This window comes from Hibiscus syriacus, unplaced genomic scaffold (genome assembly GCF_006381635.1).
Source record: "Hibiscus syriacus cultivar Baekdansim isolate YM2019G1 unplaced genomic scaffold, ASM638163v2 tig00110015_pilon, whole genome shotgun sequence".
Classification (NCBI taxonomy): Eukaryota; Viridiplantae; Streptophyta; class Magnoliopsida; order Malvales; family Malvaceae; genus Hibiscus; species Hibiscus syriacus.
In genome coordinates, this window is record NW_024062564.1 from 1,156,569 (window position 1) to 1,217,516 (window position 60,948).

At 34.5% G+C, this 60,948-nt stretch overlaps 7 protein-coding genes across 7 annotated transcripts; 3 read left to right on the forward strand and 4 right to left on the reverse strand.

The window, feature by feature from the left end:
- Positions 1-18,915: 18,915 nt before the first annotated feature.
- LOC120212773 (acetolactate synthase 3, chloroplastic-like) lies at positions 18,916-23,961 on the forward strand. Its single transcript, XM_039210966.1, has 3 exons — positions 18,916-19,142; positions 19,216-19,379; positions 21,685-23,961. The coding sequence occupies exons 1-3, from the start codon at positions 18,916-18,918 to the stop codon at positions 23,733-23,735; spliced, it is 2,442 nt and encodes an 813-aa protein (XP_039066897.1). The 3' UTR covers positions 23,736-23,961.
- A 3,497-nt stretch (positions 23,962-27,458) lies between these two features.
- LOC120212702 lies at positions 27,459-30,347 on the forward strand. The gene is made up of 6 exons (XM_039210923.1): positions 27,459-27,520; positions 28,100-28,245; positions 28,349-28,584; positions 29,199-29,309; positions 29,786-29,830; positions 30,182-30,347. The coding sequence occupies exons 2-5, from the start codon at positions 28,126-28,128 to the stop codon at positions 29,787-29,789; spliced, it is 471 nt and encodes a 156-aa protein (XP_039066854.1). The 5' UTR covers positions 27,459-27,520; positions 28,100-28,125; the 3' UTR covers positions 29,790-29,830; positions 30,182-30,347.
- Positions 30,348-31,755: 1,408 nt separating this feature from the next.
- On the reverse strand, positions 31,756-34,085 carry LOC120212701 (probable fructokinase-4). The gene is made up of 4 exons (XM_039210922.1): positions 33,601-34,085; positions 32,336-32,668; positions 32,143-32,259; positions 31,756-32,034 (listed from the first exon to the last, which is right to left on the reverse strand). Exons 1-4 carry the CDS (start codon positions 34,006-34,008, stop codon positions 31,906-31,908), a joined length of 987 nt encoding a protein of 328 aa, XP_039066853.1. The 5' UTR covers positions 34,009-34,085; the 3' UTR covers positions 31,756-31,905.
- Positions 34,086-39,975: 5,890 nt separating this feature from the next.
- LOC120212774 (flavonol 7-O-rhamnosyltransferase-like) lies at positions 39,976-41,310 on the reverse strand. Its single transcript, XM_039210967.1, has one exon. It carries the CDS (start codon positions 41,308-41,310, stop codon positions 39,976-39,978), a length of 1,335 nt encoding a protein of 444 aa, XP_039066898.1.
- Positions 41,311-42,613: 1,303 nt separating this feature from the next.
- Positions 42,614-43,494, reverse strand: LOC120212649 (protein FAR1-RELATED SEQUENCE 4-like). The gene is made up of 2 exons (XM_039210880.1): positions 43,108-43,494; positions 42,614-42,912 (listed from the first exon to the last, which is right to left on the reverse strand). Exons 1-2 carry the CDS (start codon positions 43,231-43,233, stop codon positions 42,730-42,732), a joined length of 309 nt encoding a protein of 102 aa, XP_039066811.1. The 5' UTR covers positions 43,234-43,494; the 3' UTR covers positions 42,614-42,729.
- A 1,432-nt stretch (positions 43,495-44,926) lies between these two features.
- On the forward strand, positions 44,927-47,479 carry LOC120212703 (protein FAR-RED ELONGATED HYPOCOTYL 3-like). The gene is made up of 3 exons (XM_039210925.1): positions 44,927-45,039; positions 45,571-46,127; positions 47,177-47,479. The coding sequence occupies exons 2-3, from the start codon at positions 45,576-45,578 to the stop codon at positions 47,384-47,386; spliced, it is 762 nt and encodes a 253-aa protein (XP_039066856.1). The 5' UTR covers positions 44,927-45,039; positions 45,571-45,575; the 3' UTR covers positions 47,387-47,479.
- Positions 47,480-48,376: 897 nt separating this feature from the next.
- On the reverse strand, positions 48,377-49,303 carry LOC120212647 (calmodulin-like protein 7). The gene has a single exon (XM_039210878.1). The coding sequence runs from the start codon at positions 49,035-49,037 to the stop codon at positions 48,582-48,584; it is 456 nt and encodes a 151-aa protein (XP_039066809.1). The 5' UTR covers positions 49,038-49,303; the 3' UTR covers positions 48,377-48,581.
- Between the last annotated feature and the right edge of the window lie 11,645 nt (positions 49,304-60,948).

Here is a 60,948-nt window from a genome sequence, read left to right on the forward strand (position 1 = left end):
GGAAATGATTAAATTGTCCTTGATCACGGTAAATGCCAAGAAGAACTTGGATTACGAGAAAAATGTTATAAGATATCGAGAATTGATTATATACTCTATATATGAGTTGTTAAATGTCTGATATACTCTCGAGTGTGAAAATTATTAAAATGACTAAAAGGGTTGGTATAAGTGAAATTACTAAAATACTCTTAGGATTGCCTAGTTGGTGTTTTATGGAATATATTAGATGAGAATAAATGGTACATGCGAACGATATTGAAATGATTATTCTTGAGCATAGAATACCTAAAGTTAATTACACTCAGATCGAGTATAATACTGGGAAATAATATTGATGATAGCTAAATGTTTATTAATGAATGTGAGTTGAGCTATGTGTACATTATTGATTATATTGTGTGTTATGTTTGACTTGAAATTAAGTTTGGCAAAATTGCAAATTTTATCTTGGTTGGTGGTCAACTATTTGAAAAATTAATCTTGGTTGGTGGCCAACTCATTGGAAAATTCTTTGGTAGGTGGCCAACTTATTTTTCATGTTTGGTCCTTAAAATATTAGGTTATTTATAAGTTTATTCCTTAGAACTCAACTATAAATAGGCCTAAGTATTTCATTAGAAATCGTCCCAAAAACAAGTTCTCTCTTCCATTTGTTTTCCTCATTCTCTCACTTTGGGAATTCTAAAGAATTCCATTTGTTGTAATATTTGTTGATAGTGAAGTTATCATCCGGTGTGGTGCCCGAGGAGTAGACGATATTCTCGTCGAACCTCGTAAATTTGGTGTGTTCTCTCCTTTATTCTTCTTTATTCGGTTTTTTCATTGTGTTTCAATATTCAATAGTTTGATGAGTTTGTCTGATGTGCAACCTTTGGTGATTTTGATCTTAACATTTTAGGTCAATTTTAAAAATACGTTCGTGTGAGAAATAACCTGATTTCCCTAATAATTGGTATCAGAGCTTCGGTTGAGGTTATCTTGGTGGTTCCGTTGCTGAAAAGATACAGTTCGTGATATTGAATATTGTTCGTTAGAATTAAAATGCCAAAATACGGATCAGTTGAGACATCAAGCTCTTCATCCGGACAGGTGAGGAGGGTGATGTCAAATGCAAATTTCTCGGTGGAGTTGTTCGATGGATCCAATCATTTTGGCATGAGGCAAGGCGATGTGTTAGACGCTTTATTCCAACAAGGTCTAGACATCGCCATTGAGGAAGAAAAACTCAAATATATGGAGGAGAAAGAATGGGGAACAATCAATCGTTTGGCGTGCAGCACGATTCGATCTTGTCTTTCTAGGGAGCAGAAGTATGGCTACAATAACGAGACTTCTGCAAGTAAGATGTGGAAAGCATTGGAGGAAAATTTCCTAAAGAAAAGCTCTCAGAATTGTCTCCACATGAAGAAAAGATTGTTCAAATTTGATTATCAACCAGGCACCAGTATGAATGAACACATTACTGCGTTCAATGAGCTAGTGGCAGACTTATTGGGCATGGATGAAATCTTCAAAGATGAAGATTTGTCATTGATGTTGTTGTCATCTCTTCCAGATGAATTTGAGCACCATAAGACAACGTTACTTCATGGTAAGGATAATGTTACCCTTAAAGATATAACTGTTTCTTTGTATAGTTATTAGCTCAGGAAGAAAACCAAGAAGGAGAGCAAGTATGAAGCACCAGAGACCATGGTGGCAAGAGGTCACTCAAAAAGTCAAAAGCTAAAGTGGAGAGGAAGATCAAAGTCGAAGTCCATACTGGGAAAAGATGAATGTGCCTTTTGTCATGAGAAAGGCCATTGGAAGAAAGATTGTCCGAAGCTGAAAAGAAAGGAAAGACTGCTCCAGATACATGTGTTGCAGAGCATGATGCAAATAACTCTGACATATCATTGGTTGCTTCATCAACAACATTCCATTCAAATGAATGGATATAAGATTTGGGTTGCATCTATCATATATCCCCTAATCGGGAGTGGTTATCCGATTTAGTATAACTAAATGCAAGAGTTGTTTATATGGGCAATGAAAATGCCTGTAAAATTATTGGGATAGGTTCAATTCGATTGAAGAATCAAGATGGATCAACCAGAGTTCTGACTGATGTTCGATACGTGCCCAGTTTGAAGAAAAATCACATCTCATTGGGAGCCTTGGAATCAAAGTCTCAATAGTCACTATGAGAGATGGAGTTTTAAAAGTCACATATGGTGCACTTGTAATGATGAAGGGCATCAGGAAAAATAATTTGTATTACTACCAAGGTAGTACAATTATTGGAGTACTTGTAGCAGCTTCCGGAGGTGATGATTTGGACGCAACCCAGTTGTGGCATATGCGGTTGGGACATGTTGAAGAGAAATCCTTGCAAATTCTGGCAAAGAAAGGATTGTTGAAAGGTGCAAAGGCTTGCAAATTGAACTTTTGCGAGCATTGTGTTCTGGAAAGCAAAAGAGAGTGAAGTTTGACACCACTATACATAATACAAAAGGTATTGTGGATTATATTCACTCAGATGTATGGAGTCCCTCAAAGACATCATCTTTGAGAGGAAACCATTATTTTGTAACTTTTGTATATGACTTTTCCAGAAAAGTTTGGGTGTATCCGATGAAGTCTAAAGATAAAGTGCTTCGAATTTTCCTGAAATGGAAAAATATGATTGAGAACCAAACTGGTAGAAAGATCAAACGTCTTAGGACGGACAATGGAGGGGAATATAAAAGTGGCCCATTCTTTGACGTTTGCCATGAGTATGGTATTGTTCGACACTTCACTGTTAGAAATACACCACAACAGAATGGGGTGGCAGAGCGTATGAATCAAACACTATTAGAGAAAGTTCGATGTATGTTATCTAATGCTGGGTTAGGCAAGGCATTTTGGGCTGAGTCTGTGACATATGTTGGTCATCTCATCAATCGTCTGCCGTTATCAGCGATAGGAGGGAAAACACCATTAGAGGTATGATCTGGAAAACCTGCTACTGATTATGATTCCTTACATGTATTTGGATCCACTGCTTATTATCATGTGAAGGAATCCAAGCTTGATCCGAGAGCAAAGAAGGCTCTCTTTATGGGAATCACCCATGGAGTGAAGGGATTCCGCCTTTGGTGTTTAGACACCAAGAAGATAATTTGTAGCAGAGATGTTACCTTTGATGAATCTGCCCTAGTAAAAAAGGTAACAAATGAAGCTGTCCAGACAAGTAGTACTCCGCAGTAAGTGGAACATACTCCAAAACATGTGGAGTTTTAGCAGACAATGATCCCAGAAGTTGATGCAGCTAATTCTTCAACTCCAATAAAAAGAATCAGAAGATGAAGAGGTTCAAACCCAAGAACCATTGGAGACACCAGAACCACTTGCAGTTACAAGGCCAAAGAGAGAAATTCGTAGACCTGCTCGATTTGTTGATATGGTGGCCTATGCTCTTCTAGTTGTTGATAATGATATCCCTATCACTTACCAAGAAGCAATACAAATCTTGGAAAGTGATAAGTGCAAAAGTGCCATTGATGAAGAAATGCAATCTCTCCAAAAGAACAACACTTGGAAACTGGCACAATTACTGATAGGTAAAAGAGCAATTGGATACAAGTGGATATTTGCAAAGAAAGATGGATCTCATACCAAGAAAGATGTTCGCTACAAGGCATGGTTGATAGCTAAAGGCTACACTCAAAAGGAGAGAATCGACTACAATGAAGTATTTTCCCCTGTTGAGAAGCATTCCTCCATTAGAATATTGTTGGCCTTGGTAGCACAGATGAATTTGGAGCTAGCTCAACTTGATGTAAAGACGGCTTTCTTGTACGATGATTTAGAATAGGAGATCTATATGACTCAGCCAGAATGATACAAAGATGTGGTTTTGAGAAATAGGTTTGTAAGCTGAACAAATCGCTATATGGATTGAAGCAATCTCCGAGGCAGTGGTACAGCGATTTGATAGCTTTATGAGGAGGTAAAAGTACACTAGAAGAAAATATGATCATTGTGTGTATTTGCAAAAGCTCAAAGATGGATCTTTCATTTATCTTCTCTTGTACGTTGACGATATATTAATTGCTTCGAAGAGTCAAAAGGAGATAGACAAATTAAAGGCTCAGTTGAATCAAGAGTTTGAGATGAAAGATCTAGGTGAGGCCAAGAAGATTCTTGGTATGGAGATAAGTAGAGATAGACAGAGAGAAAAGCTTTGTTTAACACAGAAGCAGTATCTGAGAAAAGTATTATAATGTTTTGGCATGAATGAAAATACCAAGCATGTAAGTATCCCACTAGCTTCTCATTTGAAAATTAGTTCTTAATTATCTCCTAAAACTAATGAAGAACGAGAGTTTATGGAAAAAGTTCCATATGCTAATGCAGTTGGGAGCTTGATGTATGCAATGGTGTGTACGCGTCCTGACATTTCACAAGTAGTTAGAGTTATGAGCAGGTACATGCATGATCCTGGAGAAGGACATTGGCAAGTTGTGAAATGGATTCTACGGTATCTCCAACAAACCGTGGATGTTGGTTTAGTTTTTGAACAGAATGAAGCACTTGGTCAGTGTGTGGTTGGATATGTTGATTCCGACTATGCTAGTGATTTGGATAAGTGTCGATCAACTACTGGGTATTTGTTTACTCTTGCTAAAGCCCCAATAAGTTGGAAGTCTACTTTGCAATCTACGGTGGCTTTGTCTACTACAGAGGTAGAATACATGGCAGTTTCAGAAGCTGTGAAGGAAGCAATTTGGCTTAACAGGTTGATGGAAGACTTGGGAGTTGTTCAAAGTCACATTAATCTCTATTGTGACAGTCAGAGCGCTATTAACTTAGCGAAAAATCAAGTCTACCATTCAAGGACTAAGCATATCGACGTGAGGTATCACTTTGTACGGGAGATCTTTGAAGAAGGAAAGATTATGCTTCAGAAAATTGCGACAACAGAAAATCCTACAGATATGATGACCAAGGTAGTAACAGTAATCGAGTTCAATCATTGTTTGAACTTGATTAACATCCTGAAAGTATGAACACCTTCGGGTGTGTGGCGTTTGTGAGCGCAATTAGAGGCACAACATCAAATTTGGGGAGTTGAAGAAGTTGAGTAGGCTTGGTAATTTCAAGCCAATGTGGAGATTTGTTATGTTTGACTTGAAATTAAGTTTAGCAAGATTGGAAATTTCATCTTGGTTGGTGGCCAACTAATTGAAAAATTAATCTTGGTTAGAGGCCAACTCATTGGAAAATTCTTTAGTAGGTGGCCAACTTATTTTTCATGTTTGGTCCTTAAAATATTAGGTTATTTATAAGTTTAGTCCTTAGAACTCAACTATAAATAGGCCTAAGTATTTCATTAGAAATCATCCAAAAAACAAGTTCTCTCTTCTATTTGTTTTCTTCATTCTCTCACTTTGGGAATTCTAAAGAATTCCATTTGTTGTAATATTTGTTGATAGTGAAGTTATCATCCGGTGTGGTGCCCGAGGAGTAGACGATATTCTCGTCGAACCTCGTAAATTTGGTGTGTTCTCTCCTTTATTGTTCTTTATTCGGTTTTTTCATTGTGTTTCAATATTCAATATTTTGACAGGTTTGTCCGCTGTACAACCTTTGGTGGTTTTGATCTTGACATTTTAGGTCAATTTTGAAACTACATTCGTGTGGGAAATAACCCGATTTCCCCAACATTGTTATTATATGTTAAATAAATATCGAATAATTATGAGATATGAGTAAATAAGATGACTAGTAAGGGAGCACCTAATTATTATTATTTTCAAATGATTTGTATGATAGCCTTGAAAGATTAGAGTGACTCGCACGGGAACACCTAATTATTATTATTTTCGGGTGACTTGTACGGGAGTCTTGAACGATTAGAAGACTCACACAAGAACATCTAATCATATTTATTTTCTAATGAGTTACACGAGAACCTGAAGGATTAGATTAACTCACACGAGAGTACATAATCATATTTATTTTGCGTGACTCATACGAGAGTTCCGAAGGATTGGAATGACTCATATAGAAGCACTGAGCAACTAATGAACACAAGCATTATAATAATAATATTGGGATTGATCCTTTATATTAGTTAAGAGACTATGGATGCCTACACTTATGGTCCTTAAGTTCATATATGATTTGTATGCTTATTTATAAAATTCTTGAAATATGATAGAATTGTTCACTAGGCTTGTTAGTGTAAGATTAAAATCCGTAATTATGAGTGCATATTTATAATATATAGTGTTATCACAAAATATAACATAAATTAAGTGATCAATTATGTTATAAAGTCATAAGATATTAGAAGTATCATGGAAATAAAAGTGTAGATACTATTAAACTTGTATTTATAATTCGAGGGGCAGAGTTATAAGTATAGAAAATAATTGATTCTTAAATCAGCTATATAAAGGGGTTATGGTCCTTAACTCTTATCTCGTCAGAGAGTTTATACTAAGCGAACTCTATCTTTTTGGAAGATCACAACCAAATAAAGATTTAAGGATTTTAACCTATCAGTTAATTCAGGTACGCTTCCACATCTAGTATTTATTTTATTCTTGATGATTTGACATGATTAGATCCTAGTTAATTTTATATTTATTATGATTTAGTTCTAACAAGTGGTATCATTGTTTGCCATGTTCAATCATTGATAATCGAATTTTTCTTTTATTCTTTTTCGATTGGATTTGTTTCTAAAGTTTGAAGTTTTGGTAATGGTCAATCCCACATAATATTGGAAACACTATTGGGAATGGTATTTAAGGCTTGGCTTTCCCACTTCCTTGTTGAGTGATAGAGAACAAGGGGGACTATCGCGAACCGCCGCCGCCGTCCGTCCGTCTTGTCTCAGCACGGCACGGCTCGGCTCGGCTCGTGGTCATGGTCGTGGTTGTGGTTGTGGTCGTGGTCGTGGTAATACGTGTCTTCGACACGTCCGCGCGGATACTATATTTTTAGAGAAAATTCTTGAGGAATTTCTCTTTGAAAGAAACAAATGGAAAAATGTGAAAGATTTCAACTGATATTTATAGGCTGCTGAGGACTGTTTAATTTCAAATGATAACAGCTGGTTTATGAGAGTTATCAGAAATTAAATAGCTTTTCCTAAATTAAATCAAAAACGTTAAGATATATCTGGACTGATTTCCAACTTTGTACAGAGGAGACAAGCTGTTAATATCAGGAGTTATTTGATTTAATACCATGGGTTACATGATATAATTTCGGGAGTTATAACAGCTGAACAATGATGCAATGAACCTGGACTATTTTTTAGTCAGGTTCATCTAGACGTTTCAGCTGTTACAAAAGAAGAGATTTAATCATGAAATTTTATGGACGATTTTAACCCTATTTCAAGCCTATAAATAGAGGGCTATATTCAGCTTCTCAACTCACTCTCAAACATTCACAATTCACTTACAAAAGTGTTTTCTACAGTTCTCTCTGTGAGTTCTCTCTGAGTGCTTTCCAATCAGAAGAGCAATACCACCAGCAGTCCACTCAGGTTTCGGGTGTACGGAATTCGAAGCGACCGTGTTAACCTCGGGGGACGGTCCGCCTACTGCAGCGATTACACACATCGGGGCGAATTCGTTTCTAAGGCAGTGGTTTTTGCCACGACACGGTTTACGAATTTGTTCTTTTTAATTACTGTTTATATTTACAGTCAGTGCTAACGGTGTAGTTTTGCAGTTCATATATCCAACATGAAGGATTCAATATTTAAGGTATATTATTTTTTAGGGTTTATAAATTTTAGGATTAAAAGAAAATTAGTATAATTCTGATAAAATATGGTATTTATAAAGTTTTATATGTTAGATTGCCATTTTCAATATATTAAAACTTTTGTTTATGCTTAATTGATGAGCGGTATTTTTTTTAATTGTTTGATGCTTAGGTGCATTAATTTTATTACACAATTCAATTAGTTTTGAATTCTTTATATATTTTTGTTTTTAAACTGTTTCAATTTTAGTTTCTTTTAATTTTGTATGATTTATTTTCATTATTATAGAAATATTACGTTTAAAGAAAAATTATAAAGTTTTCAACAGTTTTAGTAGTAAGGAAATCCAAAATTTGGTAAAATATATTCTTTGTTTATTTTATGATTTTGTCATAATTTAACATATGAATTTGAATTATTCAAACTACAATATTTACATCTTTTAGTCACAATCAGTATATATATTGATTATTTTCATGAATTTCAAAACCATAAATTAGGTTATTATGTTTTATATTATTATGAATTTAATTTATGGTGTTTATTTCGTATGATTATATTCAATTCTCCAATAATATTTTGATGATATGTAATTTATTACATCTTTTTGTTTTCATCATCATTTATTTGGGGATTTAAAATCGTCTGGACACATGAGGAATCAACAATTGGATGTTGAAAGAGAAAAGGTAGACACTCAAAATTAATGTAAATCATGTTTTGGTTTAGTAAGATAAATTCATGATTATTTTTTTTAGGAATAGTCAAATATTAAGGTTTTTCTTAAAAAAAATTATAATAACATCATTTAGATACCCTTATTTACTTCGAAAACAGTGATGTGATTAGAAATTTCAGTATTGATTTTTGATTACTATGGATTATAGAATATATATATCACATTATATATTCGATTTGATTTGATTAAATATTTAATTCAATAATATGTATTTTGATTTTGGCTTTTGGTTAAATGTTTTTTTTTGTTTTGTCTTTAGTAATTTATGAAGTTATGAATTAAATGCATGTTTAAGGAATTCTTCAGAAACAATCAAATATTTAAGGTTTTTTATTTTTGGGTTATTTAGGATATTGTAGTGCAATCAGAAATTTCAGTTTTGACCTTTGAATTTATAGAAATATTAAATTTGAATACTAGTATTTATTTTGAGATTACTTAATTAAAGTAATAAATCGTTAAATGACCTCATTTATGAAAAATATTTTATTTTTTAAAATAGTAAGGTTATGTACATGTAACTTAGGATATCTTAGTATTGATCGGCCCAAAGAAAGATTAATAGTTGACATAATTGCATTTACAACTTTGGTAATAAGTATGTGATAATTATTTGGTTTAATGTGTGAGTAATAAATCGACCCAAAGAAAGATTCTTGCTTAACATGTTCTTATTATCAGTATCTGGTTACCACATCAGATATCAATTAAGGTGAATATTTTGTCTAAAGATGAAATATTAATGGAGTATTTGATATCTTGAGATAATATTTAAGTGTATTCAAATTTATTATTATTTTGGTTATCTTTTAATTTAATTAAAAGAGAAATTAATTGGTTAACAATATTTCTATGATTTTATTTATATTGTTAATGTAATATATGCATATATTCAATTAGGTTTTTTTTCATTTTTTATTGTTGGTTAATAGAATATATATATATATATATTGAAACAAATTAATTCATATTATGGATATGTCTGATATTTTGATAGATTAGTTGAAACAAAATGCCGTCAAAGTGACCTCTTTTGTGTAAATTGATTTATTTGAAATATCAAGATGAATATGTGTTTCTTGTGATTTATGTGCTTATTAATTGGCCGGAAGGAAAGTTAATATTTGGTCGAATTTCAAGCTACATCTTTGGTAATATCATGTGACAATTATAAGGTATTTATTTTATATGAGCATTACATTAGTCTAAATATTAGTCTTTTGTTCGACATAACTTATTGTCAATGTTTGATTACTACAATAAGAGTATCGTTTATTGTTAATATTATTATCCAAAGACCTGATGTAGTGCTTGATATCATGTGATGAGAATTATCCATAATTTTGAATTTATTTGTTTACTTAAGATGTGAGATTCAGATTTATTTATATTTTGTTATATATTCAAATTATTTATTTATTTATTGCTTCCACAATATATGCTCTATGGAAAAATGCACTTAGAAAAGTGAATATGAAGAAATGGAAAAAAAAACACTTACATAAGGTTTTGACTGTATGAACATAGACTTTGTGTTAAGGAAAGCACAATTTCCACCTTCCATGGGGGATAACATTCTTAATTGGTATAAGAGATTTTGAGAGGTGAAATTTATTTAAATTGCATAAGTCTAGTGGTCATGAAGCTCAACATTTTAGAATCCTTTAGGGTGTGTTTGGTTCACGAAATGTAAGATTACCAGTGGGAATAAGATTATCGGCGGGAATAAGATTACTGGAATGTTGTATTTTGTGTTTGGTTCGTTTAGCAGGAATGTATATTTTATCAAATTGTCCTTATTATATATTTTTTAACAAGTTGAATTATACTATAATTAATTTATATATTTTCTTTAAAAAATTTAAATTCATAAAATTTATATAATTGTTTTACAAAATTAAAAAGATAAATAGGTTTGATAAAAGAATAAAATTTTATTTTAACCCCTGAACTTCATATAAAATTCTAATTATGGAGTTTTTTTGTAAATCTAAAATAGTTTAAGGATAAATTTGTAATCTAAAAAAATTTAAGGGCATTTTGGTCCAAAACGCCGGTAATCCAACAATACCTAAGGGAATGGGGTAATCATATTCTCGGTAATATACCCCCAAAATACCACTGTTGGGAATAAAGGATTACTGGAGGTTGGGAATGCTTGTCAACCAAACGAGGGAATGACATTTCATTCTTCTGGTAATCTAATATAACGCCAACCAAACGCCCCTTAAGGGCATATAATCTGAAAATATTACTAAGACTAATGGTTTCCTTGACGAAATTGAGAAATATTTTTCCAAAAACAATAAGGTTTAAATGACATCAAATATTACTTCTTTGATGTCTATAAGGTATATGGGTTAAGGAACTGTGAGGGAGTACATTATGGATATGTTTCATAATGTTTCAAGACTTAAGACACTTAAGATCGAGTTTTTCTGAAGAATTACTTGTTCTTGTGATTTCAATATCGTTTCCTATAAAGTTTAATCAACTCAAAGGGAGAAATGAACTCTAAATAACCTCATTTCTCATTGTGTGAAAGATGAAGAAAAGTTGAAGTATAATAAGTCCAAAAGTACTCAATTGAGAAGTGCATATAAAGATAAGGGCAAAAAAAAGTCCAACTTAAAAGAGACAACAATATGTTACAAAGGGTTGTTCTCTTTTAAGTTAACTTGGGACATATGAGGAGAAATTTGTTAGCTATATCGATCAACAGAATAACGCCAAGAGGGGTGAATTGGCTTTTTTAAGAATTTGGTGGAACCAATCGAAAAATAAAGTTTTTGTACACCGATTTAGAGTGGTTCTTCTTTCACAAACAAAGTCTACATCCACTACCTTAGCATCCACACTAAGAATTTCTCAAATCCACTAGATTTGCTTACCTTCAAGGATAATGTGTAACCTTACAAACACTTCAAGGTTTATACCCCAAAACCTTAAATACACACTCTCTCAAAGAGTAAATACAAATGAAGTAAACAAAGAGAAAACCTCACAAGACAAATATGTTTGCACAATTTAAGCATTCACCCAATACACACTTGAACAAAATAAACAATTTAGCTCACAAGTGTGATTACAATAAAGAATTTTGAAAAAATAAGCACAAAATAAAACTTTGATGTTGGTAGGTTGGTTCAATATGTTTCTTATTGACCTTGGGAAGCTTTGACTTCAATTTACACCTTCTCCATTAGTTCTAGCCGTTTGGAGCCGGTGGGGATCATTATAGCCGTTACATATAACAAAAAACATTTAATGCACAAGGGATCAACCCTTTTTTTGAAAGGGATCAATTCTTTTTTCAAATAATTCGACCGTTGTAAGAAAGAGATCGATCTTTTAAAGGAAGGAAACGATCCTTTTACTTGATGGATTGATCCTTTTTGTATAGGGGTCGATCCCAAACCTACTAGAATCCAAGGGATCGATCCTTTGGTCAAAGGGATCAATTCATTTTCTAAGGGATCAATCCTTTGAGCCAGAAAAGCTTGGAAACTTAACTTTAAAGCACAAAAACGATCGAGTATGTTTTTAAAAAGGTTCGAATAAGTTGAAAAACATTTAAAAAACATATTTTTCAAGTAAATTTGGACATTGAATTATTTTTTATAAAGTCTTGATCAATTCAATTAAGTCCAAAATCAATTTTACAAATTATTGTTATATCAAAATCTTAATTCAACAGAATTAATTTCTAAAATAGTAAGCAACTACTTTGGTTATTTTGAGCGGTCCAAGGGTTATAAGTTTTATTACCTCGTAATTATAAATAATTTTTAAGGTGAGATCTATAACACTATCTTTTTGGATGTTGAGTTTGGAGGGAGAAATAAGGTTTAAGGAATTAATTTTGAGAAGAAATTGAATTATAACTCAATTCCTATCATCACTTTTGATAATATCATTTGTTCATACATGTTGTTAATCAAGAAGTGAGCCTAGAATCTCAATAAGATTATTTTGAACAATTCTCCAGTTACGAAAAGAAATTGTTACGGAAGATCAAACTCAACAATCTCAAAGAACAAGTGTCACTAGGAAGATTCACTTTATGAGAGAATTATTATTTTAGATTATTATGTTTGTACAATAAATAAGGATGACACTAGAATGATGAAAGATGATCTAATCAACTTTTGTCATGTCATAAAAGTTATGACTCTAAAAAATGGATTAATGTCAAGTAAGAATAGTATAAGTTTATACAAGATAATAAAGTTTGAGGACTTATATTCCCATTATCTGAAGGTGCAAAGTTAATTGGTTATAAATGAGTATTTATAAACAAGATAGATGCAAATGGTGATGTTGACAAGTATAAGATGTGTCTTGTATATAAAAGATATACTTAGAAATGATGCATTAATTTTGTAGATACTTTCTCTTTGGTTTCATTGGAAGGCTCTTTCATGATAATTATGATTCTTGTTGCTAATATTTGATTTTGATTTACATAATTTGGATTTCAAATTTGTGTTTCTCAATGGTAACATTGATGAAATATTTTATACGGTGTAATTAGAAAATTATATTAATGATACAAAATTAAAAAAATGCAAATTAAGGAAATCCATTTATAAGCTCAAGTATTACTCCTGTTAATTGTATAACAAATGTCACCAAGTGATTATCTTGTTTGGTTTTGAGATGAATTTGGTTGATAATTGTATATATTATAAGTTCAGTGGGAGTAAACCAAATAATACTCCTTATTGCTATAGGAACCAAGTTTAGTCTTGATCAGTGCCCTAAGGATGATTTTGAAACTAAGAAAATGTAAAAGGTTTCTTATGAATTTGGTGGATAGCAGCCAAATTGATTCATACAATATATTTAAGAACAAAAATGTTACATGCTCACATATTGGAGGTCTAGTAAGTAAGAGATCATCAAGTTTATGGACTTCGACTTATTGGAATATGAATGCAAAATTTTGTCACATGAAATGCTAATTATGGATTGATAAGAAGACCACTTGAGTTCTTTTATGACAACTAAGTTGTAGTCATTTTTTCCATATATAACAGAAACATCTTAAGTATAAGCACATAGACATTATGTTTCTAGTTATTAAAGAAAATTTAGAGTGATTATGTGTTTATAGGGCATGTTAGTATAAACTTAACTGCACGCTCACTAAAGAACAGTCACCCAAGGTCTTTCATGAGCAAACTACTCATGTAGATGTAACATCATTTAAGGATATTTAATTTAGTGGGAGTTTGTATTTCTAATGCTCGTTTATTATAAACATAACTTAGTTTAAGGATATTTATTTTTAAATTTATTTTCTGCATAAATAAATTTTTTTGGTTTATCCACTTTGGTTTTTGTAAAATTTGATCTCACTAATGTTTAAAGAGTGTCACCTGGAAATAAACATGTGTGGTTCACATTGCATGTAATTTGCATGCTATGTTCCTTGACTGATCTATGTCATTTGACTATGTTTGTATTCGTGGCCATTGATGGGTCTAGTCATGATAGATATGACAAAGGCCGCTTTGATCCTAGATGGATACAGTTGATGAACGAGATTATTATAGAATACATATTACATGATAACAAATTTTGACCTTATAAGGTTATAAATTTACCAGGAAAATATGTTGCCCAATCGGGAGAATGTTGGATTAAAATCCATGATTATGGACACATATTTATATGACATAAATTAAGTGGCCAATTATGTTATAAAGTCATAAGATATTAGAATTGTCATGGAAATAAAAGTGTAGTTACTATTAAAGTTGTATTTATAATTCGATGAGGGGAGCGTTATAAATATCGACAATAACTTATTCTTAAATCAGCTATATAATATAGACAATAATTGATTTTTAAATCAGCTATATAGTATAGACAATAATTGATTCTTAAATCAACTATATAAAGGGGTTATGATCCCCAAAAAATAGATAATCTCGTATTTATTCTTATCTTTATCATAGAGTTTATACTTAAGGGAACTCTATCTTCTTGGAAAATCACAACCAAAGAAAGATTCAAGGATTTCAACCTATCAATTAATTCAGGTATACTTCCATATCTAGTATTTATTTTATTCTTGATGATTTGGCATGACTAGATCTTAGTTAATTTCATATTTATTATGATTTAGTTCTAACAGTTAGCTAATTCTTTGAATTACTTTTATTGTTAGGTTGTAGGATTTATGGATCTGAGACAATGATATCGTTAGAAAAGTCTCAGTGAAAGTAATATAGTACAATGGAGATGACTTGAATGGCACGTAGGGTTATGAATTGTCTTTTATTATTTTGTATTACAAATAGGTTTTATATTATTTTATTTTGTATTTGATTTCTAAACAAATGAGTTCTAATTTTATAAATTTTGTGTTTTTCATGTTTATTATAAATTGTTTTAAAAATTTGAGTAAATCATGTGTTTCAAAGTCAAGAAGTCTCGATTTACTTCAGTGATTGAATGTGACACTTGCGAATTCGACATTGAGTAAAGGTTGGATTTGGGGCGATACACTTAGAGGGGACACTTCTGAATTTCATATTCAACAATTCCAACACCTTTCAAAGTTAAATTGCCTCGACCTACGGAGCTTCTATATCGTCTTAACGACGGTCAAGAACTTACTGTTGAAGAGCACTCAGTGGCATGACTTGGCAGCTATTTAGGAATTATATGTTAGAAATTAAACTTGTTTTTTTAAAAGAATTAAACGTGTCAGTGTAATTAATTAAACTTGTGAGTTTAGTTGAGTTCATAAACCCACTTCATTAAATATGAAAGTTGTTAATATTAAATTTGAGTTTAAGTTATGATGAATGTAAGTCCTATATGTATGTATTGTAAGGCACACTGAAATGTGTGGAAAATAAAGAGAAACCATTCTTATAAAAGTTATTCAATTTCCTTTTCTCTCATTTCTTATTTTGTGAGAATTTGTATCTTTTATTTTCCAAAAAATGGCATCAGAGCTAGATTATGGAGAAACGTTCACTTCTATTTCATTATCCGTTTTTTACGACAGAAACTACGATAGTTGGTCTATCTATGTGAAAGTAATTATCGGATCACAAGGTTCTTGGGATATTGTTTCTAGCGAGTATGACTTACCTGAAGATGAAACAACATTGAATAAAAGGTCAAAATGATATTCTAGAAAAGAATCAAAAGAAAGATCAACATGCTCTTTCGATAATCCATCAATGTTTAGATAAATTAACCTTTGAAAAGTTGGCAAGTGCAACAACCTTAAAGGAAGCGTGATATATTCTTTTGAAGTCCTTTAAGGGAGCAGAGAAAGTGAATAAGATTCATCTCTAGACATTACGAAGTGAATTTGAAGCACTTCGCATGAATGAATCGAAGACCATATTTGATTATTTTTTCTAGAGTACAAGTTGTTGTTAACCAATTAAAGAGGAATAGAGAAGAAATGCTCGAGATTCGAGTAATTGAAAAGATTCTTCGATATTTAAATCTAAAATTTGAGCACATTGTTGTTGGTATTGAAGAATCTAAAGGCCTAGAAATTATGTCCATTGAATAATTAAGTGGTTCACTACAAACTCATGAGAAGAGGTTGAATAGAAGTAAGACCAACTATATAGGGAAAGTATTGCAAGTGAAGTTGTCCCTTCAGTCTAAGGGATAAACAAGTGAAAAATGTGCGACTAGTCTAAAAGGCCCTAGAAGAGGACGTGGACGAAGTAAAGGACGTGGACAAGGAACAAGGCGTGGTCAGAATTTATTCAAGAATAATGAAAAAAACTAATAATCATCAAGAGGCCGTGGACGTGGACATGGAAGAGGAAATTATGAGAATAAAAGGTATGAAAAATCCAATGTACAAAGTAATAATTGTTAGAAATTTGGTCACTATGCTTCAGAATGTTGAGAGAGAAATGAAGAAACAAGAGAAAAGGTAAACCTGATGGAGACAAAAGAAGACACCGATGAGGCTACGCTATTGTTAGATATGAAAAGGGATGACCAAGATGGTGGTTATTGGTACCTTGATACTGGTGCTAGTAATTATATATATGGTGATAAGAAAAAAAATTTATAACATTAAAAGAGTATTATGGTGAAATCACATTTGGAGATTCTTCCAAGATTGAAATCAAAGACAAAGGTATTATCTTAATTTCCCTAGAAACTGGTGACCAGAAACTTATCATAGACATATATTATGTTCCAAAATTAAAATGTAATATTTTAAGTTTGGGACAGCTCTTAGAAAAAGGCTATGAGATTCAAATGAAAAATCACAGTCTTACTCTAATTGACGAAAAATGTCAGGCCTATTGCAAAAGTTGCTATGACAAGAAACAGAATGTTCTTGTTAAATCTAAAAATTGACACAACCAAGTGTTTAAAGGCTTGTGTGGAAGATTCTTCTTGCCTATGGAATATGAGATATGTGAATTTGAATTTTAGTGGTCTTAAGTCTCTTATAGAAAAAAAGAGAGTCAAAGGTCTTCCCCTCATCAAATATTTGGAGCAACTTTATGAAGCTTGTGTCCTTGGCAAGCATGCAAGGAATAACTTTCCAAAGCAATCATTTTCTAGAGTAACGATGCCACTCTAACTTATTCATGCAGATTTTATGTGGACCCATAAGACCATCCTCTTTTGGTAAAATTAATTATTTCTTACTTTTTACTGATGATTTTAGCAGGAATTCATGTGTATATTTTCTTTAAAAAAATCTGAAGCTTTTGATGAATTTAAAAGCTTTAAAATAATGGTGGAAAATCAAAGTAGTTATATGATCAAAGCTTTGAGAACTGATAGATTAGGTGAATTCACATCAAAAAAGTTCAATGTGTTTTGCAAGAACCATGAAATTCATCGTCCTTTAGCAGTTGCTAGATCTCCACAACAAAATAGTATTGAAGAAAGGAAGAATAGAACAAATCTCAATATGGTTAAAAGTATGTTAAAAAGTAAACAAATGTCTAATGTATATTGGGCAAAAATTGTTTTTTGTGCAGTTTATCTTTCTAACAGATGTCCTACCAAGAGTTTGAATGATAAAACACCTCAAGAAGCTTGGAGCGAAAAGAAGCCTAATGTTTCACATTTACGAGTCTTTGAGAGTATTACATATGCTCAGATTGCTGAACAAGAGAGATCCAAGATTTTTAACAGAATTATGAGATGATTATTTATTGGCTATGACTCAAATTCAAAATGATATAAGTTGTTTCAACCGGATACAAAGAAAAGTGATTACCAGCAGAGATGTAGAGTTTGATGAACAAAGAACTTGGGACTGGAATGTCTGAAAAGAAGAATTGTATGACTTTTTTTCGTATTTTGACACTGAAGATGATGAGATAGATGATCAACCACCACCACCACCACCACCACCTTCTACACAAGATTTAATAAAGAATATTGTACTAGATACAAATGAAGGAGAAGAAACTCCAGTTGTTCGAAGATCAACAAGGGAGAGGAGATTTCCATAAAGGTACAAGGATTATTATTTAGAAAATAATAATAATCATTCACTTTTTTGTTTATTTGCAAACAATGAACCATTAATTTTTAAAGAATCTATAAAATATGAGAAATGGATACATGCTATGAATGAAGAAATTGATGTTATCAAGAAGAATGAGACTTGAAAGTTATCTACCTTAGCTGAAGGTCATAAACCCATCAGTGTAAAGTGAATATTTAAAACAAACAAAAAATTATCAATGGAAAAGTGGAGAGGTATTTGCTCATGTTGCAAAAGGCTACACACAGAAGCAAGGTGTAGATTATGATGACGTATTTGCTCATGTTGCTCGTATGGAAACAATCAAATTAGTAATTTCTATTGCTACACAAAACAAATGGAAAATTCATCAACTTGATATAAATCAGCTTTTTTGAACAGTTTCCTTAAAGAAAAAAATTTATGTTGAAAAACCAGAAGGTTTTGTAATTGAAGGACAAGAAGAGAAGGTCTTGAAGTTGAATAAGGATTTATATGGCCTAAAGCAAGCACCAAGAGCTTGGAATAGTAGAGTTGACAAATATTTTCAAGATAATGGATTTAAAATCATGAGTATGCACTTTATGTTAAAATCCATGAACATGATATTTTGCTTATTTGTCTCTACGTAGATGATCTCATTTTCTTAGGGAGCAACCCAACAATGATTGAAGATTTCAAAAGGAATATGTTAAAAGAATTTGAAATGACTGATTTAGTGCTCATGTCTTATTATTTGGGCCTCGAGGTGAAGCATACCAGTACTGGAATTTTTGTTTCTCAAGAAAACTATTGCAAGAAAGTACTTGAGAAGTTTAACATGCTTGGGTGTAAGCCTGTTAACACCCCGATAGAATGTGGAGTGAAGCTTTCAAAATTTGATGAAGAAAATAAAGTAGATCATGCGATGTACAAAAGTCGCATGGGGAGCTTATGGTATCTAACTTCTACAAGACTGATATTCTTTTTGTTGGACTTGTTTGTCGTTTCATGGAAAATCCTTCATCTTCTCATCTAACGGCAGCAAAAAGAATTCTTCGGTATCTCAAATGTACTCTCAATTATGACTTGTTTTATGGATTTTCAAATACATTTGAGTTTATGGAATACTGTGATAGTGATTTTGGAGGAGATAAATATGATAGAAAATGCACTAGTTGGTATGTATTTTTTTATGGGAGATACAATTGTCTCATGGAGTTCTAAGAACCAATCAATTGTGGCACTTTCTAGTTGTGAAGCGGAGTATGTTGATGTTATGTCTTGTGCTTGTCATGCTATTTGGCTACAAAGATTGTTGATTGAAATTCAACTCCCACAAGAAAATGCTACAAAGATTTTGATTGATAACAAGTCTGCTCTAACTCTTGCAACGAATCCAATATTTCATGATCGAAGTAAACACATAGACACACGATATCACTTTATTTGTGAATGTCTTGAAAAGAAATAAGTGCATCTAGATTACCGTAAGTTCTTTTGATCATGTTGCATATATTTTCACCAAGCCTGAAGTATGATGTATTCTGCAAGTTCCGGAGATTGTTAGGAGTTGGTCAAAATCAAGTTTAAGGGATGTTAGGAATTAAACTTGTTTTTTATTAAAGAATTAAATATGCCAGGTTAATTAATTAAACTTGTGAGTTTAGTTGAATTCATAAACTCATTTCATTAAATAGGAGAGTTATTAATATTAAATTTGAGTTTAAGTTATGATGAATGTAAGTCCTATATACGTATTGTAATGCACATTGCAATGTGTGAAAAATAAAGAGAAACCCTTATTATAAAAATTATTCAATTGTCTTTTCTCTCATTTTTTATTTTGTGAGAATTCATATATTTTATTTTCCAACATCATAGGCGGCTACTCTTTCTGTCACCGGTTGCCTCCCTTATGTTCCACTGCTGCAACAAATGGGGTGCAGGTAAATTTTGCAAATACCTTTTTCTCTTGTACCTGATAATTTGATTTTCATTGGCAACTCAAACATTGTTCACTACCTTTAAATCCCATAGGAAAACTATAGCGAATGGGGTTTCGCTGTGTCTTACTTAAGCAACCTTTTGAGTTATTCCATAGCTGAAACAATACATCTATATTCCATATAATGCCAATGGTTCCCTCTACCACAAGTGGATGGCGTGCTTTTTCAATAGTCTATGGCGTTTATAAGATAATATATATTCATAATTTGATTAATTAATTGACAACACACATTATAAATATAACTGTTTGAATCCAAGATTTCTACAAAAAATAATATTCCTTTTTATCATTGAGACGCCTTGCGTTTTTTTTATTATGTGTCTCGATAAACTCTTTGTACAACTTTGGCAGATTACTTCTGTTCGAGGATGAAATTTTAAAATTTTAAAATGTAAGCATCATTTTGAAATGCGAGCATTTTAACATCTGTTTCAAATTTTTATAAATTTTAAAATGTAAGCGATTTTAAATTGATGTGTGGAACACAAATTTCATTAACAATGTTAGTGATAATGACATTAGTATGTGTTTAGTAAATTGTTTGTTTTTTTTTCTTTGTTCTTCCCGCTGAACCCAAGTAAGAGTTGCAACAAAAATTTTAGAAAAATATAGGTTGATTACACATATATCCTCCGTACTAGACTCTAACCTATCACTATTTTTTTAAGTCTAATCAAATTCAACTACGATTAATCAAAACAGAAAAAATATAATATTAAATATAATTCTAAAAAAATTAAATGATTAAAATAAAATATAAAAATAAATAAATGACCAAATAAATAATTTATCCAAAATTTATTATCAAATCTTCTAACCATAAACAACACTACACTACTCCAATGAAAAGTGCAGGGTGTAAAAGGGTAATCTGGCTAAGGTTAAAAATTAAGTGTTTAAACTATATTATATTTTAATTTATATATCTAAATTATTTTTCAGTTAATCTAAATGTCTATGTTATTATTTGAAATGTCTCGACTATAATAACCGTTAGAAAATCTTATAATAATTTGAGAAGAAATTATTCAAGATCATCTTCTAGTTGGGAGATTTTAAAAAATATTTTTTAGTAATAATAATTTGATTTTAATGTATTTTTAAAAATTAAAATTTTCAAAAATTATTAGGATACGACATATGTTACTTAACGAAAATTTTAAGGGTTATTATGATCGAAACACTTAAATTGATAACGTTTGTAATGTTAAACATTTAGATTGACTAAAAATAAATTAAACACACAAATAAGAAAATGATATAATTTATATTTTTATTTTATATTAAGCTTATAAATAAATAAAAGCCAAATATTTTTTTGGAGCTTATAAATTAAAAATACATTTAGTACTTAAACTATCAATTTTGATTTGTTTTAGTATCTAAATTTTTATTTTTTTTCAAAATTATACCTAATATTTAATTTTTGTTTCATTTTAGTACTCTATCGTTAAAAACTTTACTCATTCAGTTTCTAAATTATCAGTTTTAGTCCATTTTAGTACCTAAACTTTCAAAAAAAAATTCCAAAACATAATGTTAAATTTTAAAGGTACTAAAATAAAATAAAAACTAAACTTTAGGTATAATTTTAAAAAAAATAAAACATTAAATATTAAAATAAATTAAAATTAATAATTTAGGTACTAAACCTCAATTTATCTATATTTGTTTTTGTTTGTCCTTCTTACAATAAAATCCAAACTTAAAAGGGAAGCTCAATCACAATTTTGCATTCCTCTCTCGCTCGCCACAAGCACCAAAGAAACGCATCGCCACAAACCTCTCATCAAGAATGGCGGCCGCCACTTTCGCTAAGCTTTCCTCGTTAACTTCCTCCTTCAAATCTCCGATACCGATTTCCTTATCCACTCTCCCTTTCTCCACATCCCCTCAAAACCCCACCCATCACCGTTACACCGACTTTTCCTGCTCCCTTTCTCATGCTAGTTCCAATCCCAGATCCGCCTCCGCCGCTGTTACCCAAAAAACCGCTCCTTCCCATGATTTCGTTTCCCGTTATGCGGACGGTGAGCCCCGGAAAGGCGCTGATATCCTCGTGGAAGCACTTGAACGCGAAGGCGTTAAGGACGTGTTCGCCTACCCGGGTGGAGCTTCGATGGAGATCCACCAGGCTTTAACCCGGTCCAAAATTATCCGAAATGTCCTTCCGCGACACGAACAAGGAGGGGTCTTCGCCGCCGAGGGCTATGCGCGCTCCTCCGGCGTTCCCGGTGTTTGCATTGCAACGTCCGGCCCTGGGGCAACCAACTTGGTGAGTGGTCTCGCCGATGCAATGCTCGATAGCATTCCTCTCGTGGCGATCACCGGCCAAGTCCCTCGTCGGATGATCGGTACCGATGCTTTCCAGGAAACTCCGATTGTCGAGGTAACGAGGTCTATTACGAAACACAATTATCTTGTTCTTGATGTGGATGATATTCCTAGGATTGTTAGTGAGGCTTTCTTTTTAGCTACCTCGGGAAGGCCTGGACCTGTTTTGATTGATGTACCTAAGGATATACAACAGCAGCTTGCTGTTCCTAAATGGAACCAGCCTCCTAGGTTGTCGGGATATATGTCTAGGTTGCCCAAGGCTCCCAATGAGTCTCATTTGGAACAGATTGTGAGGCTGGTTTCCGAATCTAAAAGGCCGGTTTTATACGTCGGTGGTGGGTGTTTGAACTCCAGTGAAGAGTTGAAGAGGTTTGTTGAGCTTACAGGGATACCTGTTGCAAGTACTTTGATGGGTCTTGGGGTGTTTCCGATTTCGGATGAGTTGTCATTACAAATGCTTGGAATGCATGGAACCGTGTATGCTAATTATGCTGTGGATAAGAGTGATTTGTTGCTAGCTTTTGGTGTAAGATTTGATGATAGGGTGACTGGAAAACTTGAGGCCTTTGCTAGTCGGGCCAAGATTGTGCATATCGATATTGATTCGGCTGAGATTGGGAAGAATAAGCAGCCTCATGTGTCGGTGTGTTCCGATGTGAAATTGGCATTGCAGGGGATTAATAAGATACTGGAGAACAAGGGTGCAAATCTGAATCTTGATTATTCAGATTGGAGGCAGGAGTTAAACAAGCAGAAGGTGGAATTCCCGTTGAGTTACAAGACCTTTGGTGAAGCTATTCCGCCTCAATATGCAATTCAGGTTCTTGATGAATTAACCGGAGGGAATGCGATTGTAAGTACAGGTGTCGGTCAGCATCAAATGTGGGCTGCTCAGTTTTACAAGTACAGGAAGCCTCGTCAATGGTTAACATCAGGTGGATTGGGGGCTATGGGTTTTGGATTGCCTGCTGCCATCGGAGCTGCTGTTGCAAACCCGGATGCAGTTGTTGTAGACATCGATGGTGATGGAAGTTTCATCATGAACGTGCAAGAGTTGGCAACTATCCGAGTGGAAAATCTTCCTGTCAAGATATTATTGTTGAATAATCAGCATTTGGGCATGGTAGTTCAATGGGAGGACCGATTTTACAAGGCAAACAGGGCTCATACATACCTGGGAGATCCCTCCAACGAGTCAGAGATATTCCCGAACATGTTGAAATTTGCCGAAGCATGCGGAATACCAGCAGCCCGGGTGACGAAGAAAGAAGATCTCAAGGCAGCAATTCAGAAAATGTTGGACACTCCTGGACCTTACCTGTTGGATGTGATTGTCCCACATCAAGAGCATGTCCTGCCTATGATCCCCAGCGGAGGCGCTTTCAAAGACGTGATCACCGAGGGCGATGGAAGAACACAGTACTGATGTCAGTGAGCATCGCAATCTTTGTAATATGAGGTTCAGTTACTGAGTCCTGGCAGTTTTCTGGAACATAAACTTGTATGTGTTCCCATAAGTAGTTTTTTCTATGTTTTAAAAAACTACTATGTTTTAAAAAACTATCAAGTAGTTTTTTGTTTGTGGGAGTGTTGTATGTGTTCTAGTCAAATAATGTCATATAATGGAAGAATCTGAAGTTTTGTGTTTTCAAGGCTGCCCTTAAAAATACAGTGACATGAATATTAAACTAGAAACGACACTGTATGTGGTGATTGAAACTGGAAAAAGAAGATATTCTAACAAACAAAGGATCTATCAGCAATTCATTCAAGAAAATAACTTCAGTGACCAAAAATCCCAGATAATATATGATTTTGACCAACTTTTTTGAATTTGCGAAAATGACCAACAAAATCGCAATGCGATCTCTAATTCGCATTGCGATCTCCACTATCGCAAATTCGCGTTGCGATTTTCCATTTCGCGTTGCGATAGTTGAAAATCGCGTTGCGATTTTTCATTTCGCGTTGTGATAGTCTACAATTGTCGTTGCGATTTTCCAAATCCGTTACGATAGTCTACAGTTGTTGTTGCGATTTTCCAAATTCGTTGCGAAAATTCATTGTGATAGTTAAAAAAAAGATTTTGTTTCTTAAGAATTTTCTCTAAAAAGATAGTATCCGCGCGGACGTGTCGAAGACACGTATTACCACGACCACGACGGCGGCGCGCGAGAGTCCTCCTTGTTCTCTATCACTCAACAAGAAAGTGGGAAAGTCAAGCCTTAAATACCATTCCAATAGTGTTTCCAATACTATGTGGGATTTGAGCATTACCAACACTTTTTCTCAATACTATGTGGGATTGAGCCTTAAATAGTGATATTATTTTTGAATGTTTTGCTTAAAATTGCAATAATCACGATTAATTGTAGATTGACTTTTAATTATGACATATTTAATTGTATAATACTAATGCAATTAGTTGCTGATTCAGTTGTTTTAAGGTGCATGATTGTTAATTGTTTCCTGAATAATCACATTGTATTGGAAACAAGTGTTGGTAATGCTTAATCCCACATAGTATTGGAAACACTATTGGGAATGGTGTTTAAGGGTTGGCTTTCCCACTTCCTTGTTGAGTGATAGAGAACAAGGGGGACTCTCGCGCGCCGCCGCCGCCGCCGCCGTCTCGTCTCGTCTCGTCTCGTCTCGTCTCGTCTCGGGTCATGGTCGTGGTCGTGGTCGTGGTCGTGGTCGGTCGTGTCTTCGACACGTCCGCGCGAATACTATCTTTTTAGAGAAAATTCTTAAGAAACAAAATCTTTTTTTTTACTATCACAACGAATTTGAAAAATTGCAACGCCAATTGTAGACTATCGCAACGAATTTAGAAAATCGCAACGACAACTGTAGACTATCGCAACGCGAAATGGAAAATCGCAACGCGATTTTCAACTATCGCAACGCGATTTTCAACTATCGCAACGCAAAATGGAAAATCGCAACACGATTTTCAACTATCGCAACGCGAAATGGAAAAGTGCAACGCGATTTTCAACTATCGCAACGCGAAATGGAAAATCGCAACGCGATTTTCAACTATCGCAATGCGAAATGGAAAATCGCAACGCGATTTTCAACTATCGCAACGCGAAATGCAACGCGAATTTGCGATAGTGGAGATCGCAATGCGAATTAGAGATCGCATTGCGATTTTGTTGGTCATTTTCGTAAATCCAAAAAAAATTGGTCAAAATCGTATATTATCTAGGATTTTTGGTCACTGGATTATTTTCTCATATATATATATAATGTCATTAAAGCTCACTTGTTTGGCTATGCCTTCTTTGCCTTCCAACTACCACTCCTTAAAAACCATTTGCTGAATTTGACAAAATTATAATTATATTTCGGTAGAAAATATTAATAAACAATATATTGGGTAGATAAGAACCATCAAATTGAAATCTTAATCTTGTAAATAATGTTAGAAGATAACAGTAAATATAATAATCACAACAAAATATTTATCAATAATTTATGTACAGGAACTCTTTCGAAAAAAATTACAGACAAAAAAAAAAGAACTTACACTAAACAAACATAAGAAAATACAAGAGAAATCATCGTAAACAACTTTTATTATTATTAATCAATAAAAAATAAAATAGACTTACTACTTCTAATCAAACTATGTTTTTTTTTTCATTTTTTCTTAATTTTGTATCTTCGTTGATTTGACTTGAATCGGATTCAAGTCAAACTCTAACAAATATTATTACTAAATAAAAATTTATTAGAATACACACTTAAATAAACATGAGGACCTCATTGAATATCTAATTACTGTGCCTTGGTGGTATAAGGAGCATTCCCCATCCTAGCGTGTAACAAATTTCTAAGCTAATGTTAAGAGTACAAAAACAACACATGATGGTTCTTGCCAATGAAACATTGCTTAAACATTTCAAACCCCCTAGAGGTAAACACCAGATTGATCTCTTGCCATTTCATGTTGTCATAGAATTCCCTGCTACATTATTGTCAACTGATAAAATGATCAACAATCACAAATAACAGTAGAAAGGTGATTCCAATAATGTTGGTCTGATTTTAGTGGTCCCAAGTCTCTTTATCTACTCTATGTCGCATGACTATTTATAATGTCTTGGATCGTTGTATTAATCATGAGTAGTCTTGTCATTGATATTGATTGAACATCCTAAACAATAATCCCTTATTCTCTTTGTCTACCCTCAATCGTACGATTATTCATAATATCTTTAATGTTAATCAAAAGTTGTCATGTCATTGATATTGATTGAACATCTTAGAGAGTAATGGCTTAAACTAGAAGACTATGTGTATCAACACATGATTTATAATGATTATGCTAGGGGTTTGCTCACCTGGATTCGACACGTGATAGTCACTGACGATTTGTGTTTGAGAGTTTGCACAGATCTTGTATTCGCGTATCTAGAGGTGCGCACGTATGGAGGTTCGCGGGGTCTGAGAGTTTACAGGGGTAACAACTATCTTTGTCGATCTTTTATGGAATATTACTTCTATGCATGATGCATGCATGCATTGGACAATCCAGCTCCCACTCCATATGCATTTGAGAAGTTCTAAAGCCCTCAAAATTATTTGATTGCATCATTTTATATCTTATTTCTAACTTAAAATCCTAAGTTATAAACCCCAAGTTAAAGTTCATGGTTTAGAGGTTATGAGGTTATGGTTAGGGTTTATAGTTTATAATTTAAGGTTTTAAGTTATGGGTAGAGTATATAATGATGCAATTGAGCAACTTCGATGGTTAAATTGGTGCAAAAATACGATATGGACAAAAGTGATAAATTAAGTTTACTACATGAGGCAAAAGTTACCCTTTTGTCATAATAATTTAAGGGACTGAATTGATCAAATTGAAAGAATGTTAATGGCCAAAATAGCATCTAAAATCTAAATTATGAATTTAAGGATTAAATTGAATATTGATATGATTAATAAGAACTAAATAAATAATTTTAGCAAAAAACACACATCATATGCTGGGTGAATCAAGTCAGGGTCGGTTTGTGGATCTATTGTTCCAAACGGCACCGTTTGAATCTGTTCTCAGTCTCACTGTCTAAAATGATATAAGTTTGGGTCAATATATGAATCCTCTAATTTAATTTTTTTTTTTGAAGGTGTTGGACGCCTCTCTTTCTCACATCAAATGGCGTCTTAAATCTCATTCTAAGCGCCGACTCCAAATAGGTCCTTTCTTCCTTTTCTTTAATTGCTGGCCTTCTACCAATTTTTCTATTTCTGGGAATTTTTTTAATTATTTTTACTTTTATTTTTAGCTCTGTTTTCTTTTTGAGTATTTTGTTTTCTCAATGAGCGAAGATTGAAATAAGCTAAAGTTCAAATTTTAGAGTTGCTGAAAAGCATGGATGATTTTTATTTTTGCAAAATCAAGTTTAGACATTTTATTTTCCTAAGAGTGGAGTTAAGTATCAGATATTGGTATATGGAGAGCAATGCTTGATTTTACTTTTACATGAATCGATTAGATTCAATGTGTGTTAAAACACTTTGTTCGATTTTGATAAACCATGGTTTTGATTTATGTTGTTGCATTGATGCAAAAGCAACAATCAGAAGGAATTGTGGTGTTTGGCTATGTTTTCCCATGTATTGCCAAAACAATCAGAAGTTTCATGTTAGATGCCCTGCAGGCCTACACAGTTGTTGCATCGACCGATAGTTTTGTTTGTAACTTTAACTATGCTTGTTGAAAGGTTATCGCTTATGGGTTTAATACTATCTCTGACTATGATTTTGTTCTGGCAGCACTTATATTTGAACAGCTAAGAGTAATGGTTATAGAATATATGATATATCTGATACACGTAAAAGAAATGGCCAAGTATGTGAGTTCAAGCTTGAGTTCAGAAGTGGAACTTCTATTTGTGGATCTAGACCAGGATCCTCCCAAGGTAGAACCGTCCCGTGTGCATTTACTTTCGGTAAATTTGTAACGTCTTGTCTAAAATATTCATCTTTACCTTCTGAATGGAGAACTTCACATTTTTGTTTCAGATGATAACTCTAGACGACAAAAATTTACTAGGGATGCAGCTTATGTCAATTCAGAAATTATTCTCCTTGTATTTTCCTCTTGAAGGAGCGAGAAATGATCTCTTGCCACCTGACAGGACAGAACTCCAAGCGGATTCCAAATCCTTAAGTGAGCCAATCGATTCTCAGTCTTCTTTACTTAAGGATCTTAGTAGCTGCATGCATGACACTGAAGTCACCGTGCCTACTATAAATGGGTAATCATAACACATTATTTACATGTATCAATTATACCTATGATATATCATATCTTATATGCCAACACATACTGTGTTAAAACACATGCATCCTTAGAGAAAAATCTATGTTACTTGACCCAGGAGTGAGTTGTAGGATATAAATGTGTCCGATACGGGTATGCTCGTTTTTTCCCCTAGTTTTTCCATATTTTTCAAGTATCCTTGTAGGATCATATTCCTATACACATATATGTATATATGCCAGATGCAGATGTTGAGTACAGGCATTTCAAGAAAAATGATGAGTTAAGGTAACATATAGGAAACCGATAACTCTATCTGTAATTTCTTCAAGTACACGATTCTTTATTATAGCCATCTAAATGTGGTCCAAATTGGATTGTCTACAGTTAGGAGTTGGTGGCACTATCTGGCTCAGGCAATTTTCTCTGATTCTAAGTTCTTACATAAGCAACTTGCCAATATATTTCTACTAAAAAAAGACATATTATTAACCAGCAGACTTTATAATTTTATGAAAACCGTGTCGATTTGCTTCAGGTGGTTTCTATATTTATGGTACCATATATGTTTATTCTCATCATACTACTTGGGATTCTATTCTGGTGCAGATGGCTTCTAGGTTATCCAGTAGTGTACTTGTTTAGCAAGGACCATATTGGAGATGCTATATGTAACCTTTCCACCAAATTTCTTCGTATCTACAAAATTTTGGTATCAAGTTATGTTTTTTCATTTCTTGTCTTTGGATTGTTTAACTTCAATATAAAAATGAAGGTTCACCAATCCCTCGAACAATGACCAATTACGGCTGAGTACATGCTGGAATTTGGTTGTTTATCAGTAAAGTCTCCTAGCTATGTCTTCTGGAAATTGCCTTTTCACAGTGTGAAGTAAGAAGGTTGATCCAGTCCCGAAAGTTCGAATCCCAAAGCATACAAAGAAATGCATGAAATCAAATACAAATTTCAGTGACAATTCAAGAGAAAAAAGTGTAGTAACTAATAGGATATCGAGGAATCAGATTCGAGGAAACATGATCCTCAATATCTGAATGTATCTGTTAAAATGCATGATATGTAGGTTAGGGTCACACTGCCCCCCCCCCCCCCGGCCTATATATATATGTGTATAATTCTATTTTATAATCAACATAAAGTTCATAGTTTATTCATGTCAAAATTTTGATTTATTTCAGGTAAAGTACGTCCAATAAAGAACCACACCTGGAGGAACTGATGAGGTAAGTTCCTCGTAGTAACTTGTTTAGAGTTTCAAGAGAGTGAGAGGAGAGGGACCGCTACTTTTTCCTGTGCCACCTCGAGGTGGTGTAAGGTTTGGAGAGTTACAAGCTTGCTATAGTTAACATAGTGACCTCCAGTTCAGAAAGTTTGAACGGTTATAGTTAAATGCTTGGATATCATACATCAAAATTACTCAATTATAAACTTTTATTGACCGGAAATTCTTCTGAAGCTACATCCTCAGTTGCCCCTTCAATGACACCGGCTTGTATTTCCTTTTGTTTCCTGATGTATTTTATATTCAAGACTACATCATGATATCCATGTGTTTCTGTGGAAATCTGTTTCAGTTTTTCAGTGCCCTATGAACTGAGCATGAGAGGGAGCAATGAGCCATGGGCGGAGTCATTTTTGGCTCGGTTGCAGTTGAAAAGGGCAAGATGCAAACATACTTGGAGCTCCTTGGAAATGGAGGGCACCGAATGCTACCCACAAGCAATTGCATTATAGAAAACGGTTCACACTAATGCCAATCAAACCCTAGTTCCGGCAGGTCCCCGTTACATTCCGCATAGCCCCTATTAAACCCTAGTTCCGGCAGGTCCCCATTCAGTATTTCTTATTGGGATTGAATATTGATAGACCGGGTAGGACTAGGTAATGTTTGAAGGTACGTGGTTCATGGAATTAATGAGTACTTTCATTTTACATCTTCCTTAATTAGGGTTATAGCCTAAGATCTTGTGCAATGGAGAAAAATATTCAGAGCTTCACTATTAGCCCTAAAGCTCGGACAAATATACACGTAAATCGTTTGATCAAATGACACTTAACCTAAAAATTCTAATTTTAAAAGTACCAATAAATTTGATTTTTAAATCGGATCTAATTTGATTCAAATTTGTCCAGCAAAATGAGTAAAACTAACTCGTTAATAGTTTGGATTTAAAATGAGTTTCAGCTCTGAAAAAAAACGGTAGCAAAAATATTTATATGAATTTTTCATATAAATATTTTATGTTAGATTTTAAATTATTAAAAAAATAAGATAATCTTATAAAATTAACTATTAGACGATTTAATATTCCACGAACCAAATACTATTATTTCAAATAAGACAATAACATTCTAGATAATATTTCTAAGATAAATATCAGAATTCAAATTTAATCAAAATGAGATAACATAATCATCCTTGATTAGTTAATGGATCTTTATCTTTCAATATTTTGATTTAAAGGTTTTTTTAAAACTTTAATTATTTAATAATAATAATAATAAATATGTATATTATGTAATTAAAATTTCAGTGGGCTTGTAGGCAAAACTTTCGAGATAATGTTCTGAAAGAAATTAATTCACGAGCTAATACACTCCCAAGATTAATTGCTCAAATAGGGTGAAATCCACAGTGTTGACCGTAGGTCGCCATGCACTCCGGGCTACCTACCCTTGCTCAAACAGAGAGAATGAACGTGTTGCATGGCACATGCACGTCCCAACACATAGGTCGCCATGCCCTCCGGGCGACTTTGTAGGTCGCCATGCCCTCCGGGCGACCTTGTAGGTCGTCATGCACTCCGGGCTACTTACCCTCACACGGCTTCCCTCGGATTTCCTCGCATAGCTCGCTCGGTTGCCCTCGGATGCCCTCGCATAACTCGTTCGGATGGCCTCGGTCGGATGACCTCAGATGCCCAGCGTGTTGGAACGTGCATGACACATGCAATCTCTTGTAGCTCACCGAGAATACATGACGACCTAGTAGGTCGCCCGGAAGGCATGACGACCTACGGCCAACACTGTAGATTTCACCCTATTTGAGCAATTAATTTTGGGAATGCTTTATTTTGTGAATTAATTTTTTCCATAATATTATCTCGAAAGTTTTGCCCGGCTTATAACTGTGTAATAGTTTGAAATATGTTATAATAACCTTTTTATTTCTAAAAAGCAAAAAAGTTGTTTTACTCCTATTCCCACTTCCCTTGAAAATGACAGGCACATAAAAAGAAAAGAAAAGAGAAAGAACTTGGAAAATCCTGAAAAAGAAGATGTGCAGCAAATGATAATCCTAAGCACCGTTGATCAAGGCAAGCACTTCGGCTTCAGATGGAAGGGCGGGGATCGCACCCTTTTTCGTTGTCGTTATTGCCCCGCATGCATTCGCGAATTTTAGTACCTCCCTCAATTTTGATTCATTCTGCATTTTTAAAAAAAACAAAACATTTAGAATAAAAAATAATATATAAAAAAGGGTAAAATACTTGTTTAGCATCTCAAGGAAGTAAACATGTAAAAAACGGGTCACCTCAAGTATGGTTGGGTCTTGTACAATCTTGCACAGCAAAGCACCAACGAAGGAGTCCCCAGCCCCAGTCGTATCCACCGTATTCACATGGAAAGCATCCACTGCCCCATGGAAATTCTGACCATAAAAACCACTTTTTAATACAAATACAGGCATCACCAACCCCTACAGCTAAGGGATGAAATTAACACACCTTGGTATAATATCTGCTACCCTTTTCACCCAGGGTGACCAGGAGCAGTGTCAAGTTGGGGCGCCAAAGCTTCATAGCGGTTTCGTCGTCGATTTTGTCGCTACCGGTCAAGAACTCTAGCTCGACATCGCTGACCTTGATTATATCAGCCTTATCCCAGATGGACAATATATGTTTCCTTGCCTCATCGGCTGAAGGCCAGAGCGGCAGCCGAAGGTTTGGATCATATGAGAGCAACGCTCCCGATTCTTTCGCCACTTCCATTGCCTTCAAGTGAGCCGATCTGCATGGCTCCACGATCAAACTTATTGATCCGTAATGGAACACTTCGGCCTGCACACCCAAAACAATACACCCGAGTCCTTCAAAATAATTAACTTTGAGAAAATTTGCAATTAAAACGATGATTCATGCAGTGTTGTTATGTAGGTAGGTTAATCATTTAATCCATAAGCTAACAAATAACGAAAAATCACGCGGGCTAATACAACTTCTCACCAAACATATACTCAAATGTATGGAAATTGATTTATGCATTCCTTCACTTCCATAATGTCATCATCAACGATGAATACTAATTATTATTAAAAAAATATAAAATTAAAAGATTGGTGCGACCACCATTAAATGATTCAAGCTTGAAATTATCAATAATTAAAAAATATTCTAATAGGAGTACTTATTTAATAATAATAATACGGCCAAACCAAACACGTGAACTCACGTGATAAAGTGGGGATTAAACGGACGTTGCTGACTGGACCCATCGTGGAGACAATCATATAAACCCACGTGACCGAACAATATGGATTAACAGTGGCCTAAAAAGTTAAATTTGCAATTAATTTCATTTATAGAAAACCCACAGGACACGGCAAAATTTTACATCCATCCCTATTACAAAGTTAGGTCACATTAGACGGGAAAGTAAATCATATTTTCAGAATCAGATTACATTCCAATAAATAAATAATAATAAAGGGAAACCATACTGTTAAGTCGGCGGTAACCTCACCGACAGGTACTAATATCAAATCCCGTAGTTTTGAACCTAGATACTCAGGGTGGGTCCCGTAAAGACTTATGGAACCATAATAATATAGGCTATATGGCTAACACGTCAGTTTATTTGAAACTCTACTCTCGATTATGGCGCGTGTGAATCAGTGTTCTATTTTTGGTTCTTTAAGTCAAGATTGTAGTTAAAGAATGGAGATTAAGATATTTGCAGAGTTCAGGGAAAAAATGATGATAATGTCACTTACGGATCTGATGAGATCAAGATTCAATTCCTCCGGTTTCAACAGCATGTCGGCGCTAGGATTTCTGTAGAACATGAACTCACGCTCTCCATCGGCGCGTAGAGTTACGAACGCCAGAGCGGTTCTAGCGCCTTCGTCGAACAAGATCCCGTCACCGGAGACTCCGTTTTGCTTGAGAATATCGGCAAGCATGTGACCAAACTCATCGTCGCCAAGTTTCCCGACGAAGGACGCTTTGCCGCCTAGTCTTGAGACGGCGATCGCGACGTTGGCTGGGGCGCCACCGGGGGCTTTGAGGAAACCTGGAGCCTCAGCTAAAGAAACGCCAGAGACGGTGGGGACGAAGTCGATCAGCATCTCGCCGAAGCTCACGATGGAAGTGTTGTCGGAAACGACCCCGTTTGGTGCCATGACGTCGAAAACAAAGAAAAAACAAACAAAGGCGACCGTTTTATTTCCTAAGGAAAGAAACTAGAACTTGAGAATACAGTATCACAGAAGACTGAACAGATGAAGGAAAGACCGATGTCTATTATATAGGAATAGAAAAAACAGGAATTTGATTTTTACTATAATTATAATTATTAATATATTCTTCATTTTTAAAACTTTAGGAACTGTGTTCTTTTTGGGATATTTCGGTAGAGTGCGCCCGCTGTTTCTGTTTTGATTTCGGATTATTATTTACTGATAAAAACAGATATCATTTTTTGACCATTTTTTAGGGTTGTTCTGTATTTTATTTGTTGTACAACCATCTAATTTACAGTTTAAAAAGGGTAAAAATCGATTGAATAATAATTTTGATTAAGGCTTTTATCATATTTTTTATTTTATTTATTTCTTATTGTTCTTTAACCTTAAATTAAGTGGTTGTTATTTAGGTTTTCACTTATTTTTTATTGGAATCAAATATCTTATTTGTTCTCCAAATAATTTGTATATTTGTTTGTATAATCCATATTACTAATCTGAATGAATTAAAAATATTAATTATACGACCAAATTCTATTTTTAAGAGTATTTGCTAATAGTAAGTATAAATTTTAGATCAAATATCACGGCGCAGAGTTGGATTACAAAACAAAACATACCCACAGAATTTACATAGGACAACAATTTGAACGGGAATAAATTTTTAAAAAGATTACACAACATATTCTTTATAATAATATAAGCAAGAAGTAAAACTTAAAAATCTTAATTTAAAAATAAAGGAAATTGATTTTGCAATGATTTATCACAGATAGAATTGAGAACTCAACTAATAAATTGATTACTGCTACAATTTCTTTATTTATTTTTTTATTGTCATTTTTTGTCTCTAATCAATTCTACGTGGGATAGGTTCCCAACAAAGTATCTCGAGCTGCTGCTGGGTCAGGTGAGGAACTCTACTGAGATGTGGCAACCTGACATTGAAAAATACCAAACTGGACTAGATGATTGGAAAGGTAAATTATTTTCTTTCGGAGACCGGATCACCTTGATTAAGTCGGTCCTGAACAACCTTTCGGTTTACTACCTCTCAATACTCCAAATAACTGTAGCTGTGACGGTAAAGCTAAATAGTTTAACGTTCAATTTTTTTGTGGGCCTTACGAGAAGGTAAATCGATACATTGGATCAAATGGGGTAATGTGTGCAAGCCGAAGGATCATGGTAGATTGGGTCTTGCTGATGTAAGGTTTTAGTAGCTAAATACGGGTTGCGTCGTTAATTCGAGAAAGTCCTTGTGGGTTTGGAGGAATATTTCATCCCCGTTGAACAAGGATGATGACCATTTTATAGGTAATTTAAGATGGGTGCTGGGGGACGAAAACCTCATCGACTTTTAGAACGACTGTTGGACTGAGGTTCCTTCGCTAAAGTCATCGTTCCCGAGAACCTTTTGGATGACAATTAACAAAAGTGGTAAAGTCACGGAGTTTGGCCGTGTTCGAAATGAAGAATGGATATGGTCAATCGAAATCAGAAGAACTCTATTCGTTTGGGAGCACAGAATTTGGGATAAGTCCATTCATGTATTAAATAGAGCAAAGAAATGTGGTTTGGGCACTGATAGATTAGTTTGGGTGGGGTCCCCTTCTGGAGTCTACTCTCCCAAATATTTCTAGAGAGTTTATCTAGCATCGGATCCGAGGAGGATAGGTGTTGGAAGTTAGTATGGGCCAAATTAGTTTCGCCTAAAGTTGAAGCATTCGTGTGGAAGGTGGCTCATCAAAGAATCCCGATACTTGTTGAGTTAGTTGCTAGGGGCGTTACGATTGTGGTTCCCCCTATTTGCGTGTGGTGTCGAGAGTTTAATGAATCAGTTATTCATCTTTTCTGCCATTGCCCAATTGTGTGGGGGATTTGGCAAAGATTTTGTTGGCAGTGGAGAATTAACCTCATGATCCCTGGTAATGTTCGAGAATTCATCTTCTTGTGGGAAAACCAACCAATAAAAGTTTCCTCAAAACCAGTATGGAGAATGGCCTTCTTTGCTGTTATAAGGACTATTTGGTTGTGCCGAAATGAAATCCTTTACAATAAAAGAAAGTTTCAGCGTTGGGCATCTATATGATTTGGCTATGTTGAGGTTGGGTTTTTGGTGCAGAAGCAAAAGGTCATTCTGTTGTCCTTCCATTTTGGATTGTGTTCGATTCCCTAACCTTGTTAATGTAACTTGTTAAAACTGTCCTGCTACTTTGGATGTGGTGGCTCTGTTTGGTCGGGTACCCACATGTGCTGCAAAGTTTATGTTTCTGTCAGTTGTTGATAAATCCCGAAATTTGTAGACTATATGAAAGCTCCAAAGACCTTGGTTTCTTGTGTAAGAAGAATTGAACGTGGAAGTCCTTACTTGAAATGTTGGTGTTTTGTTTGTTGGGTCATTCACTTTGGTTGTGCCTTGTTCTTCTGGACAGTTGGAGAGTTTGCGAGTTTGTTGGTTTGATCAGATGTTGATTCGATCTCTCGGCTACAAGATGTAAAACATCAGTGGGAATATAGACATTTGCGCTTGAAGGGTGCTTGTTTTCTGGGGCTCATGGCTCCCTTTCTAATCTGGTGTGATTGAGGGTGCTCAAGGGTGTGGGCAGTAATGGCTGCTCTACGATAAATCCCAAATCAATGTAGTCAAGTCTGTGTTTAAACTTGATCAATTTTTCGTTAAAGAAAAATGGTCAATCGCTTCATAAGCATAGATCCATGGTCAAGAAAGAGAATGGTACAAAATGGTGCGATAATCGGTTCCTGTGGTCTTACAAAATTGTCTGTGATGTAGAAGCTACTTTTGATTTGGTCTGAAAGCATAAGCGAGACGTAATTCTGGTGGAATTGTCTATGTCTCCACTCTTCTAGTTCATAGTTTTGCTCATTTCCATTAAAGTTTCAAGAAGTAAGTTTAGAATTAAAGATTGCTTGGTCTCTTGAAGTCGAGTATCTTAAAATCAAAGCAGGTTTAGTGTTGGTTTCATTGCCTTCCCACTAATTGGTTGTGGCTGTGGGTGCCTAAGTGTGTGGCATAAATGCTATCTTTTTCGGGTGAGTTACTGTCATCGTCATGCTTGGTTTGATTTGTACTTCGGACGTCGTAGTGTACTCTTTTTCTTCCATTTAAGTTAAGAATATTTTTTAACGAGATCTACGTGAGTGTCGTATTTTTGTATGTTTCCACCTCTTAATAACATGCAAAGTACATCCCTTTAAAAAAAAAGACATTAAGAAAGAGTTATTTAATTCAACTTTCTTTTTTTTTCTTCCCTATGAAAAAGAATAATAATGTTTGTATAGTCTAAATTTTTAATATTATATATATATATTTGAGAAAACTCTCTAAGAGCACCAAAGGCCTTCTTATAAAGATGACCATACACATTAAATGAATTATTCAGAAGTTTACCAAAAATGTCATCTTTGTCAGATGTTTTATTTCTTGACATGACTCTGACAGTCAAATCTAGTAGTTAATAGTCGTATTTACATAATATGTCAGCATTCTAATAAGTATGATGATCCTAAGTTTAACATCAATCGTTTTACGATCAAAGTATATATATGTATATATATCTTGAGAGAGACCGGAAAATAAGACTTTCTGATCTTTCACATTCTTCTCTCCAAGTTTTCATCTAGAAAAGATTATCTTCTTCTCTACACCACTTTTAGAGAAAACCACTAGCTAACGATCATCTTTTCATCGGTTGTGATTCTTCATCTAAATCAAAAGAGATTAATCGTTAACAATCGACGAAATTAACTTGTTTTCATTAACATTTGGTGCAATGAACGTAGACTACTTTTAATCTTCAATATCAGTTAAAGATAGATTCCCAAAATTAGAACAACTAAATTCAGAATTACATTGTCAACCACAACAACCACCTTAACGAGCAAACCAAACAAAATAATCACAATGGTTTATGGAAGAGCATATACCTCACATACTAAACACTTCTTACCCCTGCAATTCAAATTGCCTAAGGAGGTCTACAATGAACAAGAGACCTCACGAATCACTTATTACAATACAAAAATTATATGGACCTTATAGGGGCATCCGACGAGCTGAAATGCAATGTTTTTCCCACCACTCTGTGTAGCCTAACGGATGTGTTAGCAGCCTTCGAAGTGATCGCCTGAGGCATGCCTTAAATGCCAACTAGAATCAGCCAAGTCTATACGAGGTGGCTAGTATATACGCTGAAGTCGAGAGATGAGATAGAGCTCTCCCTCAATGGACATCCCGTAGAGTCACTGAATCAGGGAGCAACACCCTCGCCCACCCTACACTTTCTAAGTTTCTATGACTCTTTAAGGGTGAACCTTGGGCAGCACAGGGGAAAATATGAGTAGAATGACTACCCGTCGACATTGTCAACCGACGAGGGAGATGACCATTTAGGTGATACTAAACTACGCGCCCGCCCCACAACACTTGTTTATTGAAAATTCTCTGCCAGATAGGAGACTCGAACGTTTTGAAGCCCCCACCATCCATGCGATCGATCCCTCGACGCAACAGCACGCAGTATTGTCGACACTACAAATTGAGGGGGTACGAGACAGACTGGTACACTTATAAACTAAACCCTTCAATTTTTAAAAAAAAATTAATATAAACCTTTGAATTTTTTTAAAGTTTAAATTGTCCCTCAAACTCTATCATCAAGTTTCGTCACTAGTCACTTGTAATGTATTTATTAGGTATTTTTTATGAATGATTTAAAAATGATTACGAAATAGGACATTGAACAGTTACTCTGACCAAAATTATTTTCAAAAACCTAAATAGAAAAATATTATAATTTTAAATCCTTATTTTATATTTAATTAAAGAGAAAATAAGAGGATAAAATTATCATAAGTTGGGGTTTGACTAAAATGATAAATATAATAAAATCTATTGAAATTATACCTCGGCCCAACGATACCTCGGCCCAACGATACCTCGGCCCAACTTGGGCATCTTCTCCACTAAAGGTAAACCAATTATGATACGCCATTAATAAAGAAAATCAATTATTATGTTAGAAAACAAACAGCATCTTTTCAGTCTTTATTCTTCTTAAACACTATATATTACTTGTGGGAATAAATACTTTTGTCGGTTTTGCCACCATCCCTTGATACAAATTAAAAAATTAGCTCCATTGGGTTTTAATAGTTTTTAATGGCAAATGTGATTTTATGTTTTTATTTTTAATTTATCAATATACAATTGTTTATTTTTAAAATAATTATTAGATATAAAATTCGTGTGGAGTATCATTAATTAAATAAAAAAATAAAAAATATATTATTTCAATAATTAATTTATATTATACTTGCATTATATTTTTCCATAATTTTCTTTTTGAATTTTATGTTTATACAGAAAGTAACTGGACGGATAATTTTGAAATCACGCGATAAATTCACTCAAATTAGACTAGAATGATTGCATGTATTTTGGTTTGTAAACATTAATAAAAATATACTATTGTGGATATTTTTGAAATTACGTAATAAATTCACTCATTCAATATCGCTACAAAATCTATATATATGTAACATAGATGTAATAGTTACAGAAATGATTAAAAAATAATTATATCTTTCTAGAATAATTCTCTCTCATAATTTAAAATGTTAAGATCTATACTACGAGAAAATAAGTAACTGAGTCGGTCGTAAAACGAGTTGTAGGTGCTGCACTTAGAGAGGTCGACTTACCGAATTTCAATTTCATTTGTTGATTGTTAAAACGAGTAGGGTGCAATAATAGGACTAAATGTAGTACATAACCTAAAACCAAATTAAACAACTAACAAGCTCAAACAAACCGATTTACACTTAGAAACAGGGGAGTATCGACTATCGAGTATTGAAATTAGGTAGAATGAGTGGATATTTCTAGTTGTTTACAATTGACCCTGCACTTAAGCCGGAAAGTTGTTGTACTAAGCAATCCAAAGCTTTATCTGAACTCCCACCCTTTCGGATTGCAGCCAATGCAGTCTCCTTTAGTTTCATGGCTCGAGCCCTCTCTGGTTGGTCCACAGACACAGACTGAGCCAAGATCCGAGCCAGTTCGGTCGCATCAGGGACAGTGTTTAAACCCTCACAGACTCGTATGGCCACTCCCAGTTCTTCAGCCAACAGTTTGACGTTGTCGAAGTGATCGACTTGCATGGGCCACACCAGCAACAAAACATCACCCATAACTCCCTCTAATGCCGAGTTCCACCCACAATGAGTCAAGTATGAACCGACAGCTCGATGCTCTAGAATCGTCAATTGTGGCGTCCACCCTTTGATCACTAGTCCCTTCCCTCGTACTCTCTCTTCAAAACCTTGCGGAACAATGTTCTGATCTCCGCCATCTTCTTCGATGATGTTGACGGCCCAAATGAACGGAACACCGCTCTCTTCCAATGCCGAAGCCAATGCGTCCATTTGTCGTTTGGACAACGAAATCTGGGTTCCAAATCCGACGTACACCACTGATTTATCGACACGAAAAGAATCAAGCCATGCTGTTATTTGATGTCGGGGAAGGGAACCCGGTCCACCCCTCTCGGTGCCATTAGGTTTTATAGGGAGCAAAGGCCCTATAGCCCATACTCGATCATGGTGGATGAACTCATCTTTAATCATATGCATTTTGTCACCATCTAACTCAGTAAACGAGTTGAAGATAAGACCCCAGCTTGCTGCAATTCCCATATGTATCCTTGTGTCAGGATCATCTTCAGAACCATAATTTAGGTACCTTGACATCCAGGGAAACAATGTACTTGGATTAAGAACACTGAAACTCAGATTTTGGATGTTAAGAGACGAAGCAAGTGAGTTGACCCAGGAACTAAGGAGCATATCAGAGAGAACGGCGACCGGAGGGGACCGGTGGGTTTGAAACCATTGAACCAAAGGATCGAAAAGTTTGCTCAACGATTCGATGAAATGTGGTGCTAAGGAAACATCTTGCATGATCTCGACTCCGGGAGGGATGGGAGAGGATGAAGAACAAGTAGGGAATGGAAGAACAAGTGGATGAACATTGGTGGAAGAATGAAGAGATAGAAGAGGATTTAGATAGTGAAGGGTTTTGGGGGTGACGACTATCGTGACGGTCAAGCCACGACAGAGGAGCTGGTGGATTAGGTCCATGTGGGGAAGAATATGGCCGCCGGCTGGGAATGGGATCGTCAAGACGTGGACGCCATTGCTCTTCTTGCTAGTTGCCATTGAGAAATATAACTCGAGGGTTGTTAAACAGTATACTTTTACAATCTCCACTTCCTTCACTTATATATGCATACTCCCTAAAACGGAACCAATCTTACTCTCATCCAAAGGTAACCTAAGCCAACAATTAGGTAAACATTTATAGTGTGCACTATTATTTTAATAAGTTTAAAAATAAAAACAATATATTTATAGAATAGACCAGCAATCAGAAAGGTTTAAAAAACATGGCAAAGAAAGAAGGGAGCAGCATTATCAAATGTAATGCATTAAAGAAGAAGAAAAAGAGGACATGAGAGTTAAATGACTCTGTAATTCCGACTATTTCTAGTTTGTGTGTTTTTTTTTTGGGTAAACTACTCGACCCGGCTGACCACTTAACTATAAAGTCCTTTTATTTGTGCCATTGATCTTTTAATTTTGTCAAACACACCACTTAACTATTTAATTTATTCAATCATACCACTAGCTGTTAATATTTGACGTAAATGCTGACATGGCAGTTAAAAAATTTATTTTTATTTTTTTTGTAAAGTATTTAAAAAATATACTAATTCTTTTAACTGTCATGTTAGCATTTCCGCCAAATACTAACGGCTAGTGGTATGGTTGAACAAATTAAATAGTTAAGTGGTGTGATTGACAAAATTGAAAGATCAGTGATTACATAGTTAAGTGGTCAACTGAGTAGTTTACCCTTTTTTTTAGAAAGAAACATATGAACCTCATTAAAAAAACCTCTCATAACAAAGACTATTCATATAACTACAAGGCATACATTGTGAACAAATTATGGCTGAAATGAAATCAGTCATCGAGAAACTGGGAGGACACAATATATTAGCAATCATCGACAACAGATTATTCCTCGAACTAAGATCAAAATCAAGTTCTCTAACGAGTAATCAAGATGCGAACCGTAATCATCTCCTCATTCAGAGATACAATTAACTGACCTCTTTGATAACAACTACCACGGTTCGAGAATCAACTGAAATGGAAAGAAAACTTTCAACATCATTACTTTAATCTGCCATTGATAAGTATTTAAACAACATTCTCTCTGATTAAGAGATTACAGAAGAAGATGAGTTCATAAACATAAGCTATTGCAGCAGTTGCATATAAACAAACATTATAGACAGCTATTCTACTCGGACTTGGACGTACGATGCATTATGTTCGATATTTTTTTTTCCAAAACTTTCACGTCTTTGGAGGGTCTTCAAGTATCATATCCCCATACTCATGTCCGGATATAAGTTTGACAAGAATGTCAAAATGGGTATTTCTTGAAATCGAAGTAACTAGCAATTCGAGTAAAGTAACTAGCAATTCGAGTAAAGTAACTCGCAAGTTAACCGATCTGCTTATGCATAGAAGAGATTTCAGGAGGCTTATCTTAGAAAATAAGCTGCCTTAGTCTTCAGATTTAAGCTCCCTCAGATTGTTGGACACCAAGTTAAGTTTTAAGGATAGCCGCCGAGTGTGTTCTTCGATATACTTTAAAACTATCTTAAGCTGTTCTTGGTATGCAGCACATTTCTTTTTCTCGCAATGCAGTCCCGAGGAAAATTCTCGAATTTTAAGATCTTTTTCATCCTACAAATCAGAAGTTAACTCATATAAGGGCAAACCATTGAGCTACATTTATAAACAAATCCAGTTAATGAGTACAAGAGGCCGGTCTCGAAGAGGATGTAACTGCAGGAAGCTTAGCTGTAAAAGGGAATGGCCAAATCAGAAGCTGTTAGCTTCTCTAGAAATGGTTAAACCGAAATACTTACACTAACATACCTCACAGAGGACAATTCGATGTGACCGTCGAGGTGGTATTTTGCTCGGATTCAGTTCATGATTATGTTCTTTAACAAAACCATAGACAACCCATTTCCCCCCACCTTTTGCTGCTATTCTCAGCATTGCATTACATCCCTCTCTCGTCACAGGCCGTGATTGGGAAACTCTGGTTTCCTTCTTTGCATATTCTCTGCACGAAAACCTTCTTTTGAGCAAACAAACTCTCAACCGATAATTGAATTATCCTTGAGTGATCGACGCGTGTGATTGTTCAGAATGGTGAAGCCCATACGTCGACCATACATTTCATAAAACTCCCTAGCATCCTCCGCTGACTCGAACACCATGCCTGTACATGGTTCCCTGTAACGGCCATAACGTAATGTAACGGCCGTATTGTAACATTTTCCAAAGTCACCGTGACGCCACAAATCATTTCCGCAACATAAAGACGAATTTACTTTTAAAAAATAAATCACGTCATAGTATCGGCAACATCCACAACCGCAATACCGCAGCTGCAACATCAACCATAACCGTAATTTAGTACTATGACAGTGAGTAATAACCAACAAGCCTAGATTCATCTAGAAAATGGAATTATACAGTACCTCTTAATAAGTTCACTAATTTGCTCTAAATAACAGAAGGCACAAACATCAAATTACATCGATCTCCACACATTTGCAAATATGAGAGGAAAGAATTTCCCAAGAAAAAAGGAGAAAAAATATTGAATTTTGGACTTCTAATAACTGAAAGAAGTACATAAAGGAGAACCAAAATGTATCGACTTTATGACTTAATCGTTCAAATACCAAACACCCAACAATAAAAAAACAAGCGAAAATGAAGATAAAATGGGAATTAAAGGATAGTAGAGCAGTGGAAGGAGATAAGAATTTACCTTGTTCTTCTGATACTGTGGGGGTTTCAATGAGAAAACGTTCAGAGAAGAAGAGCTTGAGACATGAATTTCAACGGCGGCAGGTGCGCCGAGCCACCAATAAAGGTCAAATGTTTTTCTGAGTTCCCAAATTCAGAATTGGGAGACGTAGAAAAAATGGGGTAAACTATACCAATGGTCAATAATATTTGAGTAAATTTATACTTTTACTACATAAGTTTGAAACGTTATATTACGGTCATCAATATTTTTGAGGTATAATAAAATATCATTCTACATCTCCACCCTCATTCCCGTTAAATTGATGACGCAGAAACATTAAAAAATATTATTATTTAATTTTATCTTTAGACTATTATTAAAATTTTAGGAAACAGTAAGTGGAAGTTATTGTATAATCTATAAACTTATTAAAAATCACCGCATAGTCTTTCATAAAATTTGTAGCAAACATCCTAATTCAAAAAATAATTTTTATGCTCCATGGGAAAAAATTCACCTCATTATTCTAGCAGTTTTTTTCGAACAAATGGGATAATTTACACGGATTTATAATGGAACATTACTTTTGAGGCAGAGAAAAATACATAATTTTATATTATGGGACAAACTAATAAAATTTTAAGGGATAAAATATACTATTGATGAAAAATTTAGAAAACTATCTAAAATGTATGATAATTTAAAATTTTTAAAAAGATAACTGTCTCTTAACGCTCCCTAATCCGTCCCCTATTTGAGGGCAATGGGGAAAATGAAAATTAATGGTGTGAAATGAAAAAAATGTATACTTTAAGGATAAAATTATAAACTAAACCCATAAGAAATGATTGTTGCCCACCCCCTCGCAGTTTCTCTTGCGACGGACATAGAAAGTGGTAAAATATTGGAATGAGTGTCGGATTTTAAAGCCAAAATTTCCTTGCGTATAAATCCCCCGTGTTTGGTGGGAAGACAAACAGCAAAAAGTCTACCTTTTCAAAGACTAGAAAGGGAACATACAAAAACCAAGCTCTGCAATTGTAAGCTTCTTTTATCCTCTCTTTTCATTTCTGCTTTATACCTTCTTCAATGCCATTCAACTTTTAACTTCTTTGGTTTGGGAACTTTAGATTGGCAATCTATGAACTGGGTTTGTTCTGAATTTCGTAAGAAGTGAAAAAAAATCTGATCTTTAATTAGCAGTGTACAAAGAACTGAAGATTTTTTTTTTCAAGTTAAGAAATAATTTTCCTGGTTTGCTGTACTTTTAGCTGTGTAGAAGAGGAAAATATGTGGTCTTGTACTGGGATTTTCGTTTTGATGGTTTGTAAATTTCTTCAACTGAAAATAATGTTGGAATCATAATTTGGTGGTGGCTTTTACTTTCCCTTCTTTTTGGTTACTTATTTTGCTTCATCTCAAATTCATTTTCAAAGTGCATGATAAAATGGAATTAGATTATATATTTCTTTTGGTTACAAGATTATATTGTGTATATATAAAAAGTGAGGAAAACTATGGTCGAGGAGGTAGATTTTGTGTTAGTAATTAGTATATTTCATGTTTTGCAGTACCAATGGCAGGGACTGCTGGTCCACATGAATTTTCGGATACGGATAGAAGCTCCGAGGATGAATCTGCGGTTAACGTTGCCGAATATGAAGGGATCAGACAAGAACTGTTGGAGGAACACAATATAATGAACGGCGAGATCGTTTCATTGGAACAAGCTAGTGAAGTTTTGGATTTAGGGAATTTGGAGCCATATACTGGGATGACTTTTCAGTCCCTAGATAATGCAAGGGATTTTTATTTCGAATATGCCAAGAGCACTGGGTTTACCATACGAACGAATCGGATTCGACACTCACTAAAGTGCATGTCTATAATTGGACGGGATTTTGTGTGTTCTAGAGAAGGCTTTCGAGCGGCGAAGCATACACATAGAAAAGACAGGGTTCTTCCTCCAAGGCCGGTTACAAGAGAAGGGTGCAAAGCGATGATAAGGTTGGCAGCTAGGGATGGAGGTAAATGGGTTGTTACCAAATTCGTGCGTGAACACAGCCACAAGTTAATGGCACACTGCAAATTTCCCGGAGAGCTGCCAACTGTTAACATGCTCACCGAGGTAAGTCTTAGATGCTTGAAAGTAGTCTGGTGAAACTTTATGCTAAGAACTCTGTGTGGCACTCAAAAAATTTGTGAAGAGATCTTTGCCAACGGTTATACATGCAGGTTCTATGCTTGGTTTGTGGATCTAGGCATTAGATATATTGTAGGGTTGCATTCCATTTTGGGCATATTGGCTAGGTAATAACGAAATGGTTTGAGAATATCATGATACCTATGGTGTTTGTTTAGAAAATATTTTTTTTCATGTTCATATATATCGAGCTAGTGCAAAGGGGGAGTATGTGAACTGCATAGAAGTTTCCAAGAAAATGTAGCCTTTACTCGTAATCCAGTATTGAACCTCATTCTCAATCTTTTTCGTTGTGGTTTATGCATTACATTTGGGTCCAAAAAGCTGCATTGAAGTTCATACTAGAGACCAAAGAAGAACGAACGTAAAGGTATGCGATGTTTGGCAACTTGCCTACACTTTTGCCTACACTTTATTATGTTACCAAAAGATTCTATGAGAAGTTTATACTAGAAATGGGAGATTATTTAACTTGTGAAGTAGCTTCTAAGAGTTAGAGAAGCATAGGAAAGAGGGATAACTGTATACTAGTGGCTTGAGTTTGGTAACTAGACCAATTTAACTATTCTAGTCTTCAAGTTAGTGTAAATACGAATTTTTTGACCATGATACTATGTTACCATGAATTATTCTCATCTGTAGCTGTTCAGTTAACTATTTTAACCTTCCTCTCTAACTTTTATTATGCCATGAACTGCTGTTTGTTTGTTCATAAAGTTGTCAACCCATAATGCATGTACAGTTCACGAGTGAACATGCTCAACTTTCACCGCAACCATTGTACTAACATGATTCTTAAATTTTTGGAAAATTTCTTGTTTTAAAATGAAAATGATAATACCTTCTATCAATCCATATTTCTTGTTTTATACGAGGATTTTTTTGGGTCGACAATCATGCTCATGATGCTCCTTTACTCTTAGACACTTGCAATGATGCTTTTGCAACTGACTCCGGGTTTGGTGCTTTTTCAGGAAGAGAAGGATAAAAAAATACAGGATCTATACAACGAGCTACAGCGCGAAAAAGAACGGTCTGCTGCATTTCAACGACAACTACAGATGATTCTCAAAGATCTTGAAGAACATGCTGAATTCATGTCGATTAGAGTTGAAGAGATAGTTGATAGCCTGAAAAGGGTTGAACTCGATGATTGTAGCTTAACTAGCCACAACCACCGGTAAGTTTTATGTGGGATCGGATTAGACCTAATTTCATAACATGTCACTGCTAAAATCAGCTCTTCTGAGGCTGACATTTTAGTTCATTAGCATAAACACTGTATCTTAGGATTCACTCTGAGAACATATATATATATATATATATATATATATTGTAACCAATGTGTAATCAAGTCAAGTCGAACTGTAAGAAGTTCGAGCTCAACCTGAAATTCACGAGTCGTAGTTCGGTTAAGCTCGATTGAGTTTAACTTTTAAAGCTGCAATTCACTTTTTGAGCTTGTTCGCCAATAGGAATGATTCGTATGCTCGACTTTAAACTGGATTATTTACATTAGAGTTTGAGTAGGAACTGAGCTTTTGAATAGTGGTTAAAAGTAGATAAGCTGAATTAAGGTTGTAAGCTATTTGAAACATGGTTGATAACTCGAGAACCTAAGTACATAATAAGGACCTAATTGTAACATTTTAATTTCCTTGGAGTGGTTGGAAGACGCTCAGCTGAATCTACCCATAAGTTGGACTTCGATTATATTGGAGGTCAATATGTTTTACAAGCAGCCCTTGATTCTTTCACTTTCTTCTTCTAGAATTCGACCAGAAATTTAGATGTTTCCCTAAACACGCGCGGTCATTCCCCAGGGCATACATCACCTCATCCAACCTCCTGAAGAAGAAATTCATAGTAGGTCAAGGGGTTGTTATCCTTCATTCCTTTGAGGACCAGGTTTCAGGTTCGAGCACGGGTGGATATGAATATTCATCGTAAAATAGTTAAATTTATGTTCGAAAGACTCTCGGTTATCTGACAATAAGCACTCGTACCATCTTTGACTTATAACTATATTCACTTATAACATGAAAAAGAGAATAATTTGAACAAAATTGTTATATTAAGTCTAATTTCTAATATTACAACGAATAGCTTACTCATTATTCTGGGATCGGGTTTGTTGTTTGGTGTAGGCACATGGAAAAATAACACAAATCCGATTAAAACAAAAGAAAAAACAATTCCTTCTTAAATATCATCTAAGCAAATCATATACAAAGAACAAAGAAAATTAACATTGGAAAAAGTTGAGAAGCAGAAACAATAAAACCACCAAATCCCCAAACCAATTTCATAAAATCAAACCCTATCTACAGATCCAAGAAGAAGAAGAAGAAGAAGAAGAAGAAGCCTACATATCCAAAGTTAAGCCAATGCACTAAAGCCGCCTCCTTTCATCATTTGCTTGAACTCCATAAAATTAACCCTACCATCACCGTCTACATCTACTTTCATTATCATCCTCTTGCAGTCTTCCATCGCTTTCCCTTGCTTAAGTCCCAGTGATTCCAAAACGGATCTCAATTCATCGACGGAAATGTAGCCGTCTCTGTTTTGATCAAAAACGTTGAAAGCTTCCTTCATATCTTCTTCTTCATTATCCTTACTATCCATAATCGATTGATACAACTCGCTAAACTCGTCGATGTCGATACACATATCGCCATCCACATCGATCCGTTCAATCATAAGTGTCAAATCACTGTCGGGAATAAAGATGCCCATATTCTCCAACGAATCGTTTAATTCTTTCTTCGTGATCGTTCCGTCTCCGTTCCTGTCGAACACCTGGAAAATCTTCTTCAGTTCCATCTCGTCCATTCTTTTTTTAAAGATAACGAGGGGATGGCGATGGCGATGCGGTCGCTGGTGTCAGTCTGGGAGATGTGTAGGCTCCGGTTTGACCGCAGGCGGTGGAGTGGATTGGATTAATCCGAGAACGAGAGAGGAAGGATTCGAGTTTCTTGGTGACCAAATAATCAAAAAGCAAGATTGAATAGCAAGAAGATTCTAAAGAAATTTTATGGCATTGAAAGGAAAAGATTTTCTATGAAAATTAGGAGAAAAAATAGCTGTGAATTTGGAAGAGAAGTGAGGCCCTTTAAAATAGGATGGTTGGTCGTGACATTAATTAATTTATTATAATTGTTGTATTAAATAATTTAATAAGGCACGTTATTCTGGAATTAAACAATTGGACCGTTGATAACGGATCTTAGGACAAAAGGGAAAGGAGAATAAAGGGGTGGCTACCGTTGGATTGATCGTTGTGTTTTGCAATTCTTCAACGGCTGTTTTTTTAAGGAGGGTTGGACGGTCATTCAAAAAAATCAGAATGAGTAGAATTAGGGCAGTCCAATTCAGATGAATTATGCTGCTTCTAAATTTTTTTTTTTTTATTACAGACCTACATAAACTTTTATGTTAAGAGCTATAAGTTCAGAAAGTTATACTAAAATTTTAAAGATATAAAATTATGAGTGAAATTTTAAACGATATAAAATCAAATAATTAATATAAAAAATTTTAAATTTTAAATTTTTAGTTTTATCAATCCATCTATATCTTTTATATTTTTCATTCTAATTCGGGATTTTGGTTAACCTCGTGCACTCGTTTCCAGTTTTACGAGACTATTAGGTTTTAATTTTTTTAATAGAATCTGTACTTATAAAATAATATTTGTTCATAACTTTTTTTATCAATCGATAACACGTGCACATACTCTGCGACTGCTTGGATAAAGATGAATAGCTTAACCAATCAAATAAATAAAAGATGATATAACACATTTAACATTATATATAATCTTTAAATTTTGGATAGAAATAAATTTTTCCACCATCAGTGTATAAGATGATAATCGTTGAAACAATACTGTCGGATATGCATTTGCGGTATAAAAAAATCCATTAAATTGTGACTAACAACATATGTTACACTTGAATAGGGATGGGCATAGGTTGGGTCGGGTCGGTCGGGTTTTCGGTTCATTCGACCCGACGTGAAAATTATAAATCTTTCACTCAACCCAAAAATATATATATTTCACCTGATTCAAATTCAACCCGATTTTTAAGATAAAATTCAAATCCGACTGGATCCGACTCAAAATAATATATCTATTAAAAATATTATTTTTATTCATTAAAAATAGGGATTTAATTAAAATAAAATAATATAGAGAGATATATTATTGTAATTATCCCTAAATATATAAGGTAAGATTACAATTTTTTTGAATCAAATTGAATATTTTCACCCTAAACTCGAACCCGACCCGACCAAACATAATATTAAAAAAATTTGATCCGACCCAATTTGAATCTACTTTTTTAGAAGAAAAAAAGTCTGTTCCGATCGAGTAGGGTTCGGTCCATGCCCATTCCCAACGCTTGAATTTTATTTGAATTGAAATAATTATTAGATATTAGATGTATATTATATTAGTATTTTTATTTATTTGAATTCTTCTAACACGTTATTTGAATTGAAATAATTTTTAGATATGAGATTATATTATATTACTATTTTTATTTTTATTTTTTTAAAGAAATTGTAATAAATTTTTTAATAAATTTTAAATTTGATTTCTAGTCTTACTTAGAGGAGAGGTGAAAAAAAGAATATAAAATCACAAACATAACAGCATTCGTTATAATATTTTAATCTTCGTAATTAATAGACTCGTCAAAAGTAATATTAAGTTCTTCAATTATTCATGCTTTTTTCTTGTTGTCGTTCAAGTACAAACTGGAATCATGCTTCTGAATCTCCATTATTTATGTTTGTTTCTTCGTCATTTGTTTGAGTTGATGGGATATTCGAGATAGAAGCAATATCCTCAATTATACGAGGAAGGTCAAGATCAACGAATTCTACAAATAAATCGAAATTAGGCAAAGAATGATAAAAATATCTCTTAATCATACTAACAAGATCGTCGTCATTCCTTAAAAGAAACCTCATGCATGATAGTGAAAATCTATAATATAACAAAGATATTATTCTATAACTCATCTAATTGAATATGATGATCAGGGTTAATGTACGGTCATCAATACCGTATTTGGGCCTACGCAAGAGGGGCACATGCCCAGTGCCCAGAATTGTTATAATGTATTATAGGACCCTCATTATTTAAAATATTTGTTATTATGATTTCAAATCTTTTATAATATTTATTATTTTGGGCTTATTTTTTTAATATTTATTATTATAGGTCTGTTTTTATAATTTATTTTTTCTAATATTTATATAAATGTATACTTTTTTGTCAATATTTTTTTAACATTTGTTATTAAAGACCCAATTTTTTCAATACTTATTAACATGAGTCCAATTTTTTCAATATTTTTTTATTAGGGACACATTTTTAAAATTCAATTTTTTTTAATATTTATTTGTTGTTATGAATCTAATTTTTCAATACTTTTATTGGAGGTTTAATTTTTTATTATTTGTTATTATGAGCATACTCTTAAATTTTTTAATGTTTGTTATTAGTGACTCATTTTTTTTTCAAATACTTACTATTATGAAGCTACTCTTAAAATTATTTTTAACACTTATTATTATGAACAATTACTTAAATAACGATATGTAACAACAACAATGATTGTTATGCAGTTGTAAAGCCATCGTCCAAAACTGCAATATCAACAATCGTTATGTCCACAATAATATATGTTATTAAAAATTCATAACCACAATACTTACAACGACCACAATATCATTTGTTATGTTCACAATAATGATAAACACAATACGATTGAAGACACAAATACAAATTATAATTTAAACATCTGATTAGGGCCGCCAAAATCTCAGAAACGGGCTTGGTTGTCATATGACAACCAATCTTGCTGAATGTATCAATTCAGTGCTTAAAGGGACTAGACATCTTCCGGCAACAAATATTGTTTAGGAGACTTACTTAGATTAGGTAAAGTATATAACTGTAAATAATTGTAAAGTAAATAACAATAAAAAATATTATTTTAATAGAACTTGTGACCTGACGAGTTTTCCGTGTATTGTAGAGAATGTCGTAGATTTTAAAATAATTTTTTGACAACCCTATATCCCAAAAAGTTTTTCCTAGTATTGGGGCAAAAAAACCAATGATATTTATCTAACGCCTATCCACACCGTTGGATAATACAAACAATAAAATAAAATAAATAAATATCACATTTATTTATTATTGATTTACCTCTTATTTTTTTCTTATAAATATCAAACTATACTTCATTATTTTATATATCAATTTCTTGTTTTCTTTACGTATATTCTTCTTTATTTTTAAAAATAACAATATCAAGTTAGTTTCATTTCTTTATTTCGAGTGTACGAAATCTGAAAAACTGTGTTAACCTTGAGGGTATAACATTTAATTTCAAGATTACATCAATCTAAACGAAATTACTTTTAAAACAGTGATTTCATGGCATAGTAATTATATTATCTTTATTTTATTTATTTATTATTTATGTTAGTCAATGCCAACATCTCATTTTGCAATAGTACATTTTTCTAACAATTTAGAAGCAAAATTGGCTATTGTAAAAGTATGATCGCAAAAGACTTTGTAATTTGAATGATTCAGAAAAATTGAGGTGACATAGAGAAGAACGAAACATTTACGCAACATGCTATGCTTGATATGGAGTTGGATAGTAAATGCTAACAATTAAAGAAAGGGATAACGAAAAGATGAGTGACGTGAATCAAAGAGAAATCAAAATAAATAAATAAAATAAAATAAAATCAACGAAATATAGACATGTCAAGCCGAGATTCAAGGAATCTTCCACTAATCCCAGCTTTTCACCCCTCTACCTCAAATATGGGTTTGAAAGTAATTTTAATATATATTAATATTATATTAATGATTCAAGTGGTTGAAGTGAAAGGATGTGCTAGCATATGATACGTATGTGATTTTTCTCTTTATATATTATTATTATTATTATATTATTATTATTATTATTATTATTATTATTATTATTATTATTGTGTTTTGATCTTAGATGATGCAATTGGATCTTTAATTTTTTCTGTACAAATGAAGTGGCTGTGGATAATAGCCTACTATATTACAACACCTCTTTTTAAATCTTTTTTTAACAACTCTATTATCTATTTTGGTAGATTGTTGATAACTCCGTAAAAATGCCACATTTTGGGACCTTTTCACTTAAGTTATTGAATGTCTAAAAGCTCATTTAGGACCATGTAGGTGCATTTAGGAGCATATAATTGCATGTGGTGGAATTAGGTTTGTCACGACATTCTATTTTGTAAGCGGTGCTGCTTTATGGGGAAGGTACTTGTTTGGTGATGTGCAGGAATTGAGAGCAAGGAAAAGAAAAAAGGAAATGTCGTGACATAAGGAGATTGCTGAGCAGAATGAAAATATCGAGTTGGATTGACATATCGAGAGCGAACAAAATGAGAAAAGAAGATATTTTCGAAGTCAGTTATCCCCTACTTTCACGTGACCTCTGATCGTGAAATCCACCTCGAGGATTCGCCTGGAGGGATCGGCGCTGCTACAACTATTCATGCTGACCGAGCCGCCCATTGCAGATCCTGTCTGTTCTTGAAGCTTCTCCAGCGGGATTATACCAGGTACTCTGCCAGCAACCCAGGCTGGATCACTGCCAGCTCTGCCCGATCCTCACGTGAATTAAGCATGGTTTGGGGTATCCTAGGAATTTCAACACCAAGTCCTAGGGTTAATCTTCCCCTATAAATAGAGGATGAAGCCACAATGAAGAAGACTTTGGTTTTACGTCGTTTTGAGCTTAAATAGAGAGAGAAAAAGGCCTCTCATTTTCTCCGTCAATCCTAGTTACCGCGGTATTTCTCCGCGACAAGCTTGAGGGAGTGGCATTTTAGGCGTCTGAGAGGAGCTAGTTCGCTGGGGCAGTTCATGGTGGCCGAGGGAAGCTCCGGCAATGCACGTCGAAGGCTTTTCCTCCTTCCCTTTGCTTTCATATTTTATCATTTGGGTTGTAAGGAACGGATAAACTTGCTTTGTGCTTGCTTATTTCGAACCCAACCATGAACTAATCCTATTTGGTGGGAGTTCATTTTGGATATTTATGTTTTACTTCAATGAATGGTTGTTTTTCTATGGTATAATATGTTTTGTTTATGAAGCTTAGTGCTTTAAGGTTGGAGAAGCTACGAAAGTAGCCATTCCTTAGGAGATTACTTAGGGTTCGAGAGAATACCTAGGTAACACATCCTTAGTGTTCGAGAGAAACTAGGGATGAAGCAAAGGGTTCTAGATAGTAACTAGGCCTAATCCACCTTAGAGATAAGGTTAGGATTTTATTCGACTAAAAGCAGTTGAGCATGAAAGATAGGTTAGATGTTAATGGTGCCGCAAAAAGGTATTACCGAGACATATCCTGTTATCTGGACCAATAGGATCACTGCAGGGGTTTACGCCAACCAGTTTTGCCAGGGCATCTTCAATCTGTCGAGTCCCTTACTAGACATAGCATAGGGTACCTCAGTGCACTCTGTCGGGCATACAAGGCATAGAAGTAAGACTATTTTGAGATGTGGACTTAGATTTTCCTTAGTGACTCCTATCACTCATTCCCATAGTAGCTTGTCGTGTGAGAAAGACAAAGTCATAACAATTAAACCCCGTATCTATATTTTATTTTGCCTTGACATTTCCATCCACTTTGCCACGACATATCCATTTGCTACCATACCACTACCATTCCATTTCCACAACATCCATCTCATTTTGCCACATCATTCTCATTTGTACATACCATCACTAACTTTACTTAGGTGACAGAGTAAAGTGCTTTGACCAAACTTGTTAAATTTCCTCCAATCCCTGTGGAGACGATACTCACTTATCACTGTATTACTTGTTCGATTGTGTATACTTGCACATATATCCACACCCATTTATAGTACTCACAAAAAGCGAACAGTTGTCCAGAATGTGAACTCCCTCTTCTTTCTTAAAAGTCAGATTAGTAAGACGATTAGCACATCGATTTTCCTCTCTACATGTATGTCTAATATTCAGCATTTGTTCCTCTTTTCTTAGATCTTCACAATCTATGTAAATCACTTTATTAGGTTTGAAAAATTCAATTTCTCAATGAAAAAAGGGAAGCTTTAATATTTTCCAAATATTTTTCTTTTTCATGAAATATTTTATTAAGGGAGATTTTTACCAAAAATAATTTTTCAAATGTTTTGTTATATAAAAAAGGGGGAGATTGTTGAATTATGTTTTATAATGTTTTGATATAACAAATTAAGGCAAAATGTTTTTGGACTTGAATTGAATTTGTTCAGAGTTTTTCAAAAGTTTTCAAAAATAATTCAAACTCCATTAAAATAGAATTTGAGCACAAAATGCTTTTTTGATTACGTAGTATCGATACTGCGTGAAAAATATCGATACTGTTCACGTGGTACCGATACCAAAGGTAAGAGAAGTATCGATACTCTCTAGGTAGTATCGATACTACCATATGTTTTTCCAAATAGCTCAAATTCCAGACTGCAAAATAAGTATCGATACCCAAAGAAGTAATGATACTACTTTACATAGTAGTATCAATACCATGAGCATAATATCGATACTGGTCAGGCCCAACAGCTAGTAACAACTAGCATATTTAAAAATAACAAAGAAAATAACGATACCCACCAAAGGAGTACCAATACTCTCTGTCTTGGGCAGTTTTATTTTGCAGAGATTTTATCCCCAAAGGCTAGAAAAGGACACAAACACATTCCAACCTATAAATACAAGTTCAAGACACTTGAAGAAGGTTACCAACACCTATCCAAACATTCATACACAAAAGAAAAGTTTTTCAATATTTATTTTTCTTTCTCTTGTAAATATTTGTGCGTGAGCTTAATTGTATATCTTTAGTTCTTATTTTTGTGAGCTTAATTTTGTAAACACCTACCTTGTAAGGGTTTTCTTGTTTACACATTTTATTCCTTTTATAAAAGAGGAGTAGTTCTAGCTAAGTCTGTGAAAAGTTAGGGACTGTAAATGTTATATCTTGATCCTGTAAAAAGAATGAACAAATTAGTGAATTTGTTTGAAAATTCTTAGTACAATATCCATTCTATAAATTCATCAAGGTGCTCCAGTTTGATCAAGCCCTCCCAAACAACTTGAGCTGGTGCATGATAACTCCATAAAAAGGTCGTATTTTGGGACCTTTTCACTTAAGTTATTGAATGTCTAAGATCTCATTTAGGACCATGTAGATGCATTTAGGAACATATAGTTGCATGTGGTGGAATTCGTTTTGCCGCAGAATTTATTTTGCCATCAGTGCTGCTTTATGGGGAAGGTGTTTGTCTAACGATGTGTAGAAATTGAGAGCAAGGAAAAGAAAAAAAGGAAATGCCATGACATTAGGAGACCTCTGAGCAGAATGAAAATGCCGAGTTGGATTGACATTTCGAATGCGAGCAAAGTGCGAGAAGATATTTTTGAAGCCAGTTGTCCACCATTTTCACCAAGAGCGATAAATCCACCTGGATTAGCACTGCACATGCCATGTTGCACCATGCCGCCCATGCTGGACCATGTTGTAGATGTCAGGTGCTCAGCCAACCACCCAACATGGGTTATTTCCAAATGCCCATGCTGGACCACTGCCCCATGCTGGACCACTGCCCAATGCTCACGAGAATCAAGCAAAGTTGGGGGTATCCTAGGAATTTCAACACCAATTCCTAAGGTTTTTATCCCCTTATATATAGAGGATGAAGCCACAATGAAAAAGATTTTGGTTCCACCCATATTTGAGCTTAAAAAGTTAGAGAGGGAATGTCTCATCTTTCTCCGTCAATCCTACTTGCCGTGGCATTTCTCCTTGACAAGCCGAAGGGAGTGGCGTTCTAAGCATCCGAGAGGAGCTAGTTCACTAGGAGCAGTTCTTGGTGGCTGAGGAAGGCATTTGGCAGTGAACGTTGAAGGCTTTTTCTCCTCCCTTTAGTTCTTGCTTTCATATTTTGTTGTTGGGTTGTAAGGAACGAATGAAACTTGCTTTGTGCTTGTTTATTTCGAACCCCACCATGAACTAATCCTATTTGGTGCGAGTTCACTTGGATGCTTAAGTTTTTATTGCAATGAATGGTTGATTTTCTATGTTTTATTCTATTTTGTTTGTGAAACTTAGTGCCTTAAGGTTGTAGGAGCTACGAGAGTAGCCTTTCTTTAAGAGAGCTTGAGGGTTTGAGAGAATGCGTTGGCAATTTATCTTTAGTCTTCAAGAGACGCTAGGGAGGAACTACATAAACAAGGGGTTCTAGGTAGTAACTAGGCCTAATCCACCTTAGCGATAAGGCTAAGATTTCATTCGACTAAAAGGAGCTGTACAAAAACAATATGTTAGATGTTAATGCTGCCGCAAAAAGGTATTGCCGAGACATATCCTGTTATCTGAACAAATAGGATCACTACAGGGGTTTACGCCATTCGGATTTGCCAGGGCATCTTTAATCTATCGAGTCCCTTACTAGAGATAGCATAGGGTACCACTGTAGACTCTGTCGGGCAGGTTAGGCATAGAAGAAATACCATTCAGAGAAATAGACTTAGATTTTCCTAGTGACTCCTACCACTCAATCCCATAGCAGCTTGTCGTGTGAGAAAGCTAAAGTCCTATATATATTAAATCTAGTATTTGCATTTTTATTTTGCCTTGACATTTCCATTTGTTTGCATGCGTCAATTTAATTTGCCGCAACATATCCATTAGCTACCATACCACTATTCCATTTCCACAACATCCATCTCATTTTGCCACAACATTAACTTAGGTGACAAAGTAAAGTGCCTTGACAAACCTATTTGACTTATCCAATTCCCTATGGAGACGATACTCTACTTATCACTTTATTACTTGTTCGATTGTGTATACTTGCATACACATCCGCACTTATTTATAGTACTCACAAAGAGCGGACAAGTTTTTGGCGTCGTTACCGGGGAATTGGCAACTGGAAGTTAAATTGATTTGTCATAGCATTTTTATTTTACTTGTTCATATTGGTTTTTTAGTTAGCTTTATTTTTTATTTTCTTTAATTTTTCAGGTTTCTCTAAGTATATGACCATAAGCAACCCTGAAGAGCCATTAGAACCAATTGATCCTGAAATCGAGAGGCTTTTTAGGCAAAGAAGACGAGCTCAATGTGCAAACATGTACCAAATCGGAAATCAAGGCATTGGTCATGAGGATGATCAGAATGCCGGGGCAAATTTAAATGTTGGGAATGCAGTCAAGCCTCGAGTTATTCGTGATCACTTAAACCTGGTCTTAGATAATTTAAATCCTGGAATTGTGGCACCAGAAATTCAAGCAGCCCACTTCGAGCTCAAACCTGTCGTGTTCAATATGTTGAATTCCATAGGGCAATTTGGGGGCATGCCAAATAAAGATGCTAGGCAGCTTATTCGTAACTTCTTAGAGGTGTGCGATTTTTTTCACCAACGAGGAGTGCACGAAGATGTTTTGAAGTTAAAGATGTTTCCATATCCTCTGCGTGATCGAGCAAGGGCTTGGTTGAATGGCGTTCCCGCGGGTTCAATGGAGTTGTGGACTGATCTGTACAAAAAAAATTTGGTGCGGTATAATCCTCTGAACATGAACACCCAACTGAGGAACGACATTGCTTCTTTTCGTCAAGCTGATGACGAGTCGATGTATGAGTGCTGGGATCGATACAAGGCATTGCTTCGCAAGTGCTCAAATCATTGTTTTCAAGATTGGACACAAGTGGTGATGTTCTACAATGGAGTAAACGCACCCACGAGGATGATGCTAGATGCCTCAGCAAATGGGACGCTGCTTGACAAATCACCAGCAGAGGCATTTGACATTCTAGATAAGATTGCCACTAATGATTATCAGTTTCCATCCACACGGCTTGGAGCTGGGCACAAGTCACACGGAGCTTTCGAGTTAGATTATAAAGATAACGTGTTCGCCCAACTTGCTGTTATCACCAACATGTTGAAGAATTTGCAAAGGCCAAGTGAAGTGAGAGAAGTGAAGGCATCTCATTCGGCATGTTTATTATGCAACGAGAATCATAATGAGAGTGACTGCCCAACCAATCAAGAATCCATCAACTTTATAGGCAAATTTAATCGAGGTAACAACAACCCTTATTCCAACACATAAAATCCTGGATGATGTCAACATCCAAACTTTTCATGGGGAAATCAAGAAAACAACAATGCTATTCAACCAGCTCAGCAGCAGAATTACAATGACTCCCAAAATTATCAATCGAATATTCCATGGCAAAATTATAACAAGGGAGAGCCATCTTCATCAAACACTAGTTCTTTGGAAGCCACAATGCAAGAGTTTATTGCAACAACGAAGACAATGCCGCAAGATCATGCGACCTCAATCAAAAATCAAGGGGCCCCACTTCAGAGCCATAGTTCGTCGCTGAGGGCGCTGGAGAGTCAGGTTGGTCAAATTGTCGCGGCATTACAAGAACGCAGACCAGGACATTTACCGAGAGACACTGAAGTCACCAAACCTCATGGCAAGGAGAGCTGCAGTGTGCTAACCCTCTGAAGTGGTACACAAATTAATGTTGAAGACAAGTTTGGGGAAGACCGAAAGATGATTCACCCCCTGTAACTGTGCAAGCTGATCAAGAAGTGTCGGAAGAAGCACCAGAGGAAGAGGATAAAGCTGAGGGTTCACCAAGTAAAGAAGCTGAGGGGCCAAATTAAAATGCCAAGGCAACTTCTGTTCGCACCCCGTCAGTACAAGAAGCCAAACCTGTAACACCCATAACCCGTATAGTTATACCTATACAGATTATAGATGTTATCCGAATTTCTAAAACCATTTCGTAATTTGTGAGCGATTTAAAATTTATTTTCTTAAAATAGTAAATGATATTATAAAAATATCATATCATATAAATCATGTTTCGCTGTAACCAATTTAATTCAAAAGATTTTTTATGAATAGTGAATAGTGAACATAACAGTGTACAATGGCGATGAACAGTAGGGGAATCGGTTCCCTGTAGGGGGAATCGATACCCCAAAATCATTCTAGAAATTCTCTTAATTCGTGGTTACTGTTCATGCTACAATAACTTTCTAAAATACATATAAATTCAATCAAAATCCATTTAGTTTCCAAATTTGTTTAACAAAATTAATAAAACATTTATAATTACACGCCACTAATAAAACTAACATTACAACTTAAGATGTCTTACTGATATTGAAATATACTTCTCGATCTTTTATGACGCTTTAAACTCTTTATTCCATTACTGGCTTTTTACCTACGCGTGAAAATCATCACACGCTAAGTATATACTTAGTGAGACAATTAAAACATTTAACAGTGCAATACAATTCATGCATGATTTTCAATATCAAAAATCAAATTTCCATAAAATCATTTTACTAACATATCCAATATTTTACCATGATCAAAATAATATAAAATCTCTTACCATTTATCCCATAAGCTCGTAAGCTTATTTTACCAAAATACTTACCATTTAAATTCCATAAGCTCGTAAGCTTATTTTTCCAATATACTTACCATTTAAATTCTATAAGCTTGTAAGCTTATTTTTCCAATATACTTGCCATTATTCTGTAAGCTCATAATCTTATTTACATGGTTACCATTTATTAACCAATAAAACATAATCCATAGCCAATA

Excerpts from the sequence above, each read along its gene's own strand:
- LOC120212773 (XM_039210966.1), top strand. The coding sequence starts at position 18,916 with ATGGTATCTAACTTCTACAAGACTGATATTCTTTTTGTTGGACTTGTT. Across the intron at positions 19,143-19,215 it reads GATAGAAAATGCACTAGTTG|TTGTGAAGCGGAGTATGTTG; the intron begins GTATGTATTTTT and ends GGCACTTTCTAG. Across the intron at positions 19,380-21,684 it reads TCCAATATTTCATGATCGAA|GGAAGCTCAATCACAATTTT; the intron begins GTAAACACATAG and ends CAAACTTAAAAG.
- LOC120212702 (XM_039210923.1), top strand. The coding sequence starts at position 28,126 with ATGGTTATAGAATATATGATATATCTGATACACGTAAAAGAAATGGCC. Across the intron at positions 28,246-28,348 it reads TAGACCAGGATCCTCCCAAG|ATGATAACTCTAGACGACAA; the intron begins GTAGAACCGTCC and ends TTTTTGTTTCAG. Across the intron at positions 28,585-29,198 it reads ACCGTGCCTACTATAAATGG|ATGGCTTCTAGGTTATCCAG; the intron begins GTAATCATAACA and ends ATTCTGGTGCAG.
- LOC120212701 (XM_039210922.1), bottom strand. The coding sequence starts at position 34,008 with ATGGCACCAAACGGGGTCGTTTCCGACAACACTTCCATCGTGAGCTTC. Across the intron at positions 32,260-32,335 it reads GTAGCAGATATTATACCAAG|AATTTCCATGGGGCAGTGGA; the intron begins GTGTGTTAATTT and ends TTTTATGGTCAG. Across the intron at positions 32,035-32,142 it reads AAGACCCAACCATACTTGAG|AATGAATCAAAATTGAGGGA; the intron begins GTGACCCGTTTT and ends TTAAAAATGCAG.
- LOC120212774 (XM_039210967.1), bottom strand. The coding sequence starts at position 41,310 with ATGGCAACTAGCAAGAAGAGCAATGGCGTCCACGTCTTGACGATCCCA.
- LOC120212649 (XM_039210880.1), bottom strand. The coding sequence starts at position 43,233 with ATGCTGAGAATAGCAGCAAAAGGTGGGGGGAAATGGGTTGTCTATGGT. Across the intron at positions 42,913-43,107 it reads ATCGAATTGTCCTCTGTGAG|GATGAAAAAGATCTTAAAAT; the intron begins GTATGTTAGTGT and ends TCTGATTTGTAG.
- LOC120212703 (XM_039210925.1), top strand. The coding sequence starts at position 45,576 with ATGGCAGGGACTGCTGGTCCACATGAATTTTCGGATACGGATAGAAGC. Across the intron at positions 46,128-47,176 it reads CTGTTAACATGCTCACCGAG|GAAGAGAAGGATAAAAAAAT; the intron begins GTAAGTCTTAGA and ends GTGCTTTTTCAG.
- LOC120212647 (XM_039210878.1), bottom strand. The coding sequence starts at position 49,037 with ATGGACGAGATGGAACTGAAGAAGATTTTCCAGGTGTTCGACAGGAAC.